The sequence below is a fragment of the Ranitomeya variabilis genome, chromosome 4 (genome assembly GCF_051348905.1).
Source record: "Ranitomeya variabilis isolate aRanVar5 chromosome 4, aRanVar5.hap1, whole genome shotgun sequence".
Classification (NCBI taxonomy): domain Eukaryota; kingdom Metazoa; phylum Chordata; class Amphibia; order Anura; family Dendrobatidae; genus Ranitomeya; species Ranitomeya variabilis.
The window spans coordinates 368,275,255-368,347,343 of NC_135235.1; the positions used below are offsets into that span (position 1 = coordinate 368,275,255).

The 72,089-nt window shown below is 46.0% G+C and overlaps 2 protein-coding genes across 6 annotated transcripts in view; one reads left to right on the top strand and one right to left on the bottom strand.

Moving 5' to 3' along the window:
* The window catches only part of RPL18 (ribosomal protein L18), a 24,310-nt gene extending 16,765 nt beyond the window's left edge, over positions 1-7,545 (top strand). The window contains exons 5-7 of the mRNA XM_077250728.1: positions 3,328-3,451; positions 6,774-6,843; positions 7,419-7,545. Of these exons, the coding sequence (XP_077106843.1) occupies positions 3,328-3,451; positions 6,774-6,843; positions 7,419-7,494 (270 nt within the window). The 3' untranslated portion in view covers positions 7,495-7,545. The remainder of the gene's footprint in view (positions 1-3,327; positions 3,452-6,773; positions 6,844-7,418) is intronic.
* A 13,244-nt stretch (positions 7,546-20,789) lies between these two features.
* LOC143764780 (uncharacterized) lies at positions 20,790-44,636 on the bottom strand. Of its 5 annotated transcripts, none has more exons than XM_077250729.1 (5): positions 44,317-44,636; positions 31,235-31,439; positions 30,895-31,154; positions 27,805-28,332; positions 20,790-21,947 (listed from the first exon to the last, which is right to left on the bottom strand). In XM_077250729.1, the coding sequence occupies exons 1-5, from the start codon at positions 44,404-44,406 to the stop codon at positions 21,423-21,425; spliced, it is 1,608 nt and encodes a 535-aa protein (XP_077106844.1). In that variant the 5' UTR covers positions 44,407-44,636; the 3' UTR covers positions 20,790-21,422. The 5 variants fall into 5 exon arrangements, with proteins under 5 accessions (XP_077106844.1, XP_077106845.1, XP_077106846.1 ...); XM_077250730.1 differs by having other exon boundaries at positions 30,895-31,151; positions 44,317-44,572; XM_077250731.1 differs by having other exon boundaries at positions 27,805-28,329; positions 44,317-44,572.
* Positions 44,637-72,089: the final 27,453 nt, after the last annotated feature.

Genomic DNA, 72,089 nt, shown 5'->3' on the forward strand with positions numbered 1-72,089 from the left:
AATGACCTGGAGAATAATAATGGCAGGTCAGTTTTAGCATTAAGGGAACATGGTAAAAAAAAAAAAAAATTTTTTTTTTCCTCTTGGGCTATGTGCACACGTTGCGGAAAGGTGTGCTGATTTTTCCGCACTGCGGTTTTTGTGCAGATTCCACCTGCGGTTTTACACCTGTGGATTCCTATTATGGAGCAGGTGTAAACCGCTGTGGAATCCACACAAAGAATTGACATGCAGCAGAATAAACAATGGTGCGTTTCTGCACATTTTTTTTTCCCGCAGCATGTGCACTGCGGATTTTGTTTTCCATAGGTTTACATGGTACTGTAAACGCATGGAAAACTGCTGCGAATCCGCAGCGGACAATCCCCTGCGGATCTTGCAGCAAAATCCGCAACGTGTGCACATAGCCTTAAACCTCTGAGATTACAACAAATCTTACAAAAAAAATCTGGCTTTTGAGAAGGGAAAACAAAAGCAAAAAAAAATAAAATAAATAAAAACCTGTCCACTGGTGGGAAGGAATCACCATCACTTGAGCAGAGAGAAGGCTTTTCCCAGCCTCCATATTGAGAAGCTGTAGCCTTTCAGCCCTGGGTCGGGTTCAGACCGCCGTATGTCATGATCCGTATATTGGACACTGATTTCACAAACAGTTTTTACAGCCTTGTTGCCAAAACAGTACAGAGCTACTTTTATTTCCTCCATTTTTTGCGATCGGTGAATGCAGCTGGTGTGCTCCTAATCCTTTAACAACCCAAGAAATTCAGTATTTTGAATTTTTGTCTTTTTCCTCCTTTTTCTGTCTGTAGCCATATGAAGGCTTATTGTTTGCAGGACCAGTTGTAGTTTTGAATGCATCATTCATTTTGCCATATATTTTACTAAAAAACGTGAAAAAAAATCCATGTGCTCTGAAGTTGCAGGGGGAAATTGCAATTACCATTATTTTCTTATGCTGACCAACTTCTCCATTTTTATTTTAGTGGTGGAAAAAACTTCTAAAAATTGGAGGGAAAGTCGCTTTTTGAGACTTGGATATTTATATTCTTAAGTTCATGGAGCTCTGAGGGTGCTTTTGTGTGCCCTCAACTGACCTTTTTATTGATACCATGTTTGAGCTACATATGACACTTTGATAGCTTTTTGTAGTATTTTAAGGAGGGAAGTAATTCTGGTGGTTCAATCTTCTGGCATTTAGAGAGGTTGTCCACCTCCTTATTTTTTCATTTACTTATTTTTGATAGGTTATCAATGTCTGATTGGTCAGGGTGTGGCACCTCCACCGATCGGCTGTTCGTGGCGGCCGCTGGCCAGAACTGCTCGATTGCGGGGTTGCTTTGTCTTCTGCTAGTGGCAGGGTGCTGCACACCCGACCCTATTCAAATCAATAGAAGTGTGCAGTACACTGTCCCCACAAACAGCTGACCCATAGGCGTACGAGGGCTTGTTTTTTTGCAGGGAGAGTTGTACTTTTGAACGGCACCATTGATTTTACCATATAGCGTACTGGAAAATAGCAAAAAATTCTAAGTGCGGTGAGATTGCAAAAAAAAAAAGCACAATTTTGTGTTCTGTTTTTTTTTTTTATTTGCCAGGTTATCTATGTGGTAAAACTGACCTTGCAAAATAATTTTCCACATCAGTATGATTACGCACATACTGTACCAAGCATGTATAAGGCTAGGTTCACATTGCGTTAGGGCAATCCGTTAAGCGCATTGCGCTATCGGATTGCGCTAACGGAATGTATCTATAGGGATCGCGTTTGCCGATCCCGCTGATCTGCGCTAGCGAGGAACGGACCTCGGGCGCACTTCGGACGCTGCAAGCAGCGGTCGAGGTCCGTCAGAAAATGACGGCACATCGCTAGCACATGCCGAAAATGGCATGCGCTAGCGATGCGCTAGAGATCAGATTCACATTGCCGTCAATGGGTGCGCTAACGGACCCGTTGCATGGCGTTAATTGCGACAATTTCGCCGTGCAACGCAGTCCGTTAGCGTTAACCCATTAACGCAATGTGAACCTAGCCTAAGGATTTTTTTGACCCATAACTGATTCCGGGGTTTCGATTATTTTTTTTATTTTTTTTCTCATTGCTGATCAGAAAAATTGTGTATTTTGATCGGATATTTCTAAACGCAGTGATATCAAATATGTATTTTTTTTTTAATTGTTTTATTTGATGGGGCAAAAGTGGGGTGATTTGAACTTTGAGTTTATTTTTTCATATTTTATTTTTTTCTTTTAAAGGGAACCTGTAACCCCCAAAATTGAAGGTGAGCTAAGCCCACCGGTATCAGGGGCTTATCTACAGCATTCTGTAATGCTGTAGATAAGCCCCCGATGTATCCTAAAAGATGAGGAAAAAGGTTATATTATACTCACCCAGGGGCGGTCCCGCTGCAGTCTGGTCCGATGGGCGTAGCGGTCCGGTCCGGGGCCTCCCATCTTACGATGACGTCCTCTTCTTGTCTTCACGCTGCGGCTCCGGCGCAGGCGTACTGTCTGCCCTGTTGAGGGCAGAGCAAAGTACTGCAGTGCGCAGGTGCCGGGAAAGGTCAGAGAGGCCTGCACACTGCAGTACTTTGCTCTGCCCTCAACAGGGCAAACAAAGTGCGCCGGAGCCGCACCGTGAAGACAAGAAGAGGACTTCATCCTATGAAGATGGGAGGCCCCGGACTGGACTGTGACGCCAAACGGACCAGAACCGGGACTGCCCCTGGGTGAGTATAATCTAGCCTCTTTTTTCCCTCATCTTTCAGGATACATTGGGGGCTTATCTACAGCATTCCAGAATGCTGTAGATAAGCTCCTGATGCCGGTGGGCTTAACTCACCTTAGATTTTGGGGTTGACAGGTTCCCTTTAACGTTCAATAGTTCCCATAGGAGACTTGAAGCTGCGATCCTCTTAATTGCCTGTGTTAGAAATAGCAGGGCTTCACGATCTCCGGGATGAAGAAAGGCCACAAACCTGGCTGTCATGACAATCCATTGGTGCCCTGTGATCATGTGACAGGGGCGCTGATGGGTGTTATGGATGATGCGCTTATGCCTGGCGCATGTTGGGGGGGGAAAAAAAAAAAACCCGCTGCCAGGACCCCTGCAGCTGTTGGAGGCACTAGATGGCTGATTAAATCAGCCATCAATTGCGTGGAAAGATGCGGGCTCGGTATGTGAGCCACCATCAAGGGCAAGAACACTACTATTTGACGTACATGTACATCAAAGGCACTGAAGGGGTTAAGTGATTCAAGGTCAAGGAATTGAAGTGTCTTAGATTGAAGAGCAAATGTCTCACCAGAGCCTCGTTTTATTCCACCTAGGTTTGTGCTCTGAGAGTGACCAGCGGAGCCCGCAGCCGCATCCTGAAAGCAGGAGGACAAATCTTTACTTTCGACCAACTGGCACTCGCTGCCCCTAAAGGCCAGAACACCGTGCTCCTGTCCGGTAAGTAGACCTGTACGGCCTGTGCATAATCCATTGGGTTATGCACCGCTTCTATTCTTTAGTGGTCTGCTTATTTTAGGAGACCTTTCTAACAAATGTGTGACTGTTCTGGACATTCTATAAAAAGCCCAGTCTGCAATGAATCTAATGATAACATAATTCATCAGTGGAGTGATACTTGTAATACATAATCTGTTTCCTCTTGTAAGCTAGTCCGCAGATCTTCAGAGACCTCTAACAGGCTGCGAATGACTAATATTAAAATGCACAAAAATGTTTGTTTTTACCGTATCCCTCTTATTTTCTTTCTACTTTCCTGCTGACGTTTATATGAACCTGTTTTACAAACTATTCTGCTCTTGGGAGAAAAAAATCCAGAATTTGTAAGAATTTTTTTTGTTTGTTGCCATTTTCCTACACCTATAATAAAAAAAAAAAAATTCTTTTTAATATGGGGCTGTTAGAGGGCTCATTTTTGCACCCTGAGATGACTTTTGTACTAATACCATTTTGGGGTAGATATAATGTATTGATTGCCCTTATTGGACACACCTTCTCATTAAAAGATTTTTCGGTATTTTCATGACTATGAAAATTGTACATTCACACTGAAGGCATCAAAACTATGAATTAACACATGTGGAATTATATACGTAATTTCAATTGTTTCACACTTTTTTGTTATGTCTTATATTCTGGGTTCTTCAAAGTAGCCACCTTTTGCTTTGATGACTGCTTTGCACACTCTTGGCATTCTCTTGATGAGCTTCAAGAGGTAGTCACCAGGAATGGTTTTCACTTCACAGGTGTGCCCTGTCAGGTTTAATAAGTGGGATTTATTGCCTTATAAATGGTGTTGGGACCATCAGTTGTGTTGAGCAGAAATCTGGTGGATACACAGCTGATAGTCCTTCTGAATAGACTGTTAGCTGCTTTTTTCTTGCCATAATACAAATTCTAAGTAAAGAAAAACAAGTGGCCATCATTACTTTAAGAAATGAAGGTCAGTCAGTCCGAAAAATTGGGAAAACTTTGAAAGTGCAGTGGTAAAAACCATCAAGCGCTACAAAGAAATGGGCTCACATGAGGACGCCCCAGGAAAGGAAGACCAAGAGTCACCTCTGCTTCTGAGGATAAGTTTATCCCAGTCACCAGCCTCAGAAATCGCAGGTTAACAGCAGCTCAGATTAGAGACCATGTCAATGCCACACAGGGTTCTAGCAGCAGACACATCTCTACAACAACTGTTAAGAGGAGACTTTGTGCAGCAGGCCTTCTTGGTAAAATAGCTGCTAGGAAACCACTGCTAAGGACAGGCCACAAGCAGAAGAGACTTGTTTGGGCTAAAGAACACAAGGAATGGATATTAGACAAGTGGACATCTGTGCTTTGGTCTGATGAGTCCAAATTTGAGATCTTTGGTTCCAACCACCGTATCTTTGTGCGACGCAGAAAAGGTGAACGGATGGACTCTACATGCCTGGCTCCCACCGTGAAGCATGGAGGAGGTGTGAGGGTGCTTTGCTGGTGACACTGTTGGGGATTTATTCAAAATTGAAGGCATACTGAACCAACATGGCTACCACAGCATCTTGCAGCGGCATGCTATTCCATCCGGTTTGTGTTTAGTTGGACCATCATTTATTTTTCAACAGGACAATGACCCCAAACACATCCAGGCTGTGTAAGGGCTATTTGACCAAAAAGGAGAGTGATGGGGTGCCATGCCAGGTGACCTGGCCTCCACAGTCACCAGACTTGAACCCAATCAAGATGGTTTGGGTTGAGTTGGACCGCAGAGTGAAGGCAAAAGGGCCAACAAGTGCTAAGCATCTCTGGGAACTCCTTCAAGATTGTTGGAAGACCATTCCCGATGACTACCTCTTGAAGCTCATCAAGAGAATGCCAAGAGTGTGCAAAGCAGTCATCAAAGCAAAAGGTGGCTACTTTGAAGAACCTAGAATATAACACACAATTTCAGTTGTTTCACACTTTTTTGTTAAGCATATAATTCCACATGTGTTAATTCATAGTTTTGATGCCTTCAGTGTGAATGTACAATTTTCATAGCCATGAAAATACAGAAAAATCTTTAAATGAGAAGTTGTGTCCAAACTTTTGGTCCATCATAATTTTTTTTTTTTTATTGGAGCTCGTTCAGGGTTTGTTTTTTACTGGCATTTTTATTATGCGATTAATCACTTATTGCAGTTTTTTGCCCAAGTTTTTTTCATTTCTAGGTTACAATCATTTTACCTGTATGGTAAAACGTATGTCTTTTACAGACATGGCAATACCAAATATTTTTCTATTTTTATTGGATCACTAGTTATATATATTGCAGTACATTTGCGCAGTTTAAGTGCCGATAGTGATTGATTATTGATTAGGCATTTAACGGGCCGTGTAGCACACAAAAAATCTGCATAGTGCGGAGCTACAGTTACTAATTTTCCATGATTCAATGGGATAGGAAGGGGTTAACAAAGTTGTGCTCACTAACAGTTGCAAAAAAAAAGGTTTATTAGCTGTAAATATCAGATTGCTGAGCTGCTGGATCTGGCAATGTGAAACCTTCATACTGATGTGATGTGTGATCTCTCTTGGAGGAGGCTCCACAGCTCCTCAACCTGTTTCTTGTGGTGCCTCCCTGTCAGTGGTGCCTGCACCACACCAGACATGACCGTGTGACATCAGTGGTGCACCCATACAGAACCTACTGCTCTATTTTCATGTCTCCTGATCTCTGATAACCTACAATCTGGCACTTAAGTTGCTGGAGACGTCTGGATCTGTGCAGCTCATAATCACCTGTGTGACCAGTCTCTTCTAAGCCTCCCCGCCATCGGGGGGCACTCACTGGTGAGACCAGACTTGGGTTGAGAAACGCTGCTCTACAGAACTGAGTTAGCTGGCAGAGCCATCTGGCAATAGATCAGGTTTACCCGTTGGCAGGAAATGGTCATCAGGTGTTTGCTGTGACCTGGGCCTTGTACCTTGGGATATCTATTGGTGGGTGTACCTCTATACCAAAGACATTGGTCAGTGGTGGAAGCTTACAATGAATCATTTCCTGTGTCTTGCTACTGCTGAGCTCCTGATTATGGTGAGATATGAGCGTCTGATAAGTGGCCTCATTGTATTAAAGCCCCCTTGTGATGCCATCCAGCCCATAATTTCTGTAACCAATGCTAAGGGTAACTATGTACACAGCAGCTAAATGAAAACTGATGGCTATGTCTGTACCTGAACTGAACAAAGCAGAAATGATGATTCTTGTCATAACAACCATAAAACGTATATTGTTTTCCATCTTTATTAGGCCCCCGTAAGGCACGGGAGGTGTACAGACACTTTGGAAAGGCTCCTGGTACCCCACACAGTCACACCAAGTAAGTGGACCCACCCTACTGTTACATGAAGGGGTTGCTTCCCCTCTTCCACCCCTGCTTGCCCCCTTCATCAGGCTGGACAGCCACTGAGGCTCATGTTTCGGACATGTTGTAGCCTCATTTATAGGCCATGCCTGATACTTTGGGTTAGTTAATTGTCTGAACTAGTAGCCCTATAGTAATGTCTCCACCTGCACGGTCAGATCAGGCAGATGTGGAAGTGGCCGCATACTGACAGTTATGGATCTACGTCCTCAGGCTGGTGGAGGAAGCTAGACTTGTATGATGGTTTCTACTTATATTCAATGGTTTAGGGAAGATTTGTGGAAGGATAAAATCGGGAACCTGTAGTAAAAAGAGCTGCTGCTAAGAGGACTAACCTGCAGTGACTGTCCAGTGCCCTGTACGGCCTAACATCCCAGCACCTAGTGGTGACCATGGCTATTGGGGTAACTCACCGCTCTCTCTTACACATGGAGTGATAACATTGGGGGCTGGCTGTAGCTTGGCTTTGTTAGTGGCTGCTATAAGCAGTGGTATCTGTTTTTGTGCTTATTACTACTTTTTCCTTCCAGGCCCTATGTTCGCTCCAAAGGTAGAAAGTTTGAACGTGCCCGAGGACGCAGAGCCAGCAGAGGTTACAAGAACTGAGCTCGCTCACCACGCTTTGTACACAATAAAGATGATGTCTTTACAAACCAATTTTCATTTGTGGTCTTGAATTGGTAAAAACGTAACATAATCATGTAATAAAATGTCCCTGATCCATCATGGCTTAAAGATATCACTGGGTTTATCAATATGAACTACAAATACGACATATCTTGAGGCTGGTGTACTTAAGGTGGTTGTCCCAGAAACAAAGTACATTTTATTTTAGTTAATAGATTTTAGAATAAAAAATAAGTTCCACAATTGGATGGTTTTTTTTTTTCTTTTTCTTTTTTTCTTGTCCCTGTGTAATGGCTGTGTCTGACCATACAGGGACATGGTCTGATCATAACACATCTCCTGGGCAGGGGAGGAAGCAAAAGTATACAGACAGGACAACACAGGATCGCAGTTTATTTTCTGTGACTTAAAACAAGTTTTTAACGAGGTAGGGAAACGTTGCTTCATTCATTACACATCAGCGGCACTTTATTATAAGATTATCTCAGAACAGGAACTTTTTTTTTTACACATCCAATTATGAAAATGCAGTTTTATTCCAAGATATATTGTTCAAAGTGTACTTTGTTCATGAGAAAACACCTTTTTGATTTGAAAATTTCAGGATTGCAGGATAGGCAGCAGCACCATGCATACAAACCGCTATCCAGCCTATATTACTGGAAAAGACGCTCAGAGAAAAATGTAACAACGCACTGGGGACAGTTTACATGCTACAAAGGACATGACAGGTTCCCGTTAATGTTTGTCACCTCTATGATACAGCCACTTTATAGATCTTTTCAGAATCTAATTTACATAGTGTTTCCTGCGCCTGTGCAGATCTGGGAGCGGACAACAAATGAACACTAATGAACTTCGCTTTTTAAAAATAGTTTGGCATAATGCTATACTGCCAACGTGTTTAACATAACAATTACCAATCAGCGGGAGGGACTGCTGCGTTCTCGTAAGCTTTCATAGTCTTCGTTATTGGTCTATTTGTTACTGCAGCTTGGTCATTCAAGCTAATAGGACAAAGCCGCAGACCAGGCAAAACCACAAGTAATGTATGGTGCTGTGTCTGTGTATACAGTTAAATGAAAAAGTTTGGGCACCCTAATTAATCTTAAGCTTAATGTTTTATAAAAATTGTTTTTTTTGCAACAGCTATTTCAGTTTCATATATCTAATAACTGTTGGACACAGTAATGTTTCTGCCTTGAAATGAGGTTTTTTGTACTAACTGAAAATGTGCAATCTGCATTCAAACAAAATTTGACAGGTGTATAAGTATGGGCACCCTTATCATTTTCTTGTTTTAAATACTCCTACCTACTTTTTACTGACTTACTAAAGCACTTTTTTTGGTTTTGTAACCTCACTGAGCTTTGAACTTCATAGCCAGGTGTATGCAATCATGAGAAAAGCTACTTAAAGTGGCCACTTGCAAGTTGTTCTCCTGTTTGAATCTCCTCTGAAGAGTGGCATCATGGGCTCCACAAAACAACTATCTAATGATCTGAAAACAAAGATTATTCAACATAGTTGTTCAGGGGAAGGATACAAAAAGCTGTCTCAGATTTAACCTGTCAATTTCCACTGTGAAGAACATAGTAAGGAAATGGAAGAACACAGGTACAGTTCTTGTTAAGGCCAGAAGTGGCAGGCCAAGAAAAACATCAGAAAGGCAGAGAAGAAGAATGGTGAGATCAGTCAAGGACAATCCTCAGACCACCTCCAGAGAGCTGCAGCATCAACTTGCTGCAGATGGTGTCACTGTTCATCCGTCAACTATACAACGCACTTTGCACAAGGAGAAGCTGTATGGGAGAGTGATGCGAAAGAAGCCGTTTCTGCAAGCACGCCACTAACAGTCGGCTGAGGTATGCAAAAGCACATTTGGAGAAGAAAATTTTCCTATCGCCACGACAGCACCCACAACGAGAGAGGGGATCCGCCCACCTTCCGGACAGGAACCTACAGGTTAAAAAGGGGCGGTCCCCCTCGCCCTCCAGTTTGGGTTCCTGTCCGGACGGCGGGAGCCTACAGGTTTTTCGTTCGCTTACCCGGGTCCGCCAAGCCTCTGTGCAGTGTCCAGGTCAGAACGGCAGAATCGGGGGCCCGGAAGCAGCGTCGGGGGAAGTCCTGTGTTCAGCTTTCCCCCTTGTCTGGCAAGGAGCGGCATGACCGAGCGGTCGAGGGTGGCGTTCCCGGTGGAAGGCACGCCGCCCCGGGTCGTCCACGCGCGCGCGACGCTGCAGGAGCAGGTCTGCGCTTATGACCCGGAAGTGATCTAATGACTTCCGGAGGAGACCGGGAGGAGGAGCGCGGGACCTTTGAAAAGATGGCAGCGCTTGGTGAGTGGTGTGCGGCAACATGTCTTCCACAGGAGACGCAGAACACAGACAGCTAGGAGAACAGAGGAGCAGCAGCAGATCTCGTAGTGGAGATGTGGCACGCGGGCAGCAGGATCCTGGCAACCCGACGTCACGTCACACCTCACCCCCTCATAAACCGGTACTCTAATTTCATCAGCAGTGGTGAGTTTAATATCTGAGCCATTGGCTGATGCAACTGTCTTCTATAGTGTGCGTTATGCACGGAGCCACTACCTGACACCTATTTAAAGAAATTATGTCAGTTGTGTATATGCCGTACGTTAGAGGAAGAGGCCCCCCTACGTGTATCAGATTTGAGAGAAGTAATAAGGGAAGAAATAAAATCGTCCCTTAAAACTAGACGGCATGAGAAAACTACTATGGAGATGGTATCCGATTCCAGCCCTTCGTTGCAGGAGGGTGAGTGCTCGGAGAGTTCATCACCATCCTCCTCAGATGAGGAAGGAAGGCCTTTTCCACCGACAATATGGAGGCTTTAATTAAGGCAGTCCGTGCAACTATGGGTGTGACAGAGAGTAAAGAACCGAAAACAACCCAGGAGATCATGTTCGCAGGGCTGAGTCAGAAAAGTCGCAAAGCTTTCCCGGTGGTAGATACCATTAAAGATCTGGTCAGACGGGAGTGGGACAAGCTGGATAAAGGGTTCTTACCTTCGGCCGCAAAAAGAAGGTACCCCTTTGAGGATGACACCTTATCCCAGTGGATGAAAATCCCGAAAGTAGACGCGGCAGTAGCCTCTACCTCGAAAACAGCCTCGCTACCATTAGAGGATGTAGGACTCCTTAAGGATCCTTCAGACAGAAAGGCTGACATGCTCCTTAAAAAGGTGTGGGAAGCATCGTCTGGAGCCTTTAAGCCCGCAATCGCAGGCACCTGTATGGCAAGATCGGTTATGGTCTGGGTAACCCAGCTGGAAGAACAACTTAAAGCTAAAGGACCAAGGGATAAATTGTTTAACTCCCTGTCTCAAGTCAGAGAAGGAGCAGCTTATCTGGCGGATGCCTCGATTGATTCCCTGAAATTGGCTGCAAGATCGGCGGGTCTCTCAAACGCAGCCCCACGGGCACTTTGGCTAAAGACCTGGAAGGGGGATGCTCAGGCAAAAGCCAAATTGTGCTCCATTCCATGTAGGGGTGAGTACCTATTCGGCCCGGTGCTGGATGACATCCTTGCAAAGGCAGAAGACAGAAAGAAGGGATTTCCTAAAACTTTTAATCCCACTTTTAGGAATGCCTTCCGGAGACGCATGCCCTTCAGAAAATTCCAGTCAGATCAGCAGGGATACAATCGTGACTGGGAGACGTCGGATCAAAAGAAGAAAGGTGGATACTATAAAAACCCTTCATCTTTCTCAAGACGTAGACGTAATTACAAATAAAACAGATCTACCAGTAGGGGGAAGACTAAGGTTCTTCTCAGCGGAATGGAAAAGGATAACTTCTAGTGCCTGGATAATGGGGGTAGTTGAGTCAGGATTAAAATTGGAATTTTTGAGAACTCCCCCCAAATCATTTTGTTATCACATCACTGGACACTCCGGCCCAACAACAGGCCTTAGAATTAGAGATTCAACAATTGCTTACAAAGCGAGTTATTGAAGAAGTACCAGAACATCAGGAGCAGACGGGGTTTTATTCCCCGCTATTCTTAATCTCTAAACCTGATGGGTCCTTTAGGACTATCATAAATTTACGTAAATTGAATAAATATCTTCAATACCACGCTTTTAAGATGGAGTCTATTAAATCAACAACTAAGCTTTTATTTCCTAGGTGCTACATGTCGGTTTTGGATCTAAAAGATGCGTACTACCATCTTCCAGTTCACAGAAATCACCAGCAATCTACTCAGGCATTCATGCAGAGGAACAATTACACTGTTCTGGAATGGCCATCCCAGTCCCCAGACCGGAATATCATTGAACATCTGTGGGATCATTTGAAGAGGGCTGTCCATGCTCGGCGACCCTCAAACTTAACCAAACTGGAATTGTTTTGTAAAGAGGAATGGTCAAAAATACCTTCATCCAGGATCCAGGAACTCATTAAAAGCTACAGGAAGCGACTAGAGGCTGTTATTTTTGCAAAAGGAGGATCTAAATATTAATGTCACTTTTCTGGTGAGGTGCCCATACTTATGCACCTGTCAAATTTTGTTTGCAGATTGCACATTTTCTGTTAGTACAATAAACCTCATTTCAAGGCAGAAACATTACTGTGTCCAACGGTTATTAGATATATGAAACTGAAATAGCTGTTGCAAAAAAAACAATTTTTATAAAACATTAAGCTTAAGATTAATAGGGTGCCCAAACTTTTTCATATAACTGTATAATGAAAGGGATTTAATCCCCTTTGTTTTATAGCTGATCATACTGATGGCCTATCCTAATCAATGTTTAAAGAGACGCTGTCAGCACAATTACTGATCGATCTAAGTACTGCCATTTTGTGCTTCATGGTGCAGCCAAACCCTTAAAGGGAAGGTACCGCGTTTGTAGATCATTAATAAGTCAATGTAATGTAGCATAACATGCCATTATAACCAAGTTTTGAATGCATGTGAAACATATTGTGTGTTACATGAGTTTAAAGAAGGCACTGGGGGCTGACATCTTGTGTTCACAGCAGTAGCACGACACCCCATGGTCATAGGAGATAATAGGGTCAGCGGCAGTCTATCTTTATCATTGCAGCCGCATTAGCAGGGAGCTGGGCACGCCGCTGTGGACTGCACAATTCACTGCTGTAGGTGTGACTGGCCTCCATTTTTTTTTTATAGCCCAGTGCTATCTGCCGAGCTCTACTTACTCTTGCAGGACAGAAGCGCTCACTGGAGCCGGAGGATGGAGAGTGGGGAGTGTGGGTGATTTACCTCCGTGCTCCTCTGTCCTGTACTCCAGGCACTGCACTGTGCGTCCTGAGCAGCCTCTGCTGCGGCTCACACGCTGCTCTGTGTCCTTCTGCTCTGTCTCCTCCCCACTCAAACACACAGTCCCGGTGATTTCTGGTAAGGTTACTTTCACACTTCCGTCTTCTGGGCTCCGTCGCAATCCGTCGTTATGGGCAAAAAAGGGATCCTGCAAATGTGCTTGCAGGATGTGTTTTTTGCCCATAGACTTGTATTAGCGATGGATCAGCACACGTCGCATCCGTCGTGCGACGGATCCGTCGTGTTTTGGCGGGCGCGACGCACAAAAAAAGGTCAATGTAACTTTTTTTTGTGCTACGTGTCCTCCATTTCCGACTGTGCATGTGCGGCCGGAACTCCGCCCCCTCCCCGCTCATCACAATGGGCAGCGGATGCGTTGTAAAACTGCATCCGCTGCCTACGTTGTGCTAAATTTAGCACAACGTCCGTTGGGCCGACTGTTTGTGACTGCCCCGTACCGACGGAAGTGTGAAAGTAGCTTAAGCTGCATTCACAGCCTGCAGAGAGGGAGCTGACACCTGGAGAGAGAGAGAGAGAGAGAGAGCAGGACAGCTGACAGGACAGTGATTAAGGTGGGGGAAGGCAAGAATGTTATTCACAAAACGGGAGTAGCATGCACAGCAGGGGTCATATAGCCTTGCCCCATATATCTCTTCTGCGATCTCCCATAGTTCAGCACACTGCTCTCCTGAAATACTCTGTGCTGCAGTCACCCTGTTCCCTCCCGTATATCTCCCTCTGACCCTGGAGCTGACTGTCTCTCCCCATGGGTGCTGTCTCCCCATGTGTGCTCTCCATCCCCCTGTGCCTGTTTGCTCTCGCTCCTATGCACTCCTCTCCCCCTTCATGTCTCTCCCCATGGGTCGCTCTCCCTCCTCCCCCCTGCATGTCTCTCTCCCCATGGGTTACTCTCCCTCCTATGCAATCCTCTCCCCCTTCATGTCTCTCCCCATGGGTCGCTCTCCCTCCTCCCCCCTGCATGGCTCTCTCCCCATGGGTTACTCTCCCTCCTATGCAATCCTCTCCCCTGCATGTCTCTCTCCCCATGGGTCGATCTCCCTCCTATGCACTCCTCTCCCCCTGCATATCTCTCTCCCCATGGGTCGCTCTCGCTCCTCTTCCCCCTGCATGTCTCACTCCCCATGGGTCGCTCTCCCTCCTATGCACTCCTCCCCCTGCATGTCTCTCTCCCCATGGGTCGCTCTCCCTCTCCCCCTGCATGTCTCTCCCCATGGGTCGCTCTCCCTCCTCTTCCCCTTGCATGTCTCACTCCCCATGGGTCGCTCTCGCTCCTATGCACTCCTATCCCCCTGCATGTCTTTCCCCATTGCACACACAGCTCAGCGCGTGCGATACCAGGAGCTGCGGGTGGTCTTGCTGTCACATGTCAGCGTCACCCCACAGCTGTGACTGTCACCTGCGGTAACGCTACCACCGGTACTGTCAGTCACAGCGATGGGGGATCATGCTAGCCGATGTCAGTATGATTCCGCAGCTGACTGACCTGCGGTAAAAAAATCAGGCGCAGACCGATGAGACTACTGCTCCCATTGGGCTATGTCTGATAGGAGAGTAGTATCATCTGCCGGTATCTGTGCTCACAGTTTAAAAAAAAAAAGTTACATTACATACACATTCACATAAAAATAAAAAAAAGAACATACGGCGGCGCAGTGATCCACTGCAGGGGGCGATCACCTCCTGTCAGTCTATCGCCGGCTGTCTTTGAGAGCAGTCTTATCACTGATATGACTGCTCTCAAAGTGATCAGGATCGTCGTGGGACATTATGGATTATCTTCTCGGCGGACAGATGAGGGATATCTGTGGTTTATTGTGTTTTTGTTGCAGGAGACGAGGGATTCGGGGATTATGCGTTCAGTAAGTATGGTTTAATTAAGATTAAGAAAGGACTTTATTCTGGCTGTGTCTTTATTTACCATACAACTATAGGATTAGTAATAGATAGGTGTCTTATATACGCCTCTCCATTACTAAGCTGTGGGCTTGATGTCACTTGACAATAGAAAGCTGACATCAACCCCACAAATAAGAAACCAACTTGCCACCGCTACAGGGCAAGTGGCAAGAGCCGAGCAAAGTGCCAGGAAAGACGCATCTAATAGATGTGCCATTTCTGGGGCAGCTGAGAGCTAATGGGTTTTAGTCTGGGGGGGGGGCAATATCCATGGCCCCTTCCTAGGCTTTTAATATCCCGCAGCTGTTTGCATAGCTTTTGCTGGTTATTAATTATAGGGGGGACCCCCACGTCATTTTGTTTTGTTTGGGGTCCCCCTTTTTAATAGCCAGTAAAGGCTAAGTATACAGTTGTGAGCGTGTCAGTGTGCGCACACTCCCCGCATAGACCAGCACACTGCTCTCCTGAAATACTCTGTGCTCGTCACCCTGCTCCCTCCACCATATAGCTCTCTCTGTGACCCCCCCATAGACCAGCACACTGCCATATGGATCACACATAATGCCGCCATATCTATTTATCACATATTACCGTATATACTCGAGTGTAAGCCGAGAATTTCAGCCCATTCTTTTTAGGCTGAAATTGCCCCTCTCGGGTTATACTCGAGTCATACCCAGGGGTCAGCAGGGGAGGGGGAGTGGCAGCTGTGTAATAATACCTGCTCCTGGGGTGGTGTCCCTGGTTCTCCGGCGCCGGAAGCTTCTTCCTGTAGTGAGCGGTCACATGATACCGCTCATTACAGTAATGAATATGGACCCCACTCCACTCCCACAGGGGTGGAGCCGCATATTCATGACTAATGAGCGGTACCATGTGACGCTCACTACAGGAAGCTGCGGCGCCAGAGAACCAGGGACACCGCGCCAGGAGCAGGTGAATATTATGAATGTTATCGACCTTGAGGAAGATGCTACGGGCGTCGATACGCGTGGGTCACAGCTACGCTACAGCCTGCCAGATATTCACTGAACCAACGCTGCTAGGAGCCCTATTACCGCCTAGGTGTTAGGTAGGGTGAGTTAATATGGGACCTAAATATTAGGGTCTAGGCAGCTACACGGTGCTTATTATGCCCCTAAGTGTACTTCAGGTTCTTCTATCTTTAGATTTTTTGTTGTGGAACATAGAATAGTAAAGGGTGTATTACTTTATCTGTGTTATTACATCGCACCATTTAATGCCCGTGTGTTGCATATTTTTGGTTCTGTGTTCCATGCATACATCGGCTGTATAGTGGCTATTTGCTGTGTTACAATTTCTATTAATGATCTATATGGACCCATTACCCCAGGTCATACTTTTAGGGGGTTGTTTTAACATGTTTTTATGTCTGTGTGGTGTTTCTTTAATAAAGCTGTATTTTGTATAAATTCTTACTTTGTGGTGATCCCAATTTGTTTGCATACACTTGCCTCTTTTTGATTTTACCATGTTTGGTATGCAAGTGGTGATCCCCTAGTATTTGTAGTATTTATTCTATATGCAGGTGGTGCCCACTCACTAAGTGCTTTTCTAGGAGCAGGTGAATATAACGCAGTGCGCGATATTCACCTGCTCCCCGTTCCTCCGCCGCGTCTTCCGCATCCTCTGCAGTGACGCTCAGGTCAGAGGGCGCGATGATGCGATTAGTGTGCGTACCGCCCTCTGCCTGAAGTCAGTGCAGAGGACGGGGAAGACACAGCGGCATCCGTTGGTGGAACGCAGAGCAGGTGAATATAGCAAGCGCCGGGGCCTGAGAGGTGATTTTTTTTTTTTTTTTTTTAATCACAGCATATGGGGCATCTGTCTGTATGGAGCATCTTATGGGGCCATGTGCAGCATTATATGGGGCAAATATCTGTATGGGGCCATGTGCAGCATTATATGGGGCAAATATCTGTTTGCGGCCATGTGCAGCATTATATGGGGCAAATATCTGTTTGCGGCCATGTGCAGCATTATATGGGGCAAATATCTGTATGGAGCATCTTATGGGGCCATGTGCAGCATTATATGGGGCAAATATCTGTGGCCATGTGCAGCATTATATGGGTCAAATATCTGTATGGAGCATCTTATGGGGCCATGTGCAGCATTATATTGGGCAAATATCTGTTTGCGGCCATGTGCAGCATTATATGGGGCAAATATCTGTACGGTGCATCTTATGGGGCCATATGCAGCATTATATGGGGCAAATATCTGTATGAAGCATCTTATGGGGCCATAATCAGCATTTGTGGAGCATTGAGGCGTTGATCCAGGGAACTAGTCTGATTGCCGTATGTGGAGTCGGGAAGGAATTTTTTTCCCCATGGTGGAGTTACTCTTTGCCACATGGGGTTTTTTTGCCTTCCCCTGGATCAACATGTTAGGGCATGTTAGGTTAGGCTATGGGTTGAACTAGATGGACTTACAGTCTTCCTTCAACCTTAATAACTATGTAACTATGTAACTATTATACGGGGCCATAATCAGCATTTCTGGAGCATTATATGGATATGGGGCAAATGTCTGTATGGAGCATCTTATGGGGCCAAAATCAACATTTGTGCAGCATTATATGGGGCCTATTTTAATATGGAGCATCTTATGGTGCCCATCGTAAACTGTATGGAGCATTATATGGGGCGTATTTTGTATGGAGCATCTTATGGGGCCATCATAAACTGTATGGAGCATTATATGGGGCTCCTGATTCAATATGGATATTCAAAAACACTTATCCTACTGATGTCTCAATTAATTTTACTTTTATTGGTATCTATTTTTATTTTTGAAATTTACCAGTAGCTGCTGCATTTCTCACCCTAGGCTTATACTTGAGTCATTAAGTTTTCCCAGTTTTTTGTGGCAAAAGTAGGGGTCTCTGCTTATACTCGAGTATATACGGTACTCTCATAAAGACCACACATTATACCGCCATATATATTTATTACATAATACTGCCATATAAATCGCACATGATGCCGCCATATATACTTTTTACATAGTACTGCCATATAGACCACACTTGATGCCACCAAATATTGTGTGATCTGTATTATGGCATTGTGTGATCTATATGACGGTATTATATGTGATCTGTATGGTGGTGGTATGTTTGATCAGTATGGTGGAATAATGTAAAAAATATGACTATTATATGATAACTATATTGGGGGATTATGTGTGATCTATGTGGCATTATTATGTGAGAATTATATGGTGGTTTTGTGTGTGATCTACATGGTGTGTGTGATCTATGTGGTGTATTATATGAGAACACTATGGCGGTATGAGTGATCTCTATGACGGTATTATGTGAGAATTATATGGCGCCATTATGTGTGATCTATATGGCGATATTATGTGAGAACTATAAGATGTTTATAGCCTAGGATGGGGTTAGTACCCATGGATTTTCCCAGGCTATGAATATCAGCCCGCAGCTGTATATTTAGCCTTTACTGGCTATTAAAATAGTGGGGTTCCCCTATAATTAAAAACCAGAAAAGGCTATGCAGACTGCAGGCTGATATTAATAGCCTAAGAAGGGGCCATGGATAATGCCCCTCCCCTGGCTACAAACACCAGTTCAAAGCCACCTCTGAATTGGCACATCTCTAAGATACGCCAATTCCGGCACTTAGCCTCTCTCTTCCCACTGCCATGTAGTGGTGTCATATGGGTTATACTTGTGGGGTTGATGTCACCTTTGTATTGTAAGGTGACATCAAGCCGGCTTAGTAATGGAGAGGCGTCATTACTAATCCTATAGTTGTTAAGGGGTTAAATAAACACACAGCCTAAATAAAGTATTTTAATGAAATAAAACACTGCAGTTTTCTATCTTTATTTTTCAGCTAATCCATGCAACGCCCTCAATCTCCTGTAAAAAATAAAATAAACCAGCAGTATACTCCCTGTTCCTGCACACACATACACGCAGATGCACACAGACACGCACATATTCACAGGTCAGTTTCTGCCCACACACTCTTCCTCCTCCCTATCTGCAGCGTTTATCGCACGCAACTCCGCAGCAAAGCCACAGATTTTTGAAACCTGCGGTTTTGCCTAACTTAATGGTAGTCAATGCGTGCAGAAACGCTGCAGATCCGCAAAAAGTATTGACGTGCTGTGGAAAAGAAAACCCTGCAAATCCGTACGTATTTTTCTGCAGCATGTGCACAATTCTCAATTTCCCATTGACTAACATTGGTTGTGCACTACGCTGCAGATATGATGCAATTCCTCACATCCAAAAACGATGCGGAAAAATCCATGTGTGCACATAGCCCAAGTGTCTCACCCCTGCTATTCCATGTGTATCTCTCTCCCGATATTCGATATGTATCTCTCCCCATCACGCTCCATATGTGCCTCACTCATCATACTACATGTCTCTCCATCACGCTCCAAGTCTCACCCCTGCTATTCCATGTGTATCTCTCTCCCCATCACGCTCCATGTCTCATCATACTGCGTCTCTCTCCCCATCACGATCCAAGTGTCTCACCCCTGCTATTCCATGTCTCTCTCCCCATCACGCTCCATGTCTCATCATACTACGTCTCTCTCCATCACTCTCCATGTCTCACCCGTTATTCCCTGTGTATCTCTCTTCCCATCACGCTCCATGTCTCTCATCATACGTCTCTCCCCATCACGCTCCAAGTGTCTCACCCCTGCTATTCCATGTGTATCTCTCCCCATCACACTCCATCTGTCTATCATACGTCTCTCCATCACTCTCCAGGTGTCTCACCCGTTATTCCATGTGTATCTCTCTTCCCATCACGCTCCATATGTCTCCCATCATACGTCTCTCCCCATCACGCTCCAAGTGTCTCACCCCTGCTATTCCATGTGTATCTCTCCCCATCACACTCCATCTGTCTATCATACGTCTCTCCATCACTCTCCAGGTGTCTCACCCGTTATTCCATGTGTATCTCTCTCCCCATCACACTCCATGTGTCTCTCATCATACTATGTCTTTCTCCCCATCACGCTCCAAGTGTCTCACCCCTGCTATTCCATGTGTATCTCTCTCCCCATCACGCCCATGTGTCTCACTCATCATAGTACATGTCTCTCTCCCCATCACGCTCCAAGAGTCTCACCCCTGTATCTCTCCCCATCATGCTCCATGTGTCTCACTCATCGTACTACATGTCTCTCGCCTCATCACACTCCATGTGTCTCACCCCTGCTATTCCATGTGTATCTCTCCCCATCACGCCCATATGTGTCTCACTCATCATACTACATGTATCACTCTCTCCCATCAGTCTCTCTCAGCCATACTAATGCATCTCTCCCTCCACAATGCCTGGCCATTCACTGCAGACCTGGATCTCCTTCTTATCTTACTGATGGATGAGTCAGACAGCTTTGCTCAGATAATGCTGCTCCATACACATGTCTTCACTCTTCCTCCAGTCCACCATGCTGCTGAGTCCACCATCTTCTGCCCCTCTGTAAACAAGCTGTGCTTCTGATGCAGTAACTGCTGGTGATAGTAGATCACAGGGCAGTCACACAGAAAATGGCGCTGGCCTGTGATGCTACTCTTCATTCTGCACCAGGGATACTAGACCACCCAAAGGGGAGGGAAATGGTGGTCAGCAATTACTGCCCCAATTTTCCAGCTAACAGTAAAGCTGGTTAGTCTCACTACAGCTGCTTGAGGTCTAAATCGGAAAATGCTCCCCCTAGTGGTAAATATATATATTTGTAAGAAAATATATCATTTTTCATATAGAAATGTGTGCAAACATTGCATGAATACATTTTATTTACTATTTTAAGCTTAATTTCACAAAAAAACAGACTACAAGAAAACTGGTGGCACCTTCCCTTTAATTGCATCTTCCGACCTCCTGTATTTCCCTCATTCTCCACCCACCAACGCACCCAGTTTTTCGGACATCGGTATGAGTTCTATTTGTTCACATGTCCGAATGGTCTGTGCAAAATTGGAGATCTGTCTGATATTCAAAAATAAAGTGCTCCATCGTAGGATAGTTTTCAGCCTTTAATTTGGATACATGTATAAAAATCCATGACAGACAAATGCAGCATGACAACATGTCTGATCTTAATTCGAGTGTTGGATCAAAATCTGCAATGTAAGTATAGCTCTGTTTTTCACAGACTACTAGATAGAAGGTAGAAAAAATAAAAGCGATAACTTTGATCACACTGAACGGAAATCACTGAAACTGAGATTTCTCTTACGTGAAATAAAACAGATGACTGAGACCTAAGTGTGAGAAAAAGGAAAAAAAAATAATGTAACGTGAGTACTGTGTATTAAAGATGGCCTCTAACATTTAACAAGGCATGGCCTATTGTTAGGATAGATCAATATTAGATCTGTGGGAGTCTGATAGTCGTGTGATGGTTGCAGGTTGCTCCATAAGAAAGCCTTTGCAATGTGCCATTCACTTGTTAGGGCATCACCAGACTCTGGTGCCACGTATGGATCATGCGCCCCAATTCAGATATTAGCGAGGGAACAGAGGGCGATGGAGCGCTGCGCCCCTTCCCACAGCTGGCCAATGAGACCCCGCTAAGCACATGTCTCGGAGATCTGTTGCAATGCAGAACTTTTGCCCATTCATTTATTTCAAGCCTTTTAGGGTTGATTTATGATAGCCCCATTGGATCATGAAGCAGACAAGCCAAGTAGCAGCAGATGACCCAGGCTCGATCTACTTGTGCTTCCATATTCTGGGGATATACACACTTTAAAAAGCGAAAGTTCAGAGCTTTGTCTATGAGACTCAAGATACTTAGGACCTGTCTGCTCATCTCCTTCTGCTGAGGTGACAGCAGGGTGGGAAAGTTTTGCATGAAATCTGGTAATTGTACTTCTGGACGTATCCTTTCGTACACCTCTTCTTGAGGTTGGCCATCCATTACTTTAGTAGCTATTCCAAAGGGTAAGCTTGATGAAAAAGTGATGAAGCCGTTAGAAGAAGCAATAGCATAGCCACGTCTTAGATAATGATTCCTGGAGGGATGGCTGGGAGAAGGCTTAGCGCGGTCTTTGGCTTGTACTTCAAAGAATAGGTCTGTACAGTCCATTACCGTACAAGTGAGGTCTTGGCACTGCACCATTCTCTTTGGTTCAAAGAGTTCCAGATAGCGGGAACTATACAGTATAGGGATCTGGAAAGAAGAATACACTGTTACCACAATTCTACCAGACCGGTCACTGAAGAACATTCACGGATTCTAGCACTTTGTAGAAGTGGTGACATGGACTCATAAAGGGGAGGTCTAGGATTTAAAAAAAGAAAACATTGGCTCAAACAAGAGAGGTGGTGGCATATCTAAATATCAGTCATGAGTCCTCCTCCATCCACTCTTCCTACCATTCATATGCCTGTGTAAGTGGTGCTGGCAAACTTTCATGTAGTTATTCCAGAAAACTGGCGTATGTACATTGTAAGATCTGCGCCACTGCTGTCAGTTTGGGATGTAGATGTCATCACTGGCATCAGCCCCTCTCTTGCTCGCGGTACCCTCTCTGTACAGGGCTGGAGAGTTATACATAGTGGTTTTCTATATTATACACACACACATGGCTAAGCAAAATGTATAGGCAGTTATAGAAAAAATGCAGCAAAGTAAAAAGCTCTAAAAAAAAAAAAAATAAGAAGTGTTTATAGTTTAATTTTATCAATGAACAAAAAAAAAAAAAAATCTGTGCTATGGCAGAGCACAATGATCACTTTTTCATGTATTAGAAGTACAAGCCCAGAGTCACAGATCACTGTGCACTCTCAGCCATTGCACAGACGGGTACATAGAAGATCACAGTCATCAGTGCTTGTAAGGCCTCCCTCACATCAGTGTATATCCTACAGGCTGACTGATACACTGGTGTAAGCACTGATAACTGTATATGCTCCAGCTATACATTCTTCAGTGCTTGTAAGGCCTCACTCTCATCCGGGGGAGATTCTGAAGAACATTACTGTGCCTGCATCATACAGCTATCAATGCTTGTAAGGCAAGGATGAGGAACATTTTTTCTACCAAGAGCCATTTGGATATTTACAGCATCATTTGGAGGTGATACCAAATTATCAACTTGAAAATTACCTTGCTATATTATGGTCAAATATTTAATTAACTCGCCCTTAAAGTGATGGCTGGTCAGCTTCACCTTGGTGTGGCTGTGAGGGTAGGTGGTAGTGATGATATATACACTGTGTTCCAAATTATTATGCACAAACAGTTCAGGAGTGATAAGGTTAGAATTTTTTTGTTTGTCATTTAAACTCATTGATGGTGATGTGTGTCAGGGCTCTTTATATCACTGAAAGCAATTGCAGATACCTGTGCACATTAGTTTGGCAGGTGAGTCCAAATAAAGGCAAGACTACTTAAGAAGGCTGTTCCACATTATTAAAGGGACTCTGTCACCTGAATTTGGAGAGAACAATTTTCAGTCATATGGGCGGGGTTTTCGGGTGTTTGATTCACCCTTTCCTTACCCGCTGGCTGCATGCTGGCTGCAATATTGGATTGAAGTTCATTCTCTGTCCACCGTAGTACATGCCTGCACAAGACAATCTTGCCTTACGCAGGCGTGTACTATGGAGGACAGAGAATGAACTTCAATCCAATATTGCAGCCAGCGGGTAAGGAAAGGGTGAATTAAACACCCGAAAACCCCGCCGATATGACTGAAAATTGTTCCCTCCAAATTCAGGTGACAGAGTCCCTTTAAGCAGCCAACATTTTTTGCCAAAATGGGAAAGAAAAAGGATGTGTCGGCTGCTGAGAAGCAACAAATTGTGGAGTATTTAGGTCAAGGCATGACTACAATCAACATTGCCAAGACACTTCATCGTGATCATCGCACAATCAAGAAGTATGTAGCTGATTCCCAGCACACACGTGTACGTGCTGATAAGGAAAAATTGAGGACTCTTTCCAACAGGCAACTGCGTAAGGTTAAAAGAGCAGCTGCAAGAATGCCTTGTCATAGCAGCAGACAAGTTTTTGAAGCTGCTGGTGCCTCCAACGTTCCCAGAACAACAAGATGCAGGGTCCTTCAGAGGTGCGTAAGCCATCCTGTCGACCACCTCTATCCACTGCACACAAGCAGAAACGGCTCCAGTGGGCCAACCGATACATGAAGACTGACTTCCAAACTGTTTTGTTCACCGATTAGTGCCGTGCAACGCTCGATGGTCCAGATGGATGGAGTGGAGGATGGCAGGTTGATGGACACCCCATGAAAACACGGCTAAGGGGCCAACAAGGAGGAGGTGGAGTAATGTTTTGGGCTGGAATCATGGGGAGAGAGATTGTCGGCCCCTTTATGATCCCTGAAGGGGTAAAGATGAACTCCATAATCTATGTGGAGTTTCTAAAACAACACTTCCTGCCATGGTTCAAGAGGAAGAACCGTGCTTTCCACAGCAAGATCATTTTCATGCATGATAACGCACCTTCTCATGCTGCAAAAAACACATCTGCATCTCTAGCTGCTATGGGCATAAAAGAGGACAAACTTATGGTGTGGCCACCATCTTCCCCTGACCTCAACCCCATTGAGAACCTCTGGAGCATCATCAAAAGGAGTGTCTATGATGGCGGGAGGCAGTTCACATCTAAGCAACAGCTCTGGGAAGGGTATTCTGTCCACATGCAAAACAATTGAAGCAGAAACCATCCAAAAACTGACAAATTCAATAGACGAGAGAGTTCAGAAGCTTCTTTCGAACAAGGGGTCCTATGTGCAAATGTAACATCACCTAGAATAAAGTTTTCACTTGAAAACTGTTTGATTTTATAATAAGCTGATAATGCTTATAACTTCACAATTGACCATTTTTTTGTTCAAAATAATAAAAAAAAGGTTGAAAACTCTGCTGTGCATAATAATTTGGAACGTGCATTTTGAATGTTTGATTTTTTTTTTAAAGATACTGTTTTAATAGGCAGTTTATTCCAAAACATTGCAATTATACTAGAATAGTAGATGACTGGAAAATAACAATGACTGCAATTCAGATAGGTAATTTAGAGAAAATATGAGGAAATATTATTTGCATAATAATTTGGAACACAGAGTATATATAGTGATGATGATAACTGCTTTTCCAGATTTGTGTCGGTCTGGAGTGCAGGTGACTCTGTGATTAGTCTTGTAAAAAACTGAGCAGTAAGTTGTACCGAATAAAGATGTATATTACACAGCAGGTCTAATCACAGTGGGAAAGCCATCACTGCTTATTGTGCATTTATAGAACTCAAGCAGGCAGAGGTCTGCAGTATATACGCTGATCCAAAAATAAAGGGAACACTTGAACAACACAATGTAACTCCAAGTCATTCACACTACTGTGAAACCAATCTGTCCAGTTATGACGCAACATAGATTGATTCACAATTTCTCCTGCTGTTCTGCAAATGGAACAGACAATAGGTAGAAATGATAGGCAATTAGCAAGACAAGTTCTGCAGGGGGTGACCCCAGACCATTTATCTGCATTTTTGTCATTTCTCTCACCCCTTAGAGGTACTGTACAGTAGCAAGAGGCAGCGTCTACAACCCACAGAAGTTATTCAGGTAGTGCAGCTCATCCAGGATGGCACATCAATGCGAGCTGCGGCAAGAAGGGTAACTGTGTCTGTTAGCACAGTGTCCAGAGCATGGAGCAGATACAAGGTGACAGGCCAGTACACCAGGAGACATGGAGGGGTCTATAAGAGGGCAACAACCCAGCAGCAAGACCGCTACCTCCTCCTTTGTGCAAGGAGGAACAGGAGGAGTTGTGCCAGAGCCCTGCACAATGACCTCCATCAGCTCACTGACATCCATGTGTCTGCTCAAACTATCAGAAACAGACTCCATGAGGGTGGTATGGGGGCCCAACGTCCACAAGTGGGTGTTGCACTTACAGCCCAACACCATGCAGGGCGATTAGCATTTGCCAGAGAACACCAAGATTGGCAGATTGGACATTGGTGCCTTCAGCTCTTCACAGAGAATAACAGGTTCACAAAGAGCACATGTGACAGAGTCTGGAGACGCCATGGAGAATGTTCTGCCGCCTGCAACATCCTTCATCATGACTGGTTTGATAGTGGGTCAGTAATGGTGTGGGGGAGGCATTTCTTTGGAGGGCCAAACAGTACTCCATTACCTAGCCAGAGGTACCCTGACTGACATTAGGTACCAGCATGAGATCCTCAAACCCATTGTGAGACCATTTGCAGGTGTACTGGGCCCCGGGTTCCATCTGATGCAGGACAATGCTAGGCCTCATTTGTCTGAAGTGTCTCAGCAGTTCCTGTATGATGAAGACATTGATGCTATGGACTGGCCCGCCTGTTCCCCACACCGGAATTCAATTGAGAACATCTGGGACATCATATGTCTTGTTCCATCCACCAATGCCATGTTACACCACAGACTGTGCTGGCATAGACTGATGCTTTAATCCAGGTCTGGGAAAAGATCCCTCATGAGAGCATCCGCCACGTCACCAGAACAATACCCAGGAGTTGTAGGGAGGTCATATAGGCACATGGAGGCCACACACACCACTGAGCATGATTTCCTTGCCTTGAGGCATTTCCACTTTAGTTGGATCAGCCTGTAATTTGATTTTACACTTTGATTTTGAGTATCATTCCAAATCCAGAAGTCCATGGTATATTAATTTTGATTTACATTGATAATTCTTATGTTTTATTGATCTCAATGCATTCGACTATGTAATGAAAAAAGATTTGCAACTGGAATATTTCATTCAGTGATATCTAGGATGTGGGATTTTAGTGTTCCCTTTATTTTTTGAGCAGTGTACATCACATAGGAGATACTGAGAATGCTGTATATAAATCACATAGGAGACACAGACTACTGTATACACATCACACAGGAGACACCAAGACTACCGTATATACATCATATAAGGAACACAGAGGCTGCTGTGTATACATCACTGTGTTGAATGTCTGCGGCCAGAGGAGGGCACCGAGGTGGCCGCAGGCATTCAGCAATGTCAATAATTTTTCTTTTTTTTTCCTTGGGGCAGTCAGCGCCCTAGGCAGCTGCCTATCCCTCATTCTGGTCCCGCTTGGCACTATTGTATAATGGCATTTAAATCTAGCCCATTGCCCCCATAACGATTGAAAGAAGCTGACGGACTGCCATGACAGTTGTGGGCCCATTGGAGGCTTCCCCTGTGATGTCCAACCACAGGTTGGGCATTATAGAACACTGCAATCTTTACTATATACAATAGCAATACAGTATTGCAGTATATAGCACAAGCAATCAAATGATTGCAGGTTGGAGTAGCCTATGAAGACAAAAGAATAAAATTAAAAAAATAAAATAAAAATCACCCTTTTCTCAGAAAAAAATACAGAAATGTAAAAAACCTATCTAGAACTATCCCTTTTTTTTTGGTATCGCGACATCCCCAAAAAAGTCAAATATAAAATTCACTTTCATGGTTGATTAATGCTGTGAGACCTTGCTCACACCAGTGTATACATCGGACGAGTTCTATCTGATGTTTTATTGGATAGCACTCGGACAAATGTTAATCAATAGGGCAGTGCACATTGATTATTTTTTTTCACTTACAGAAAATGTTAGTGAAAAAATATCACAGCATGTTGCGATGTCACTCTGAATTCAGGTGCCACACTCCCATTCAAGTCTATGGGTGTGTGGCAAACATCAGACTGCACTCGGGAGACATCTGAGTGCAGCCCGATATCCGTTGACTCAGAATGGAAAAGGAGAAATCTTGTTCTCCATCTTCTGCACACAGTGTGCTTTGATTCTCCCATCTGAGTATACGGAGAATAAAAACAAGAGCTCATATGTCTATGTTAATGGAAACAATAAAAAAGTCATGGCTGTTTGAAAAAGGGGGATGAACAAATGAATGCACAAAAAAAAAAAAATTGACTGCGTCCTTCTGGCTTTAACCCAAAAATGCTATAACAGACATGGTCTAAAATACACTTTTCGACCTGTTCTTACCTGGGTAAGACGTGCATGTAAAAGTTCTGTCCAGTTTAACCAGTACCGAGAGACAGTGGACTCCGAGACTCTAAATCGAAAGGCTAAGTCCTGGAGAAGTAACCCTAAGCGCAATCTGGTGAGGACAAGGAGCAGCTGATCTTCTAAACATAAGGCACTCTGAGGTCCCACTTCGGTTTTTTTCCAAATTCTGCCAGTACAAAGTTTTTGGTCGGCTGTAATAAAGCCAAGGAACTCCATGAGATGACTGTGGCTGTCGAAGCCTGTATAAAAGCGCACCCATTTGCTCTCATTTTTAATGCTATTCATACAGAAGCTGGAATCTTCTCGGTTTTGCTCCTGGTGCTTCACTTGTTGACCTAAGTACAGGACTGTCCCAGAACTTCTCTCCAGCTGCTCCTCTAACTCCTTATTTTTCTTCTCCAGAATCTCCTTCTCACAAGTCAAATTGCGGATCTCGGACTCCAGCTCAGTAATCTGTTGGCCCATGTCAGACAGCAGCATCCATTTCTCGTTCTCCCATTTCTTCTTTAATGTCAGAACAGAAATAGATAAAAGCAGGAAAAAATGTAGAAAAAAAAAAAGAAAAACAGTAGAAGATGTCTCACAAAAAAAATCTACAACAAAACGTGTTACACGCTGATCTGCCACAGATTGCGCCACATATATACATAGGATAAAAGAAAACATGCCAAAAATATCACAATCCGCTACGCAAATCGATCTACACTTAGAATGGGTCCACAACGTAGAGATGAAATTCTGTAACATCTCATCCACTTAGCTGGAACTTTGAGGTGTTGCGGATTTATTTCGTGCACATTCCCCTAATTGAGAGGGCGACGCGCATGATCTCTGCCTTTTTGGATTACCAATGGGAGAATAGTGAGACCGACATCTATGCTACTTTTATTATGACATTAACCCTTTGTAAAAGGAAGCCATCTTCAGAAAATGGCCTATTTATTGAATCAGGCTTTGTTTTTAATTTTTGTCAAAGTTTTCTTCTTTTTTTTTTTTTTTAACATATCACAATCTGTATTGAATGAGATGTCCTCTGCTAGAACAGACCCTTCTCTTGCCCCAAGCTTGGCTCCTACAAAATAAAAAAAGCTCATAATCACTTGCCAGCAGTGTCAACACTCGCGGTCCCAGGGCTCCCTTGCGGTGTTGTGACACGTGACCCTGGTGCCAAATCAGCGCTGGCGTCACTGGCCCCGCCTTACAATAAATTGAACATGAAGATGAAGTCAGATCAGCTGCAGCCCGGACTCCTCATATTCAATTTGTCCGAAGGTGGGGCCAGTAACACCAGCGTTGATTGGGCGCCGGGGTCATGTGTCACAATAACCACACAGGAGCCCCAGGGGAGAGCAGGTGCCGACACCGCGGTAACAGTCCCGGCACGGGAGGGGAGTATAGGATTTTTTTATTTTATTGTGGCCAAGAGTGGGGTATGACAAGAGGTTGTCCTAGTAGTGGACAACATCTTAAAAGGGAACCTGTCACCCCCCCAGGCGTTTGAAACTAAAAGAGCCACCTTGTGCAGTAGTAATGCTGCATTCTGACAAGGTGGCTCTTTTAGTTATTGGTGCTGTAACTGCAGAAATAATCTGTTTTGTAATTAGTCCCAAATACCTTTCTTCAGTCCTGGAGGCAGGCCTTTCCCCCCCTGCTGCAGACGCCACACAGCCGTCACTCAAATCTTCTTGGCGCAGGGCGCCGCCTCCTCATCGTTATTTTGAAATGAGCCGGCGCCTCTGCTCTTTTCTCCTGCCTTGGGCAGACGCAGTGAGCGCTGCCCGTCCCCTGTGCTCATATGCAGTCTAGCTGACTGCGCCTGTGCGGCCGCCCTGCCTGTTAATCCCCGCCCCGCAGTGTCTTCTGATTTATTCTCACTGCGGGGCTGGGATTCACAGGCAGGGCGGCCGCTCAGGCGCAGTCAGCTAGACTGCATATGAGGACGGGCAGCGCTCACTGCGCCTACCCAAGGCAGGAGAAAAGAGCGCAGGTGCCGGCTCATTTCAAAACAGCGCTGAGGAGGCGGCGCCTGGCGCCAAGAAGATTTGAGTGACGGCTGTGTGGTGTCTGCAGCAGGGGGGAAAGACCTGCCTCCAGGACTGAAGAAAGGTATTTAGGACAAATTACAAAACTGATTATTTCTGCAGTTACAGCACCAATAACTAAAAGAGCCACCTTGTCAGAATGCAGCATTACTGCTGCACAAGGTGGCTCTTTTAGTCTCAAACGCCTGGGGGGGGGGGGTGACAGGTTCGCTTTAAACATAAAAAATAGAAATCATACAATTTTCACACTGGTCACTGGTTTTTTTTAGGCTCATACTTGCTTTTGTTTCAGGAAACAAGACATGTACTATACATTAGCCACAAAGGTCAGACCCCATCCCTAGCTTTTATATTGAGCATGTGAAAAGGAAGGGAGCAGCTGTGACCACCTACTGTGTTATTAGCTGTTGTAATCTTGCCTCTGCTGATAAGAAAACTCCTAGAAACTCTTCCTGAAAGGACAAGAAATAAAAGTCTAAAAAAGCCCTAGTGGCTAGTTATTATAATTATTATTTTTTTTTTAATAACAATCTTGATAGCAATTTCTTTTAATTTATGTTACATAAAAACCTGATTTAAACAAAAGGTAATTCTCTGATGATAGCTTCCCTTTAAGTGCTCAAGTGCGTCAGATTAAAAAAAAAAATAACTAAAAACTTAAGACTTCCGGATGGGAAGTGTCCCAGCGATGTCGGCACTGTGCAACCCAGTGGTCACCTGACTTTGTTCAAAAAGTATTTTTAATTCTGTCTGAGGCAACTAAGCAATTAAACAGGGGTGGTCCAGTAATGGTGACTTGCAGACCTTGGGACTGGTTGGATCTGACAACGTGACCCAGATAAGGCTATTCCTGCTGTAGAGGCATGGTACATGTAGCCTTGAGTTCTAAGACACTACAAGAAATATTCACTTCCTTTAAGAGCGATACAGTAATTAGTGTGCCAGTTGTTCTTCGGTGGCCGCCGCAGCACGTATACAGGCTACAGACAATGCCAGCACCCGTACATCAGCGGCCTGGAATTACCTGGAGCTGATGGCACTGCATCTCTTTGCTGTCTAGTGCGTCTTGCAATGACTGCAGCATCTGGCTCTGCTGATGGGTTGTCGTCTTCAGTTCTCTCACCATCTGTTTCAAGAGCTCAGGGTCATCAGGTACACAGTACTCGCCATGGTCATGTACAATACACTCATGCCTATCTCCTACATCTTGGATTTTTGCCTCATTTGCTTTCTCCATCAATTCTGCAGCTAAAACCAAATCACCAATGCTGGACTGAACTTCTGCTGAAGGAGGAAACATGGAAAGACACAGTTTAAAAAGGACCCATCAGATCTCCTGACACATATATTCCTTCATTACTCACCTGCACGTATATTCATGTTCAGCAACAAAATCATTAACATCTGGTTCTCACCTACATCCTTCCGGATCCGAGGAGAAAGCTGTGCTCTTTTTCTATTACTGATTCCATCCTTCTTTCTCTTAAATGCCTTAAAAGTATTTTTCTTTGGCACAGATCTCTTGTCCACACCATCTTTACGAGAAGAAATGCTGGGTATTACACTGTCCTAATGGAGAATAATGAAACCAATGAAAGGAAAAATGCAAGCGCAGTCCCCCTGGTGCTGTGTAATTCATCCCCCAACCATCCCCTATGTGCAATACAGGTGAATATGACAGCTCCCGAGCTAATCCCCCAACCATCCCCTATGTGCAATACAGGTGAATATGACAGCTCCCGAATATACGCAGCCCCCCTGGTGCTGTGTTATTCATCCCCCGACCATCCCCTATGTGCAATACAGGTGAATATGACAGGTCCTGAGCTAATCCCCAACCATCCCCTATGTGCAATACAGGTGAATATGACAGCTCCCAAGCATACGCAGCCCCCCTGGTGCTGTGTTATTCATCCACAGACCATCCCCTATGCAATACAGGTGAATATGACAGCTCCTGAGCTAATCCCCCAACCATCCCCTATGTGCAATACAGGTGAATATGACAGCTCCCGAGCACAGGCAGCCCCCCTGGTGCTGTGTTATTCATCCTCCAACCATCCCCTATACAATACAGGTGAATATGACAGTTCCTGAGCCCAGCACCCGACCATCCCCTTTGCAATACAAGTGAATATGACAGTTCTCGAGCATGCGCAGCCCCCCCTGGTGCGGTGTTATTCATCCACAGACCATCCCCTATATAAAATACAGGTGAAAGGCAGTTCCTGTGCACATCCTCCAACCATCCCCTATGCAATACAGGTGAATATGACAGCTCTCTAGCATGCGCAGCACCCCTGGTGCTGGGTTATTCATCCACAGACCATCCCCTATATAATTAAGGTGAATATGACAGTTCCTGAGCTCATCCCCCAACCATCCCTTATGCAGTACAGGTGAACATGACCGCTCCGAGCATGCGCAGCCTCCCTGGTGCTGTGTTATTCATCCCCCAACCATCCCCTATACACGGTGTTCCAAATTATTATGCAAATAATATTTCCTCATACTTTCTCTAAATTACCTATCTGAATTGCAGTCATTGTTATTTTCCAGTCATCTACTATACATTCTAGTATAATTGCAATGTTTTGGAACAAACTGCCTATGAAAACAGTATCTTTAAAAAAAAAATAAAACACTCAAAATGCATGTTCCAAATTATTATGCACAGCAGAGTTTTCAACCTTTTTTTTTTATTTTGAACAAAAAAAATTGTCAATTGTGAAGTTATAAGCATTATCAGCTTATTACAAAATAAAATCAAACAGTTTTCATGTGAAAATTTTATTCTAGGTGATGTTACATTTGCACATAGGACCCCTTGGTCGAAAGAAGCTTCTAAACTCTCTCGTCCATTGAATTTGTCAGTTTTTTGATGGTTTCTGCTTCAGAAACCCTCCCAGAGCTGTTGCTTAGATGTGAACTGCCTCCCGCCATCATAGACACTCCTTTTGATGATGCTCCAGAGGTTCTCAATGGGGTTGAGGTCAGGGGAAGATGGTGGCCACACCATAAGTTTGTCCTCTTGTATGCCCATAGCAGCCAGAGATGCAGATGTGTTTTTTGCAGCATGAGACGCTGAATTATCATGCATGAAAATGATCTTGCTGCGGAAAGCACTGTTCTTCCTCTTGAACCATGGCAGGAAGTGTTGTTTTAGAAACTCCACATAGATTATGGAGTTCAACTTTACCCCTTCAGGGATCATAAAGGGGCCGACAATCTCTCTCCCCATGATTCCAGCCCAAAACATTACTCCACCTCCTCCTTGTTGGCCCCTTAGCCGTGTTTTCATGGGGTGTCCATCAACCAGCCATCCTCCACTCCATCCATCCATCTGGACCATCGAGCGTTGCACGGCACTCATCGGTGAACTAAACAGTTTGGAAGTCAGTCTTCATGTATCGTTTGGCCTACTGGAGCCTTTCTGCTTGTGTGCAGTGGATAGAGGTGGTTGACAGGATGGCTTACGCACAGCTGCAAACCTCTGAAGGACCCTGCATCTTGTTGTTCTGGGGACGTTGGAGGCACCAGCAGCTTCAAAAACTTGTCTACTACTATAACAAGGCATTTTTGCAGCTGCTCTTTTACCCTTACGCAATGGCCTGTTGGAAAGAGTCCTCAATTTTTCCTTATCAGCACGTACACGTGTGTGCTGGGAATCAGCTACATACTTCTTGATTGTGCGATGATCACGATGAAGTGTCTTGGCAATGTTGATTGTAGTCATGCCTTGACCTAAATACTCCACAATTTGTTGCTTCTCAGCAGCCGACACATCCTTTTTCTTTCCCATTTTGGCAAAAAATGTAGGCTGCTTAATAATGTGGAGCAGCCTTCTGAAGTAGTCTTCCCTTTATTTGGACACACCTGCCAAACTAATTTGCACAGGTATCTGCAATTGCTTTCAGTGATATAAAGAGCCCTGACACACATCACCATCAATCAGTTTAAATGACAAACAAAAAAATTCTAACCTTATCACTCCTAAACTCTTTGTGCATAATCATTTGGAACACAGTGTATGTAATACAGGTGAATGACAGTTCCTGAGCTCATCCCTCAACCATCCCCTATGCAATACAGGTGAATGACAGGTCTCTAGCATGCGCAGCCTCCCTGGTGCTGTGTTATTCATCCACAGACCATCCCCTATATAATACAGGTGAATATGACAGTTCCTGAATCCTGAGCTCATCCCCCAACCATCCCCTATATAATACAGGTGAATGACAGTTCCTGAGCTCATCCCCCAACCATCCCCTATGCAATACAGGTGAATATGACAAATACCTAGCATGCGCAGCACCCCTGGTGCGGTTATTCATCCCCCAAAAATTCCATCCCCCAAAAGTTGTTGTTTATTTTGATGGTTGATCCCAGTGTTATGCATATCCTTTTTTCTTGGTTTTCTTTGAATGTACTGTTCTATATGCATATGGTTGATCCCTCATTTATTTATAGCTGTGGTGCCCGCTACTTTCTATGTGTACCCCCAAAAATTCCCTACGCAATACAGGTGAATATGACAGATACCGATCATGCGCAGCCCTCCTGGTGCTGTGTTATTCATCCCCCAACCATCCTCTATGCAATACAGGTGAATATGACAGATACCGAGCATGCGCAGCCCTCCTGGTGCTGTGTTATTCATCCCCCAACCATCCTCTATGCAATACAGGTGAATATGACAGACACCGAGCATGCGCAGCCCTCCTGGTGCTGTGTTATTCATCCCCCAACCATCCCCAATAAAATACACTGTGTTCCAAATTATTATGCACAAAGGGTTTAAAAGTGATAAGGTTAGAATTTTTTTGTTTGTCATTTAAACTCACTGATGGTGATGTGTGTCAGGGCTCTTTATATCACTGAAAGCAATTGCAGATACCTGTGCAAATTAGTTTGGCAGGTGTGTCCAAATAAAGGCAAGACTACTTAAGAAGGCTGTTCCACATTATTAAGCAGCCTACATTTTTTGCCAAAATGGGAAAGAAAAAGGATGTGTCGGCTACTGAGAAGCAACAAATTGTGGAGTATTTAGGTCAAGGCATGACTACAATCAACATTGCCAAGACACTTCATCGTGATCATCGCACAATCAAGAAGTATGTAGCCGATTCCCAGCACACACGTGTACGTACTGATAAGGAAAAATTGAGGACTCTTTCCAACAGGCAATTGCGTAAGGTTAAAAGAGCAGCTGCAAAAATGCCTTGTCTTAGCAGCAGACAAGTTTTTGAAGCTGCTGGTGCCTCCAACATCCCCAGAACAATAAGATGCAGGGTCCTTCAGAGGTGCAAAAGCCATCCTGTCAACCACCTCTATCCACTGCACACAAGCAGAAACGGCTCCAGTGGGCCAAACGATACATGAAGCCTGACTTCCAAACTGTTTTGTTCACCGATGAGTGCCGTGCAATGCTCAATGGTCCAGATGGATGGAATGGAGGATGGCTGGTTGATGGACACCCCATGAAAACACGGCTAAGGCGCCAACAAGAAGGAGGTGGAGTAATGTTTTGGGCTGGAATCATGGGGAGAGAGATTGTCGGCCCCTTTATGATCCCTGAAGGGGTAAAGATGAACTCCATAATCTATGTGGAGTTTCTAAAACAACACTTCCTGCCATGGTTTAAGAGGAAGAACCGTGCTTTCCGCAGCAAGATCATTTTCATGCATGATAATGCACCACCTCATGCTGCAAAAAACACATCTGCTTCTCTGGCTGCTATGGGCATAAAAGAGGACAAACTTATGGTGTGGCCACCATCTTCCCCTGACCTCAACCCCATTGAGAACCTCTGGAGCATCATCAAAAGGAGTGTCTATGATGGCGGGAGGCAGTTCACATCTAAGCAACAGCTCTGGGAAGGGTATTCTGTCCACATGCAAAACAATTGAAGCAGAAACCATCCAAAAACTGACAAATTCAATGGACAAGAGAGTTCAGAAGCTTCTTTCGAACAAGGGGTCCTATGTGCAAATGTAACATCACCTAGAATAAAGCTTTCACTTGAAAACTGTTTGATTTCATTTTATAATAAGCTGATAATGCTTATAACTTCACAACTGACCATTTTTTTGTTCAAAATAAAAAAAAAGGTTGAAAACTCTGATGTGCATAATAATTTGGAACATGCATTTTGAGTGTTTATTTTTTTAAAAAGATACTGTTTTTATAGGCAGTTCCAAAACATTGCAATTATACTAGAATAGTGGATGACTGAAAAATAACAATGACTGCAATTCAGATAGGTAATTTAGAGAAAATATGAGGAAATATAATTTGCATAATAATTTGGAATAGTGTACAGGTGAATATGACAGCTTCTGAGCTCAACCCCCAAACGTCCCCTATGTAATACAGGTGAATATGACAACTACCGAGCATGCGCAGCCCCCCTGGTGCTGTGTTATTCATCCACAGACCATCCCCTATACAATACAGGTGAATATGACAGCTACTGAGCATGTGCAGCCCGCTCGTATTGTGCTATTCATCCTTCGACCATCCCCAATACAATACAGCTGAAAATGACAGCTCTAGAGCATGCGCAGCCCCGCCGGTGCTATGTTATTCATACCCTGACCATCCCCTATACAATACAGAATGACAGATCCTGAGCTCATCCCACGACCATCTCCTATACAATAAAGGTGAATATGACAGCTACCGAGCATGCGCAGCCCCCCTAGTGCTGTGTTATTCATCCACAGACCATCCCCTATGCAATACAGGTGAATATGACAGATACCGAGCATGCGCAGCCATCCTGGTGCTGCGTTATTCATCCCAAAACCATCCGCTATGCAATACAGGTGAATATGACAGCTCTCTAGCATGCGCAGCCTCCCAGGTGCTGTGTTATTCATCCCCTATACAATACATGTGGATATTTCAGGTCCTGAGCTCATCCCACGACCATCTCCTATACAATAAAAGTGACTATGCCAGCTCCCGAGCATGCGCAGTCCACCTGGTGCTGTGCTATTCATCCCCAACCACCCCTATACAACACAGGTGAATATGACAGCTACCGAGCATGAGCAGCCCCCCGGTGCTGTTATTCATTCCCCGACCATCCCCTATACAACACAGGTGAATATAACAGATCCAGAGCATGTGCAATCACCCTGGTCCTGCGTTATCCATCCCCGACCATCTCCTATATAATACAGGTGAAAATGACAGCTCTAAAGCATGCGCAGCCCCCCTTTTGCTATGTTATTCGTTCCCCGACCACCCCCTATACAATACAGGTGAATATGACAGCTCCCGAGCATGTGCAGGAACCCTGTTGCTATGTTATTCGTTCCCCGATCACCCCCTATACAATATAGGTGAATATGACAGCTCCCGAGCATGTGCAAGTACCCTGTTACTATGTTATTCGTTCCCCGACCAACCCCTATACAATACAGGTGAATAGGACAGCTACCGAGCATGCACAGTCCCCCGACCATACCCTATACAATACAGGTGAATACGACAGCTCCTGAGTTCATCCCACGACCATTCTCTATAGAATACAGGTAAATATGACAGCTACAGAGCATGCACAGCCCCTCTGGTTGCAGATTTTCTGCACATCTCAGGGAGACCCCAAGTCTCTGTTATCAGGGTAGCAGCAGTCTGTGCCCTGAGGGAATACCTACCACTGTAAGATTCCTTAGATATTTTCAAGAAAAGGCACTTTATAGGCACAGAGACACTTTATTCTTTCACATTGCAACAAGTTCAGTGTCTCCATGCTGGTGCCCCCAATAGCAAGTACACTCCCCTGACGTCTTCTCCTAATGGTGAACCAAACACAAAAGAAATCCTCTTTTGGGGATAATAGCTCCACTTGGGTACTGCCCTTGTTAGGGCAGGAGCAACTGCAGAGCATGACGGTGCGGAGTGAGGGATGCTTCTACCCATATGGATGTGCCCCGGAGAACAGTCTGCGCTTCAGTTGGGTGAGAATCATGATTTGTCTTCCTTTTTCATTCACCTTATTGCACTGTGACACTTTACTCATTTAGTCCTAGCATCACTAGTCAGATATGTTAAAAATCCAGAAAAATTGGAGGCAGCACACCGTTTGTAGTGAAAAGGAGCTATTAGCTACTAGTTGGATATTTTAGTTAGCGTTTTTACTAAAGGATGGGAATGTTTTTTGGTGGTTTGTCCTATCTTGATAGTAGGTGTTAGGATTGGATAGATAGCAAGGTGACATTAACCCCTTATTACCCCTGCTACAGGGCAAGTGGGAAGAGCTGGGCAAAGCGCCAGAATTGGCACATCTAATAGACGCGCCCTTTCTGGGCAGCTGCAGGCTGCTATTTTTAGGCTGGGGGGGCAAAGTCAATGGCCCCTTACCAGCCTGAGAATACCAGCCCCCAGCTGTGAGCTTTAGCAAGGCTGGTTGTCAAAAATTCGGGGGACCCCACACTGTTTTTTTTTTTTTTATTTATAGCTCAGGAGCGGCAGATGAAAACTCCCATCCGCCGCTCCTGCTCTCACTGTACTTAGCGGCTGTAGGTGTCAGATGATGGGACCAGTAGTCCCATCAGCTGACATCAGTGATCAGAGCTGAAGTTTACACATCCGATCACAGCTGAGAGCTCCCCGCTGTCTTCTGACAGCGTGGGAACCGCGGAGGTATAAAGTTTACCTCCAGTCACTGGTGTCAGCTGATGGGACTACTTGTCCCATTAGCTGACAGTTGCTGTCGCTCGTAACAGCGGGCTCGGGAGCGACGAATAGGGGTATTCAATAGCCACTCCTGCGCTGTAAATAAATAATAACAAAAAATAAAAAAAACAGTATGAGTTCCCCTATATTTTTGCTAACCAGCCAGGCAAAACTCACAGCCTGGGGCTGCAACCCTCAGCTGTTTGCTTCAGCAAGGCTAGTTAGCAAGAATGGAGGGGTCCCCACGCTGTTTTTTAATTATTTAAATAATTTTAAAAAACGGCGTGGGATCCCCCCCAGTTTTGACAACCAACCTTGCTAAAGCTGACAGCTGGGGGCTGGTAAGGAGCCATGAATATAGGCTCCCTCAGCCTAAAAATAGCAGAACACAGCTGCCCAGAAAAGGCGCGTCTATTAGAGGCGCCAATTCTGGTGCTTTGCCCGGTTCTTCCCACTTGGCCTGTAGCGGTGGCAAGTGGGGTTCATATTTGTGGGGTTGATGTCACCTTTGTATTGTCTGTCCGGTGACACCAAGCCCATGGCTTAGTAATGGAGAGGTGTCTATAAGACACCTCTCCATTACTAATCCTATAGTTATATGGTAAATAAACACACAGCCAGAATAAAGTCCTTTATTTGAAATAACACTAAACACCGTTTTCCATTTTTACTTAAATGCCTAATTCCACTGACGCCCTCGATCTCCTGTAAAATAAAAAAAACAAAAAAACAATATACCATACTTGGCTGTCGTTCTGTAATCCATGTCTGGGGAATTAAGTTTTCAACCTGGACGGTGCCAAGATGAGACGGTCCAGGCTGAAAACCACTGGTGAATGAGCTGCTGCGAGCGCAGCCTCAGAGACAGGTGGTGACATAATTGAGATTATGTCCGGTCACTGAAGCGCTGTTCCCAGCCGGGCTTAACTGCCGTGACCTCGGTGACATCCCTGCTAGCACCGTGAGAAAACTCTCACATGCTAGCGGGGATGTCACCGAGGTCACGGCAGTTCAGCCCGGCTGGGAACAGAGCTTCAGTTAACCAGCCAGACAAAACTCACAGCTGGGGGCTGCAACCCTCAGCTGTCAGCTTAAGAATCTATGATTCTATGATTTTTAAGCTGACAGCTGTGGGTTGCAGCAACCAGCTGTGCGCTTTGTCTGGCTGGTTAGCAAAAATACAGGGGAACCCACGCCATTTTTCTTTTTTAAATTATTTATTTAAGCGAAGGAGCAGCTAATTAATACTCCCATCCGCCGCTCCTGCTCTCACTGTTACTAACGGCAACAGGTGTCGGATGATGGGATCAGTTGTCCCATCAGCTGACCCCAGTGACCGGTGGTAAACTTAAATACCTCTGATCACAGATGAGCGCTGGCGCTGTCTTTTGACAGCATGAGAACCGTGGCTCTCTGACCGGCGAGAAGGATTTCCCCACCGATCAGAAGCGGTGTTTGACCAGCACATCATCATTAATCTCCATCAGAGGACACCAGCACATAATCAGTAACCTCCATCAGTGGAGACCAGCACATCACCAGTTACCTCCATCAGAGGAGACCAGCACATCACCAGTAACCTCCATCAGAGGAGACCAGCACATCACCAGTTACCTCCATCAGAGGAGACCAGCACATCAGCAGTAACCTCCATCAGAGACCAGCACATCAGCAGTAACCTTCATCAGAGGAGACCAGCACATCACCAGCAACCTCCATCAGAGGAGACCAGCACATCAGCAGTTACCTCCATCAGAAGAGACCAGCACATCAGCAGTTACCTCCATCAGAGGAGACCAGCACATCACCAGTTACCTTCATCAGAGGAGACCAGCACATCAGCAGTAACCTCCATCAGAGGAGACCGCACATCAGCAGTAACTTCCATCAGAGGAGACCAGCACATCAGCAGTAACCTCCATCAGAGGAGACCAGCACATCAGCAGTAACCTCCATCAGAGACCAGCACATCACCAGTAACCTCCATCAGAGGAGACCAGCACATCAGCAGTTACCTCCATCAGAGACCAGCACATCAGCAGTAACCTCCATTAGAGGAGACCAGCACATCAGCAGTAACCTCCATCAGAGACCAGAACATCAGCAGTAACCTCCATCAGAGGAGACCAGCACATCACCAGTAACCTCCATCAGAGGAGACCAGCACATCAGCAGTAACCTCCATCAGAGGAGACCAGCACATCAGCAGTAACCTCCATCAGAAACCAGCACATCAGCAGTAACCTCCATCAGAAGAGACCAGCACATCACCAGTTACCTCCATCAGAGGAGACCAGCACATCACCAGTTACCTCCATCAGAGACCAGCACATCAGCAGTAACCTCCATCAGAGACCAGCACATCAGCAGTTACCTCCATCAGAGACCAGCACATCAGCAGTAACCTCCATCAGAAGAGACCAGCACATCAGCAGTAACCTCCATCAGAGGAGACCAGCACATCAGCAGTTACCTCCATCAGAGACCAGCACATCAGCAGTAACCTCCATCAGAAGAGACCAGCACATCACCAGTTACCTCCATCAGAGGAGACCAGCACATCAGCAGTAACCTCCATCAGAGGAGACCAGCACATCAGCAGTAACCTCCATCAGAGGAGACCAGCACATCAGCAGTTACCTCCATCAGAGACCAGCACATCACCAGTTACCTCCATCAGAGACCAGCACATCACCAGTTACCTCCATCAGAGACCAGCACATCAGCAGTTACCTCCATCAGAGACCAGCACATCAGCAGTAACCTCCATTAGAGGAGACCAGCACATCAGCAGTAACCTCCATCAGAGACCAGAACATCAGCAGTAACCTCCATCAGAGGAGACCAGCACATCAGCAGTAACCTCCATCAGAAGAGACCAGCACATCAGCAGTTACCTCCATCAGAGGAGACCAGCACATCAGCAGTTACCTCCATCAGAGGAGACCAGCACATCAGCAGTAACCTCCATCAGAGACCAGCACATCAGCAGTAACCTCCATCAGAGGAGACCAGCACATCAGCAGTTACCTCCATCAGAGACCAGCACATCAGCAGTTACCTCCATCAGAGACCAGCACATCAGCAGTAACCTCCATCAGAAGAGACCAGCACATCAGCAGTAACCTCCATCAGAGACCAGCACATCCCCAGTTACCTCCATCAGAGACCAGCACATCAGCAGTTACCTCCATCAGAAGAGACCAGCACATCAGCAGTAACCTCCATCAGAAGAGACCAGCACATCAGCAGTAACCTCCATCAGAGACCAGCACATCCCCAGTTACCTCCATCAGAGACCAGCACATCAGCAGTTACCTCCATCAGAAGAGACCAGCACATCAGCAGTAACCTCCATCAGAGGAGACCAGCACATCAGCAGTTACCTCCATCAGAGGAGACCAGCACATCACCAGTTACCTCCATCAGAGGAGACCAGCACATCACCAGTTACCTCCATCAGAGACCAGCACATCAGCAGTTACCTCCATCAGAGGAGACCAGCACATCACCAGTTACCTCCATCAGAGACCAGCACATCAGCAGTAACCTCCATCAGAAGAGACCAGCACATCAGCAGTAACCTCCATCAGAGACCAGCACATCCCCAGTTACCTCCATCAGAGACCAGCACATCAGCAGTTACCTCCATCAGAAGAGACCAGCACATCAGCAGTAACCTCCATCAGAGGAGACCAGCACATCAGCAGTTACCTCCATCAGAGGAGACCAGCACATCACCAGTTACCTCCATCAGAGGAGACCAGCACATCAGCAGTTACCTCCATCAGAGGAGACCAGCACATCACCAGTTACCTCCATCAGAGACCAGCACATCAGCAGTAACCTCCATCAGAAGAGACCAGCACATCACCAGTTACCTCCATCAGAGGAGACCAGCACATCACCAGTTACCTCCATCAGAGACCAGCACATCAGCAGTAACCTCCATCAGAAGAGACCAGCACATCAGCAGTAACCTCCATCAGAGGAGACCAGCACATCAGCAGTTACCTCCATCAGAAGAGACCAGCACATCAGCAGTAACCTCCATCAGAAGAGACCAGCACATCAGCAGTAACCTCCATCAGAGACCAGCACATCCCCAGTTACCTCCATCAGAGACCAGCACATCGGCAGTTACCTCCATCAGAAGAGACCAGCACATCAGCAGTAACCTCCATCAGAGGAGACCAGCACATCAGCAGTTACCTCCATCAGAGGAGACCAGCACATCCCCAGTTACCTCCATCAGAGACCAGCACATCAGCAGTTACCTCCATCAGAAGAGACCAGCACATCAGCAGTAACCTCCATCAGAGGAGACCAGCACATCAGCAGTTACCTCCATCAGAGGAGACCAGCACATCACCAGTTACCTCCATCAGAGGAGACCAGCACATCAGCAGTTACCTCCATCAGAGGAGACCAGCACATCACCAGTTACCTCCATCAGAGACCAGCACATCAGCAGTTACCTCCATCAGAGATCAGCACATCACCAGTAACCTCCATCAGAAGAGACCAGCACATCACCAGTTACCTCCATCAGAGACCAGCACATCAGCAGTTACCTCCATCAGAGACCAGCACATCCCCAGTTACCTCCATCAGAGACCAGCACATCCCCAGTTACCTCCATCAGAGACCAGCACATCCCCAGTTACCTCCATCAGAGACCAGCACATCAGCAGTAACCTCCATCAGAGGAGACCAGCACATCAGCAGTAACCTCCATCAGAGGAGACCAGCACATCAGCAGTAACCTCCATCAGAAGAGACCAGCACATCAGCAGTAACCTCCATCAGAGGAGACCAGCACATCACCAGTTACCTCCATCAGAGGAGACCAGCACATCAGCAGTTACCTCCATCAGAGACCAGCACATCAGCAGTTACCTCCATCAGAGGAGACCAGCACATCCCCAGTTACCTCCATCAGAGGAGACCAGCACATCACCAGTTACCTCCATCAGAGGAGACCAGCACATCACCAGTTACCTCCATCAGAGACCAGCACATCAGCAGTTACCTCCATCAGAGACCAGCACATCCCCAGTTACCTCCATCAGAGACCAGCACATCCCCAGTTACCTCCATCAGAGGAGACCAGCACATCACCAGTTACCTCCATCAGAGACCAGCACATCAGCAGTAACCTCCATCAGAGACCAGCACATCAGCAGTAACCTCCATCAGAAGAGACCAGCACATCAGCAGTAACCTCCATCAGAGACCAGCACATCCCCAGTTACCTCCATCAGAGACCAGCACATCCCCAGTTACCTCCATCAGAGACCAGCACATCCCCAGTTACCTCCATCAGAGACCAGCACATCCCCAGTTACCTCCATCAGAGACCAGCACATCAGCAGTAACCTCCATCAGAGGAGACCAGCACATCAGCAGTAACCTCCATCAGAGGAGACCAGCACATCAGCAGTAACCTCCATCAGAGGAGACCAGCACATCACCAGTTACCTCCATCAGAGGAGACCAGCACATCAGCAGTTACCTCCATCAGAGGAGACCAGCACATCAGCAGTAACCTCCATCAGAAGAGACCAGCACATCAGCAGTAACCTCCATCAGAGGAGACCAGCACATCAGCAGTAACCTCCATCAGAGGAGACCAGCACATCAGCAGTAACCTGCCCCCCTGGCCTTACACTGACTACAGTGACCTTTTTGCCTTAGAATATATTACAAATCTATGTATACAAACTCCTAGAGCAGCAATGTGACAGGAGATGATTGATACCTGGTGCTGCAGACAGTGCGGGGCTGCCGGAGCAGTGCAGGGATGAACAGCCTCTTTGGTTACCGGCTCATTATCACCAGCCGCCTCCATATTCCCGGTAGCCGCCTTCACGTTACTGCAGGGACAGGATCCTCGATGTTTATGTCGTGTGTTATATTACATCGGCACCAGCAGCGGAGAAGAGTTTCAGATTTCAAAACCGGAAGTGTGTATCAGCCTCTCTTTGAAAACAAAATGTCGGACATGAACCTGCTCTATTACCGCACTATGCCAATAAGAAAGATGGCGCCAACGTGCTGTGCAGCTGGCAGAGGGGCGGGGAGATGCTACAACTTCCTGTACAGAATAAGCGCAATAGTTCCGACGTCCGTCCCATACCTGCACTCAGTGAGTGTGGGCGGCGCCGTGTTTATGGAGAGATCACCGAGGATGTTCTGTGGGACCGCTTGTGCATGGTGGACACGTGCAGGATATACACTGCTGGTACTCCGTGGAAGCACATGGCAGCGCCCCCTGCAGCTCGGGTGCAGAGGCTACATTGCACGAGACGTGGCCATCACTTTTAGGTTATGTGCACACGTTGCGGTTTTTTGCTGCGGATCTATCAAAACCTATGGGAAACCGAAAACGCTGTGCACATGCTGCGGAAAAAACCATGCGGGAACGCAGCGGTTTACAATCCGCAGCGGTTTACAATCCGCAGCATATGCAATAGAAAAGTGGCTGACAGCACTCGCTTATTGGGGCGCCCGCTAGATGTCCAGGGAACCCTCCTGGGCAATCAAGATACTCCAAGGCAGGAGAACAGCGCTCCAGCCGGGTGTAGTAATAAAGTAGAAAAGGTCTTTATTCAGCCATGATGAAGCGACGTTTCGACCATACAGCGGTCTTTTTCAAGCATGCTTGAAAAAGACCGCTGTATGGTCGAAACGTCACTTTATCATGGCTGAATAAAGACCTTTTCTACTTTATTACTACACCCGGCTGGAGCGCTGTTCTTCTGACTTACAATCCGCAGCATGTCACTTCTTTGTGCGGAATCGCTGCGATTCTGCACACATAGGAATGCATTGATCCGCTTACTTCCTGCATGGGGCTGTGCACACGTTGCGGGAAGTAAGCGGATCATGTGCGGATGGCACTCGGGGTGGAGGAGAGGAGACTCTCCTCCAGGCCCTGGGAACCATATTTGTGTTAAAAAAAAGAAAAGAAAAAAAGAATATACTCACCTCTCAGCGCTGCATGCGGCCGTCCGGTCGCAGGGTTGCTATGCGAGCAGGGCCTGCGATGACGTCGTGGTCACATGACCGTGACATCACAAAGGTCCTTCTCGTATAGCATCTTTGGAACCAGACCGCCGCGTGCAGCGCCGAGGAGATCGGGACGTTGGAGGGTGAGTATAACCATTTTTTTATTATTTTTTACATTACTATTGATGCTGCATATGCAGCATCAATAGTAAAACAAGTGCAGGAGTAAACCGCAGGAAATCTGCAGGGATAACCGCAGTGGTCCACACGCGGTGCACACGTAGGACCCTTCCTACGTGTGCACATAGCCTTAGGCTATGTGCAAACGTTGCAGATTCTCTGCGGATCCACAGCATTTTTGCGGTGCAGAAACGCTGCAGATCCGCAATTGATTTACAGTACAATGTAAATCAATGAGAAAAAAAAAGCTGTGCACACTTTGCGGAAAATCCGGTGCCGAAACGCTGCGGATTAAAAGTATCATGTCCCTTCTTTTTTGCGGATCTGCAGCGTTTTTGTACCCATTCCATTATAAAAATCCGCAGGGGTAAAAAAAAAATCCGCAGCAAAACCGCACAAAAAATACGACAAATCCGCAGCTGCCTTTTCTGCCAGGAGAGGCAGAATCCACACCAGAAATTCCTAAGGCTAATCCGCAACATGTACATAGCCTTATTATTCCACCCGAGTGGCGACAATGATGATAGAATAGCGAGTGTGGCTGGGTTGTCTCAGTGTGGAGGTCTTGCCAAGGGGTGGACTGTGTGCCGTCTCACTGTGGTGTGGTCTCATAGTGGGGTGGTCTGTGGGGCCGTCTTGCTGTGGGGTGGACTATGGAGTGGTGTGGTCTCATCGTGGGGTGGGGTGGGATGTGGTGAACTGTGGATCCGTGGGGCGGTCTTGCTGTGGGGTGGGGTGGGCTCACCATGGGGCCATCCAAAGGCCAATGTTAGGCCGGGGACACACACAACGTATAAAAAAACGGTCCGTTTTTCACGGACGAGAATCGCACAAATGTTTCCCAAACAGTGATCCGTGTGCAGTGCGAGGATGCAATTTCCTCGCATCAAATGATCCTTTTGACATCCGTGTGACATCCGTATGGCATCCGTATCCCGAGATTTTCTCGCAGGCTTGCAAAACCGACATCTAATGGATTTATGTGCTCAAATGTTCGTTAAAACATATATACAGTGTATATATATATATATATATATATATATATATATATATATATATATATATATACACACAGTGGGGCAAAAAAGTATTTAGTCAGTCAGCAATAGTGCAAGTTCCACCACTTAAAAAGATGAGAGGCGTCTGTAATTTACATCATAGGTAGACCTCAACTATGGGAGACAAACTGAGAAAAAAAAATCCAGAAAATCACATTGTCTGTTTTTTTATCATTTTATTTGCATATTATGGTGGAAAATAAGTATTTGGTCAGAAACAAAATTTCATCTCAATACTTTGTAATATATCCTTTGTTGGCAATGATAGAGGTCAAACTTTTCCTGTAAGTCTTCACAAGGTTGCCACACACTTGTTGGTATGTCGGCCCATTCCTCCATGCAGATCTCCTCTAAAGCAGTGATGTTTTTGGCTTTTCGCTTGGCAACACGGACTTTCAACTCCCTCCAAAGGTTTTCTATAAGGTTGAGATCTGGAGACTGGCTAGGCCACTCCAGGACCTTGAAATGCTTCTTACAAAGCCACTCCTTCGTTGCCCTGGCGGTGTGCTTTGGATCATTGTCATGTTGAAAGACCCAGCCACGTTTCATCTTCAATGCCCTTGCTGATGGAAGGAGGTTTGCACTCAAATTCTCACGATACATGGCCCCATTCATTCTTTCATGTACCCGGATCAGTCGTCCTGGCCCCTTTGCAGAGAAACAGCCCCAAAGCATGATGTTTCCACCACCATGCTTTACAGTAGGTATGGTGTTTGATGGATGCAACTCCGTATTCTTTTTCCTCCAAACACGACAAGTTGTGTTTCTACCAAACAGTTCCAGTTTGGTTTCATCAGACCATAGGACATTCTCCCAAAACTCCTCTGGATCATCCAAATGCTCTCTAGCAAACTTCAGACGGGCCCGGACATGTACTGGCTTAAGCAGTGGGACACGTCTGGCACTGCAGGATCTGAGTCCATGGTGGCGTAGTGTGTTACTTATGGTAGGCCTTGTTACATTGGTCCCAGCTCTCTGCAGTTCATTCACTAGGTCCCCCCGCGTGGTTCTGGGATTTTTGCTCACCGTTCTTGTGATCATTCTGACCCCACGGGGTTGGATTTTGCGTGGAGCCCCAGATCGAGGGAGATTATCAGTGGTCTTGAATGTCTTCCATTTTCTAATTATTGCTCCCACTGTTGATTTCTTCACTCCAAGCTGGTTGGCTATTGCAGATTCAGTCTTCCCAGCCTGGTGCAGGGCTACAATTTTGTTTCTGGTGTCCTTTGACAGCTCTTTGGTCTTCACCATAGTGGAGTTTGGAGTCAGACTGTTTGAGGGTGTGCACAGGTGTCTTTTTATACTGATAACAAGTTTAAACAGGTGCCATTACTACAGGTAATGAGTGGAGGAGAGAGGAGACTCTTAAAGAAGAAGTTACAGGTCTGTGAGAGCCAGAAATCTTGATTGTTTGTTTCTGACCAAATACTTATTTTCCACCATAATATGCAAATAAAATGATAAAAAAACAGACAATGTGATTTTCTGGATTTTTTTTTCTCAGTTTGTCTCCCATAGTTGAGGTCTACCTATGATGTAAATTACAGACGCCTCTCATCTTTTTAAGTGGTGGAACTTGCACTATTGCTGACTGACTAAATACTTTTTTGCCCCACTGTATATATATATGTCATTGAGACACATATATATATATTCTGTATTTATATTTAATTCAGCGCGATATCTGTGAACAGCCGGTAATTCAATTGCCGGCTTTTCATTTCTCCTTCCCAAACCCGACATGATATGAGACATGGTTTACATACAGTAAACCATCTCATATCCCCTTTTTTTTTGCATATTCCACACTACTAATGTTAGTAGTGTGTATATGCAAAATTTGGGCGCTGTAGCGTGTAAAATAAAGGGTTAAATGGCGGAAAAAATTGTCATGGGCTCCCGCAATTTTCTCCGCCAGAGTGGTAAAGCCAGTGACTGAGGGCAGATATTAATAGGCAGGAGAGGGTCCATGGTTATTGGCCCCCCGTGGCTAAAAACATCTGCCCCCAGCCACCCCAGAAATGGCACATCTGGAAGATGCGCCTATTCTGGCACTTGGCCACTCTCTTCCCACTCCCGTGTAGCGGTGGGATATGGGGTAATGAAGGGTTAATGCCACCTTGCTATTGTAAGGTGACATTAAGCCAGATTAATAATGGAGAGGCGTCAATTATGACACCTATCCATTATTAATCCAATTGTATGAAAGGGTTAAAAAACACACACACACATGATTAAAAAGTATTTTAATGAAATAAACACACAGGTTGTTTTAGTATTTTATTGCTCTCTCAATCCATCCGGAAGACCCTCGCTTGGCAAAATAATAAACCCACAATATACATACCCTCTCTGATGAACTGTCACGTCCCACGAGGTAATCCATCTGAAGGGGTTAAAATATTTTACAGGCAGGAGCCCTGCTAATGCAGCTGTGCTCGTGTCTGTAAGCCCCGGCGAATGAAGGTAATGTAGGTCAATGACCTAAAGTTACCCTCAGTCGCGGTGATGCGCCCCCTGGTGGATGTCCTCATATGACCTGGAGCGTGGGAAAAAGTTCCCAGGCTGCAGTTCATGAGGACATCCACCAGGGGGCGCATCACCGCGACTGAAGGTAACTTCAAATTTAACCCTTAAATTTAATAGCTACAGTGCCAAAATTTTGCACATACACACTACTAACAGTAGTGTGGAATATGCAAAAAAAAGGGGGATATGACATGGTTTACTGTATGTAAAACATGTCTCATATCATGTCGGGTTTAGGCAGGAGAAACGAAAAGCTGGCAATTGAATTCTCTAACACCGCTGCGTATTTCTCGCAATGCACACGCATGGTCCGTGTGTAATCCGATTTTTTCTCGCACCCATAGACTTGCATTGGCGAGTCTCGGCCGAGGTACGCTGACAATCGCAGCATGCTGCGATTTCACTCGGATCCTGAATACGGTGGAGAAAATATCGGATGATGGGAGCTGCACCATAGATTAACATTGGGCCGAGTGCTATGCGATTTTTTATCGCATAGCACTCGTCCGTATTACGGTCTAGTGTGACCCCGGCCTTAAAGTTAAACTTTTTTTTTATGTTTTCTTTTTTTGAATAATAAAACAAACCCCTTTTGCCATTTAATAGTTGTGATTCCAGACTTTACTTTTTGTGATTTCCCAGATCCCTGTTTTATTCCAGTGGTGCAAAAAAATGGAAATTTGAAAAAGTAAAAAAATACTGAGAGCAGTAAAATCTTAGCAAAGAAGCTCTCCCATGCTCCATCAGCCATCATTGCATCGTTCTGGCCACAGCCTGTGGCACCTGTGCAGTGTTGCTCGGGGGTCAGCACAAGGCCCACTACACTGTCATTATCTCCAGGACGTCTGTTGTAGCAGCATCTTCACCGATGGTGATGAGAGAGACTGACTCTTCCATTTTCGTGAAGTATTCAAATACACAGTCAAATATTCAAATACACAGTGTGCATGCGTCGGGGATGGTCGCGGCATGTACTGACAGATGCCAAATTGAACTTTATTCTCCTCACCGCAATTTGGTTTCAGTAATGCTTGTTGTCACCAAAGCGTCCGCTGTAACTGCGTCTCCAGCCCTGAATGACACTTGCTCTACCTTGAGGCCAGCAGTCAGTCAGGGCCGAAGACACGGTTACAGCCGCCGCTCTGTACTCAGACTGGTGACTGTACCGGCGCCAGACATAGCGTTTACCTTGGGGACCAAAAAGTAAAATGTTGCTCTCATCTGCACATCACCTTCCTCTGTATATTTGAAACATCCTTACCCGGGTTTGGTGGCGGTCTTTTCTTGGCGGGTTTGTTGTGGTATCATCTTCAGAGATTGGGATTTATTTTATAACCCAACCCTGACCTTGACTTCCCGACAACTTTGTCCCTGACTTGTTTGGAGATCTCGTTGGTCTTCATGGTGTTGTTTGGTTAGTGGTGCCTCTTGCTTAATGGTGTTGCAGTCTCTGTGGCCTTTCAGAAAAGGTGAGTATATACTGACAAACATGTGAAACCTTTAGGGGCTTCATTGCAAAAGGGGTGAATACATATGCACATGCCAATTTTTAGTTATATGATCCCATAAATTTAATTTATGCATATATTTTTCTCACTTCACCAATTTAGACTAGTGCTGATGCCTCGCCCACAAATCAAGAGTACAAAAGTATATAAACACTGGTTGTAATGTAACAAAATACGTAAAAAGCTAAGGGGGGTGAACATTTTTCCTAGCCACTGTAGGTAGCTGAGGGGTCATCCTACTGTATATACAGTTGTGGCCAAAAGTATTGACACCCCTGCAATTCTGTCAGATAATACTCAGTTTCTTCCTGAAAATGATTGCAATCACAAATTCTTTGGTATTATTATCTTCATTTAATTTGTCATAAATGAAAAAAGCACAAAAGAGAATGAAGCAAAAAGCAAAACATTGATCATTTCACAAAAAACTCCAAAAATGGGCACCCTCAGCCTAAAGGTACCGTCACACTAAACGATATCACTAGCGATCCGTGACGTTGCAGCGTCCTGGCTAGCGATATCGTTTAGTTTGACACGCAGCAGCGATCAGGATCCTGCTGTGATATCGCTGGTCGTTGAACAAAGTTCAGAACTTTATTTGGTTGTCAGACCGGCGTGTATCGTCGTGTTTGACACCAAAAGCTACGATACCAGCGATCTTTTACACTGGTAACCAGGGTAAACATCGGGTTACTAAGCGCAGGGCCGCGCTTAGTAACCCGATGTTTACCCTGGTTACCAGTGTAAAATGTAAAAAAAACAAACTACATACTCACCTTCGCGTCCCCCGGCGTCCGCTTCCCACACTGACTGAGCGCCGTAAAGTGAAAGTGAAAGTACAGCACAGCGGTGACGTCACCGCTCTGCTGTTAGGGCCAGCGCTCAGTCAGTGCAGGAAGCGGACGCCGGGGGACGCGAATGTAAGTATGTACTGTTTGGTTTTTTTACATTTTACGCTGGTAACCAGGGTAAACATCGGGTTACTAAGCGCGGCCCTGCGCTTAGTAACCCGATGTTTACCCTGGTTACCCGGGGACCTCGGCATCGTTGGTCGCTGGAGAACTGTCTGTGTGACAGCTCTCCAGCGACCAAACAGCGACGCTGCAGCGATCAGCATCGTTGTCTGTATCGCTGCAGCGTCGCTTAGTGTGACGGTACCTTAATACTTGGTTGCACAACCTTTAGCCAAAATAACTGCGACCAACCACTTCCGGTAAGCATCAATGAGTTTCTTACAATGTGTTCTGCCTTCCTCCACGTAGGATGCTGTGTGGATTCCAACATACGGCTAAACCTTCATCCACATCCCAGTAAACAGACTGTGTTGATGCTTAAGTCTTATTTATTAGGGTGATGATAACATAAACTATAACGTTGAACAACAATGGTGGATAGTATTCATAGTAGATGATCGAATAGTGAATGATGTTGATGTACAAAGTGGATGTTCAGTGAATAATCATAGTGGATGACTGGTGAAAAACTGTAAAGAATAACAGCATATCAGTATATGCACATACAGGGTGCAATCATATAAATAACTGGGACATTACAGCAAGAATTGTACAGAGTGCATTACACAGTAATTCTAACAGCACTGCCCTATTCTATACAAAGTTGCATCTGTCTACATGCAGAGTAAACATACATTAACCTAACTGCAAGCTGCAGAGCACAATCTGCCTAACTATATCAGACTATAGGAGCTGCATAAGGCTAGATACTAACACAAACATAAGATGCATTTAAACCTTTATAAACGTACCGAGATCCGTTAGGACAGGGGTAGAAAAGTAGTGAGACAGGAGCACGTGTGCCTCCCTTCAGTCCTGAGGAGAAATGGCTACTGAAGCTTGTCTTCCACAAGAAGAATGAGGGCGGAACTTACCCAGAAGACACTGCTCTTCTGGGGAAAGAGTTGGTAAACAACATGAAAAGTAGGCAACTGATGACCTCCAGTGGCCACAACTTGAATAACATGACAATTAACTTATTGCACATTAAGATGGGCAGAACACTCCCCGCTTGGCGTCAACAGATGCCACAATTAGGTTCTTTTGGGGAAAATAATAATACAAGCTCGGTAACGGGCCTGAGGAACAGTTTGTTCTCCCCAAGCTTGCACACTCTGACCTCTACTTTCCGCACTTTCCCATCTTTGCTGGGAAGGGTCTTGATGACTAGGCCGAGTGGCCACTCGTTCCGATGTGACTGACTGTCTTTGACGAGTACAACATCACCAGATTGAATATTTGGGTGGTCTTTCTGCCACTTTGTCCTGGTTTGCAGAGTGGAGAGATACTGTTTCCTCCATCTATCCCAGAAGACGTTGGACACGCTTTGTACTTGCCTCCATTGTCGTCTGTAGAGGTCTTTGTCATTGAATTCTCCGAGTGGAGCTTTCGGGACACAGGTTTTCTGTGTGAGTAACATTGCAGGAGTAAGGATGGATGGATCTCCAGAATCACTAGAAAGTGCTGTCAGTGGCCTGGCATTCATGATGGCTGAGACCTCTGCCAAGAACGTGGTTAAACTCTCTTGTGTAAGTCTGGTGTTAGCTTGCAAGAAGATAGAGTCTAGTATTTTGCGTGCTATCCCTATCATCCTTTCCCACGCACCTCCCATGTGCGAAGAGTGTGGTAGATTGAAAGTCCAGGTACATCCTTGCTCGCCTAGATACCTTTCCACATTAGCGATGTCCAGATTGGAAGGGATTTGGAGTTCTCTTGCCGCTCCGATGAAATTTGTACCTCGGTCAGAACGAATATGCTTCACAGGGCCTCTGATTGCGATGAAGCGTCGAAGTGCGTTTATAAAACTTGATGTGTCCATCGATTCGATTACCTCGATATGAACGGCTCTGATGGACAGACACGTGAATAGAACTGCCCAATACTGCTTCTGTATGTATTTTTCTAGTCCGTCGTGTAGCCACAGACCAAGGACCGAATACATCTAGTCCAACGTTGGTGAAGGGGGGTTCAGTGCTAAGTCTGTCGGGTGGAAGATTGGCCATCTTCGGATTTTGGAACGTGCCCTGGAGTTTGCGACACGTAACACAGTCGTAGATGAGTTTGCTCACTCTTCTCTTTGCTCCAACTATCCATAGTCCAGCCGCCCGTAGGTTTCCTTCAGTAAACAAACGTCCTTGGTGTCTCACTAAGACATGATGACGTTGAATTAGCAGGGTTGTTACGTGATGACGTCCAGGAATTATTACCGGGTGCTTCTCTGAAACTTCTACCTCAGCTTCTTGAAGACGGCCACCGACTCTCAGCAGCCCATCTTGATCGACAATCGGATCGAGCTTCCTCAGCCCACTGACTTCAGGAATAGGTTGTCCCTTGTTGAGGTTGTCTATTTCTCTGCCATAGGTTTCTCTTTGTACGACACGAAGTATTATAACCTTGGCTCTTTCCAGGTCGGGAGCAGTAAACGCAAGCCTGCAGTGATGCCAACCTTTACAAGGTCTCTGGCTATCAGGTAGTGCTGACTTGTAGGACTGGGTTACGTGAAATAGACAGGCTATAGCTCGAACAAGTGACTTCCAGGTGGAGAACCTGCTGAACCGGTGAGATTCGAGGTGACAGCTTGAAGTCTCTGTATGTAGAGCAGACACTTGAGGTCGGATCTCTTCATCTGTGTCTGGACCCACTAGTTCGAAAGTATCAGGCCTGCTGATGTGGGGCATCGAACAGTACAAAAAGGTAGGACCTGTGAACCATGTAGTGTCCTTCAGATAACTGGGTGCAATGTATCTAGTCGCGTGGTCCGCAGGATTGTGGTGAGTAGGTACGTAGTGCCACTGATTAGGGCCGGTGGATCTTCTTATCCGAAGTACCCGGTTGCTGACGTAGACGTAGAAGCATCGTGTCTCGTTACAGATGTACCCCAGTACCACCTTGCTATCGGTGTAGAACTTTGCATCCTTGATCTTCAGACTCATCGCATCCAAGATCAGTTCGGCCAACTCAACTGCAAGGACAGCAGCACAGAGTTCCAGTCTGGGTATCGTGTGTTCACGAAGTGGCGCCAATTTCGTCCGGCTCATAACGAACCCGATATGGCATTGTCCGCTTACGTCTTTGGTTTTGAGGTACGCTACTGCTGCAATCGCTTTGACTGATGCATCACAGAAAATACAAAGTCTTTGCGTTTTGACCTCTGTGGATGGCACAGGAGCATACGGTCGTTTCACACGAAGGTTGGTCAGGGCTTCAAGAGACTTCCTCCACTCTGCCCACAGGTCAGCCTTTTCTGCTGGAAGTGGATCATCCCAATCAGTAGTGTCTTGGGTGAAGTCCCTGAGCATCAGCTTTCCTTGGATGGTAAAGAAATGTTCCCTTGTCTCAGGTGACTTCTGAAGCTTGTGTCTTAGGGAGATGAATCTGCTGTAGACCAATTCCCTGTTGTTGGGTAGGCGTCTCCTCTGAGGTCGAAATGGTAGAGGTGCGACCCAACTATTCGACGTATCCTTGACTATTTGTTCATCCATGATGTCCAAGAACATCCTGTCTTCTATAGACATCGCTACCTTGTTGTGTTCCTTCGTCCTGTGGAAGACTGTACATCCTATGTGGTCTTGTTCACCTTCACAGGTGTGGTCTTCGTTGATAGGAACTGAAAAAGGGCAAGGTAGGGGAGTGCTGCTCGGTAGTTCCTTTACCAGCAGACTATTGTGACACGGCTGGAAGAGAGATGGACGTCCATTTTCTAGTGTGCTGGTAAGCATACTGTTGACTGAGACCGGCTTGTGTGCTCCTCCTAGACAGACATCTCCTACTATGACCCATCCAAGGTCTTGCCTCTGAGCGTATGGAGCATTCCGGGAGCCGTTGATATATTCTCTAGTCTTGTGGACTCGTAGTATATCTCTTCCCAGAAGTAAAGCTATTTGGGTTTCTGGTTCCAACTCAGGTATCAGGTGGGCTATACGCTTCAGGTGGGGGTGATATGTTGCCACCTCTGGTGAAGGTATCTCCGACCTGTTGTCAGGAATCTGGTTGCACTCCAGGATGGTCAGTAGTGACAGGCAGGTCTGGCCATCTATGGACTCCACTTTGTATCCGGTTGCTTTCCTCCCCGCCGTCTCGACGGTACCTGAACATGTCCTAAGGGAGTAGGGAGAACCGGGGCCTACAATGTTGAAGTTGTCAAAGAAGATGGACCTGGCTAAAGACCTATTACTTTGGTCATCCAGGACTGCATATATCTTGAGTGCTTTGTCTCTGTGGCCTGCTGGATAGACTCGGACAAGGCAGATTTTTGAACAGGATCTTCCTCCTGTGAGTCCCTTACAGATCTCCGTACATTGAGCGATAACTGCAGGGGTGTCTTCGTCGGTGTTCTTCTGCTTCTCATCGTGCTCCTCTGCCTGTGACAACACTCGTGGAGGTGGTCCAGGGTGCAAGGCCGTATTGTGATCCGTGCTGCTGCATTCTGCACGTTTCACGCTAGCTTCACAGTTCCTGGCGAGGTGAGAGGTTGTCGCACAGCATTTGAAGCAGATGTTGTTTTCCTTGAGGAAACCTTTGCGATCCTCTAAAGTCTTCTCCCTGAAGGCTCTGCACTTTAGTAGAGGATGTGGTTTCCTGTGTAGAGGACACTGCTTACTGACATCCTGAGGTTTGCTCTCTTCCGTAGGGGGCTTAGTTGTCTTGTGAGGAGGACCTGTGGAATCAATATTAGTTTTATGGACTGCCACGGGTGTCTTACTGGGTTTGACACCAGGGGTAGTGGAACATGACAGAGTGAAATCAAAACTAGGGTCATTTCTGATCCTGGCTTGCTGGGTGACAAACTCAACAAATACAGTAAAAGGAGGGAATGGTACATTATGAATTTGTTTATACCGTGAACCATGTATAACCCATGTAAGAATCATGTCGGTTTGGTAGTCGGGGGCAGGTATATCTCGCCCAGGTATTTGTCCTATGTGAATTAGGCCGCTCAGTATTTTCAGGATAATGATGGGTTAATGAGTGCGGGAATAAAGGATGACCAGCTGAGGGTTTCCAGCGTCAGCCTGGGGCACACAGATTGCCTGTCTGTGTGAGACAAACGTGAGTGAGAGCTGTACTTAAGGACTGTGTGTTGTTAGCTGGGAGGGAGAAGCCCCCCCAGTTGTTGAGATAGCAACGTATCTGTTAGTTAGTGCCGGACAGGCTAGGATTTATTTTTATGCTTTGTTTTTTCTATGTTACTTTCTCGTTAATAAACCTGACCTAAAGTCAGCCTGCTAAAGAAACCTGCTGTACGCCTCAGATTCAATGCACAAACCACGTGACCTTTGACCCCAGCAAAGGCGATCCCGGGAGTGTTTTGTCACATTGTGGTGGAGAACGCGGGCAATTACGTGGCACAGGCGACAGTATGGAAGACGTGGTGAAAGCCCTAGTACAGTCCACTGCCGTACAGCAGCAGGCCACTGCCGCACAGCATGAAGCTAATCGCTTGATGGCCGCACAGCTGAAGGAGTTAATGGACATGACGGTTGCAGACCGTCAGCTTCTCCAACAGGTGGCGCAGCGCCTGGTGAGCATGCCTGAGGCAGACCCGGAAGCAGAGTCCAGAAGGATCCATGTGAGTCGATACTGGCAAAAGTTGACTGCAGAAGATGACGTCGAGGCATACCTGACAACGTTTGAGCAGACAGCATTGAGGGAGAAGTGGCCGAAGGCACGATGGGCCGATTTGATTGCTCCATTTCTCTCCGGCGAGGCCCAAAAAGCTTACCATGACTTGGACCCGGAAGTCGCTCAGGACTTCGAGAAGCTGAAAGTTGAGATCCTGGCCCGGCTGGGTGTAACGACGGCTGTCCGTGCACAGAAGGTACACCAGTGGACATACCAGCAAGACAAACCGGCGCGGTCTCAGATGTTCGACCTGATCTGCTTGACAAAGAAATGGCTGCAACCCGAGGTACTGACAACACCCGAAATAATCCAGCAGATTGTCTTGGACAAGTACCTGAGAGTACTACCACCAGCGCTGAAAAGGTGGGTAAGCCAAGGAAATCCCACGACAGCAGATCAACTTGTGGAGTTGGTCGAGCGTTATTCCGTGGCAGAAGGACTTCCCGACGAAACCACTGGCACCCGGTCCGTGCCTCCTCCTCGTGGAACCGGTAAGACTGTTCCAGCGACTATGGGTGAAGGAAAATTGCCAAAAAGTATGGGGGAGGAACACGGGACTGCTCGCACTCCGAGACCGAGAGTGTTGGACGGTGGTCTCAGTAGGGGGCCTGTTAGGTGTTTTCGCTGCCGTGAGAAGGGCCATATTTCTGCGAACTGTCCTGTTACCACTGGACCCATGCAGTGCGATGTTACAGACTCTAAGAAACGCATGTCTTTGGTTACTCGGCTAGTGAATGTGAATGCGGGTCAAAATGATATAGCGAAACACCTGTGTGAATTATCAGTGGATGGGAAAAATGTTGTGGCATTACTAGACTCTGGAAGTGTGGTGACTCTGGTGAAAGCTAGTCTGGTGGCACTTCCATCTGGTTCGTCTGACAAATTTTCTGTAACGTGTGTGCATGTTGACACCTGCTCGTACCTAACAGCGGTCATATCGATTTCCACTCCCTATGGGTCTGTGCAACACAAAGTGGGACTCGTTCCCGCATTGTTACAGGATGTAATCCTGGGCAGGGATTTTCCCCATTTCTGGCAGTTGTGGGAGAATCAGTTGCTCCTTCACGGTAGCTGTAAGTCTTTTCCCATGCCATCTGGAGGTCCCGAACTCCTAGAGGAGGTCCCACAAGAAGACGTTGCTGGGGAGGTTATTGAAACTAACCTTCAGTTCCCCTTCTCAGTTCTGGCGGGGGAAACTGAGGAAACTCAGCGAGAGGTGGAGGCAGACAGCCATCCAGCACCTTGCCTGCCAGATTTGGGAGTCCAGTTGGATGACTTCCACAGCGAGCAAATGAAAGATCCTACCCTGATTCCGGCTAGGAAAAATGTAAAAATGATAGATGGGGTACCCGTAGAACCTGACACTAGGCTAGCGTACCCGTACATGGTTCTTGAAAATGATTTACTCTACCAGGTAGAGAAAAAAGGAGAAGACACTGTGCAACAGTTAGTGGTACCCAAACCTTATCGGCGGAAGGTACTGGACCTGGCCCACGGACATATAATGGGGGGACATCTGGGGGTACAGAAAACCACAGAAAGGATATTGCATTGTTTTGTGTGGCCCGGAATACATAGTGATGTACGTAACTATTGTGAGTCCTGTCCAGAGTGCCAAATCTCTGCGCCTAAAACTCGGTTCTGTAGCCCTTTGGTACCCCTTCCTATCATTGGAGTCCCTTTTGAGAGAATTGGGATGGATCTGGTTGGGCCCCTTCCCCGGTCCGCACGTGGGCACCAACATATCCTCGTCATCATGGACTATGCCACTCGTTACCCAGAAGCCATCCCTTTGCGTAACACTGCTACCAAAACGATCGCCAAAGAGTTGGTACAAGTGTTTAGTCAGGTGGGAATTCCAAAACAGATACTCACCGACCAGGGGACTCCCTTTATGTCGAGGGTGATGAAGGAGCTCTGCAGACTCTTACAGATAGACCAGTTGCGTACGTCTGTCTATCACCCTCAAACAGATGGCCTGGTTGAGCGGTTCAACAAAACCTTAAAACAGATGCTCCGGAAGGCGATAGACAAAGATGGGAAGAACTGGGATTACTTGCTACCCTATTTGCTGTTTGCCATTAGGGAAGTTCCCCAGTCTTCCACAGGGTTTTCGCCTTTCGAACTGTTGTACGCCCGCCGTCCCTGGGGACTGTTGGACGTCGCAAAAGAAACCTGGGAAGGTCAAGTCACTCCCTTTAAAACGGTGATCGACCATGTAACACAAATGCAGGACCGTATTGCCGCTGTCATGCCCATTGTTAGGGACCATATGTTACAGGCCCAGGGAGCCCAGAGGAAAAGTTATGATAGAGGTGCTAAGGTCCGTACGTTTGCATCCGGGGATAGGGTGTTGGTCCTAATCCCTACAGTGGATAGTAAATTTCTGGCGAAATGGCAGGGCCCCTTTGAGGTCATGGAAAGAGTTGGTGAAGTGAACTATAAAGTGTACCAGCCCGGTAAGAGAAAACCAGAACAGATTTATCATGTGAATCTGATAAAACCCTGGAAAGACCGCTCTGCCGTAACGACGGTGCTGCCCCGTCCGGTTTGCGCACCTACCGTACCGGAGGTGCAGATTGCCGAGACTCTCTCGGAACAACAAAAATCTGAGGTTAAGCAGGTTTTGTAACAGAAACGACAGTTTTTCTCGGAAAAACCTGGCCGGACTAAGCTGGTGAAACATGAGATTGTTACAGAGCCTGGTGTCACAGTTCATGTGAAGCCATACCAGATTCCGGAAGCACGCCGTGAAGCCGTCTCCTGGGAGGTGGTGGCAATGTTGGACTTAGGAGTCATTGAGGAGTCACACAGCGCCTGGTCCAGTCCAATCGTGTTGATACCTAAGCCGGATGGCTCCATACGGTTTTGTAATGACTTTAGGAAACTGAATGCGGCTTCTAAATTTGATGTGTACCCTATGCCTCGGGTCGATGAGTTAATCGACCGGCTGGGTAAAGCCCGATACATTACGACCCTGGATCTAACAAAGGGGTACTGGCAGATCCCTCTGGCCGAGGCGGCCAGGGAGAAGACGGCATTTGCTACACCGGAAGGTCTGTTCCAGTATTTCTACATGCCGTTTGGACTTCACGGAGCTCCAGCAACGTTTCAGAGGTTGATGGATCGAGTCTTGAGGCCCCACAGGCAGTACGCTTCAACCTACCTGGATGACATCGTAATTTACAGCTTGGACTGGGAAACTCACCTCCGGAAGGTACAGGCGGTGATTGATGACCTGCGAGACGCAGACTTAACGGCAAACCCCAAGAAATGTCACATCGGGCTTGAAGAAGCCCGATACTTGGGTTACGTGATTGGCAGAGGAGTGGTTAAATCACAGATCGACAAAATACAGGCAATTCAGGGCTGGCCGCAACCAGTGAACAAGAAACAAGTACAAGCTTTCCTGGGGATCGCCGGTTCATACCTAATTTTGCAGCCATGGCTACCCCCTTGACGGATTTTACCAAAGGGAAGGGTTCCGTCATGGTAAAATGGACCTCAGAGGCTGGAGAGGCCTTCCACAGTCTGAAACGAGCTTTGTGCTCTCAGCCCGTACTAGTGACTCCTGATTTCAGCAGCGAGTTTGTGGTCCAAACTGATGCTTCTGATACTGGGGTCGGAGCTGTACTTTCCCAGGTGAGGGACGGAGTCGAACACCCGGTCCTCTACCTCAGCCGGAAACTGAATGTACATGAGCAGAGGTATGCCGTGGTTGAAAAAGAGTGCCTAGCCATTAAATGGGCTCTCGACTCCCTCAAGTATTACCTGGCAGGTAGGAAGTTTAAGCTGGTCACGGACCATGCCCCTCTCAAGTGGATGCACCTCCACAAAGACCGTAATAGTCGGGTAACCCGGTGGTTCATTGCCCTGCAGGCTTACTCTTTCACGGTGGAGCACCGCCCCGGGGTGCAGATGGGGAACGCTGATGCCCTGTCCCGAGTGCACTGTTTCGAGAGTGTTCTTGCTCGACCTGAGTGGTCTGAGCAGGGGGGGAGGATATGTAAGAATCATGTCGGTTTGGTAGTCGGGGGCAGGTATATCTCGCCCAGGTATTTGTCCTATGTGAATTAGGCCACTCAGTATTTTCAGGATAATGATGGGTTAATGAGTGCGGGAATAAAGGATGACCAGCTGAGGGTTTCCAGCGTCAGCCTGGGGCACACAGATTGCCTGTCTGTGTGAGACAAACGTAAGTGAGAGCTGTACTCAAGGACTGTGTGTTGTTAGCTGGGAGGGAGAAGCCCCCCCAGTTGTTGAGATAGCAATGTATCTGTTAGTTAGTGCCGGACAGGCTAGGATTTATTTTTATGCTTTGTTTTTTCTATGTTACTTTCTCGTTAATAAACCTGACCTAAAGTCAGCCTGCTAAAGAAACCTGCTGTATGCCTCAGATTCAATGCACAAACCACGTGACCTTTGACCCCAGCAAAGGCGATCCCGGGAGTGTTTTGTCACACCCACCTTTCTTGAAGATTGTAAGGAAGTTTTTGTACTATTGGATTGACACCCCTAGCAGTGTCTAAGAATGTCAATCCGGGCAAGTGACCTTCCTTCTGAGCGACCTGTAACTCTATCAATAAATCACTCAATTCTCTAAGCCTTTGATAACCTTTGGGCCCTATCTTAGGGAAATCATCAATTATTTTGAATAAAGCATTCTCTATTACTTCTACGGACCCATAGCATTCATCAAGTCTTTCCCACACTTTACGTAGACCTATGTGTGGGTGTTCTATGTTAATGTCTCTTAGTCTTTTAGCATGCTCGACCGATTCAGTTCCAAGCCACTTTACCAGGAGATCTAACTCCTCACTACTAGAAAGGTCCAGTCCCTGAATGGCGTTCTGGAACGAAGCTCGCCATGACCTATAGTTTTCGGCTTTGTCAGTGAACTTTACAAGTCCTTTTGTTACCAGTTCTCGGCGGGCAAAGAACTTTGCCAAGTCTATGGTGGCTTGATCAGTGTTGGTACAAGCCGGTATGTTATAGTCATGTCTAGTGTGTGGTGCATCACCATACCTGTGAGACGCTCTTGGTTTCGGACAGTCTGCATAGTACCTTTCTGGTGAAGATGTCTCTTTAAGGTGAAGTGGGAGCTGTACCTTCTTCTCAGTGGAACGGTAGCTGTGGTCGACATCTCTGTGCTGGATGTCTTCTTGTTTGTAGTAGCGAAGTTCGGGGTTGGATCGATGATAATCGGTGTAGGCTGATTGATGTAGTCTGTCGAGGGTGTTGTCCATGCTGGAGTGTCGATGGACGTACTCTGCAACGCACTGAGCTGGATCTTGCTGCTCTAGATCTGTTCCAAGAACGTTGCTGCGGCTCTCATAATCAGGATCCTTCATGGCTTCCAAGTACTCTGCCTTAGCTATTGCAGCTGCTGTCTCTTTGTCTGCCATAAGTCTTTCTAGAGACACTTGCAGGCGCGCACTTTCTGCCTCTTGCTCTGCCCGCAAACGTGCGGTTTCGGCTTGCAGGCGTGCAGTTTGTTCTGCCTGCAAACGTGCGGTTTCGGCTTGCAGGCGTGCACTTTCGGATTGCAGGCGTGCAGTTTGTTCTGCCTGCAGACATGCATTTTCTGCTTCATGCTCTGCTGGTCTCAGCTTTAGATGCATTTCTTTCTCGGCGAAGGAGGACCTGGCTTTGGCTGCTTCAGCTTCAGCACGGGCGACAGCAGCCAGCTCTGCTAATGATGACCTGCTAGAGCTTGCTCGTGATCTCGTCTTGAGTGAGGATGTGCTGTTTTGAGACATTGTGCGCTTAGCTGCGTACTGCTGAGTGTTTTGGCGGGAAACTGAGTCTATGTGCGGTGGGCTTCCGTGTGGCGGGAACAATGTAGCTCTTCTTAGCGGGCTGCAGTAAGTTCTGCGGCTGTATGGCTGCTGCTGTGATACCCGAATGCGGAGCAGCGTGGGTGTTAGCGGTTCCGTACAGTCTGATCAACTACAGCCTGCGACCGGCTATCAGTTTCACTGAAGGCAGCTAATCTGTTCTTACTTTACAATCACCGCCTGCGACCGGCGGTCTCGTTTTTCACTGTTCTGCCTTCCTCCACGTAGGATGCTGTGTGGATTCCAACATACGGCTAAACCTTCATCCACATCCCAGTAAACAGACTGTGTTGATGCTTAAGTCTTATTTATTAGGGTGATGATAACATAAACTATAACGTTGAACAACAATGGTGGATAGTATTCATAGTAGATGATCGAATAGTGAATGATGTTGATGTACAAAGTGGATGTTCAGTGAATAATCATAGTGGATGACTGGTGAAAAACTGTAAAGAATAACAGCATATCAGTATATGCACATACAGGGTGCAATCATATAAATAACTGGGACATTACAGCAAGAATTGTACAGAGTGCATTACACAGTAATTCTAACAGCACTGCCCTATTCTATACAAAGTTGCATCTGTCTACATGCAGAGTAAACATACATTAACCTAACTGCAAGCTGCAGAGCACAATCTGCCTAACTATATCAGACTATAGGAGCTGCATAAGGCTAGATACTAACACAAACATAAGATGCATTTAAACCTTTATAAACGTACCGAGATCCGTTAGGACAGGGGTAGAAAAGTAGTGAGACAGGAGCACGTGTGCCTCCCTTCAGTCCTGAGGAGAAATGGCTACTGAAGCTTGTCTTCCACAAGAAGAATGAGGGCGGAACTTACCCAGAAGACACTGCTCTTCTGGGGAAAGAGTTGGTAAATAACATGAAAAGTAGGCAACTGATGACCTCCAGTGGCCACAACTTGAATAACATGACAATTAACTTATTGCACATTAAGATGGGCAGAACACAATGCTTTGCTGGAATTTTATACCATTCTTCTTTGGCAAACTGCTCCAGGTCCCTGATATTTGAAGGGTGCCTTCTCCAAACTGCCATTTTTAGATCTCTCCACAGATGTTCTATGGGATTCAGGTCTGGACTCATTGCTGGCCACCTTAGAAGTCTGCAGTGCTTTCTCTCAAAGCATTTTCTGTTATGATCTGGTGACCTTGGAGCAGCATGAAACTTTCTCTGGAGTCGGTGGAACCTGTACTGACTGCAAATCCTGAACTAACACCGCAACTAGAAGTAGCCGTGGGGTGTGCCTAACATACCCTAGACACCTCAACACAGCCGGAGGACTAAATACCCCTAAAGATGGAAATAGGAATGCTACCTTGCCTCAGAGCAGACCCCCAAAGGATAGGCAGCCCCCCACGAATAATGACTGTGAGTAGGAGAAGAATAGACACGCAGGTAGAAAACAGGATTTAGCAAAAGAGGCCACTCTAGCTAAATAGGAAAGGATAGGACAGATTACTAGGCGGTCAGTATTAAAACCCTTCCAAAAATATCCACAGCAGATAATACAAAAAGTTCCACAATCTAACTAAAGACATGGAATGTATATCTGCCACTCCAGAGAATCCAAAAAGACTGAGAAAATACTGACACAATCTAAGCTGGACAAGAAAACACAAAGAATAGCACTGAATTGTGAAGCACACCGCATGTGTGCCACAGGAAAAAAAAAACAGACAATTGTCTTTGCTGATTTGGCAGAAAGGCAGGAGGAACCAGGCAGAGGTCCCACACCTCCCAACAATTGACAACTGGCAAGGACTAATGAATCCTGCACACCTAAATACCCCAGTCAGAACTGCAATCAGCAGACACACCTGACCAGGACTGCAACCCAGGGACAACTGCATTACCACCTACTACCATCGGAAGGAACCCAAAAGCAGAATTCACAACAGTACCCTCCCCTTGAGGAGGGGTCACCGATCCCTCACCAGCGCCCCCAGGCCGATCAGGACGAGCCAGATGAAAAGCACAGACCAAATCAGCAGCATGGACATCAGAAGCAAAAACCCAAGAGTTATCCTCCTGGCCATAACCCTTCCATTTGACAAGGTACTGAAGCCTCCGCCTCGAAAAACGAGAATCCAAAATCTTCTCAACCACATACTCCAACTCCCCATCAACCAAAACAGGGGCCGGAGGATCAACAGAGGGAACAACGGGCACCACATATTTCCGCAATAAAGATCTATGGAAGACATTATGGATAGCAAAAGAGGCCGGAAGCGCCAATCGAAAAGACACCAGATTAATAATCTCAAAAATTCTATAAGGACCAATAAACCGAGGCTTAAAGTTAGGGGAAGAGACCTTCATAGGAACATGATGGGAAGACAACCAAACCAAATCCCCAACCCGAAGCCGGGAACCAACACACCGACGACGGTTAGCAAAACGTTGAGCCTCCTCCTGAGACAACACCAAATTGTCCACCACATGAGCCCAAATCTGCTGCAACCTGTCAACCACAGAATCCACACCAGGACAGTCAGAAGGCTCAACCTGCCCAGAAGAAAAACGAGGATGAAAACCAAAATTACAAAAAAAGGCGAAACCAAAGTAGCCAAACTAGCCCGATTATTAAGGGCAAACTCGGCCAATGGCAAAAAGGCCACCCAATCATCCTGATCGGCAGACAAAAAGCATCTCAAATAAGTCTCCAAAGTCTGATTAGTTCGCTCGGTCTGGCCATTTGTCTGAGGATGAAATGCAGAAGAAAAAGACAAATCAATGCCCAGCCTAGCACAAAAGGCCCGCCAAAACCTAGAAACAAACTGGGAACCTCTGTCGGACACAATATTCTCCGGAATACCATGCAAACGAACCACATGCTGAAAAAACAACGGAACCAACTCTGAAGAGGAAGGCAATTTAGGCAAAGGCACCAAATGAACCATCTTAGAAAACCGGTCACAAACAACCCAGATAACCGACATCCTCTGGGAAACCGGAAGATCAGAAATAAAATCCATAGAAATATGCGTCCAGGGCCTCTCAGGGACCGGCAATGGCAAAAGTAACCCACTAGCACGGGAACAACAAGGCTTGGCCCGCGCACAAGTCCCACAGGACTGCACAAAAGAACGCACATCACGTGACAATGAAGGCCACCAAAAGGACCTACCAACCAAATCTCTGGTACCAAAAATACCAGGATGACCAGCCAACACAGAACAGTGAACCTCAGAAATCACTCTACTAGTCCATCTGTCAGGAACAAACAAATTCCCCACAGGACAGCGGTCAGGTCTATCAGCCTGAAATTCCTGAAGAACCCGCCGTAAATCAGGGGAAATGGCAGAAAGGACCACCCCTTCTTTAAGAATGCCGACCGGTTCAAGGACCTCAGGAGAATCAGGCAAAAAACTCCTAGAAAGGGCATCAGCCTTAATATTCTTAGAACCCGGAAGATACGAAACCACGAAATCAAAACGGGAAAAAAACAAGGACCATCGAGCCTGTCTAGGACTCAGCCGTTTGGCAGACTCGAGGTAAATCAAATTCTTATGATCGGTCAGGACCACAATACGGTGCTTAGCTCCCTCAAGCCAATGTCGCCACTCCTCAAACGCCCACTTCATAGCCAACAACTCCCGATTGCCGACATCATAATTGCGTTCAGCAGGCGAAAACTTGCGGGAGAAGAAGGCACACGGTTTCATTAAAGAACCAACAGAATCCCTCTGAGACAAAACGGCCCCTGCCCCAATCTCAGAAGCATCAATCTCAACCTGAAACGAAAGAGAAACATCTGGTTGGCGCAACACCGGAGCAGAAGTAAATCGGCGTTTAAGCTCCTGAAAGGCAGAGACAGCCGCAGAGGACCAATTCGCCACATCAGCGCCTTTTTTCGTCAAATCAGTCAAGGGTTTAACCACGCTGGAGAAGTAAGCAATGAAACGGCGATAAAAATTTGCAAAACCCAAAAATTTCTGAAGGCTCTTCACGGATGTGGGTTGAATCCAATCATGAATGGCCTGAACCTTAACCGGATCCATCTCCACAGATGAGGGAGAAAAAATAAAGCCCAAAAAAGAAACCTTCTGCACCCCAAAGAGACACTTAGACCCCTTCACAAACAAAGCATTGTCACGAAGGATCTGAAATACCATCCTGACCTGTTCCACATGAGACTTCCAATCATCGGAAAAAATCAAAATATCGTCCAAATATACAATCAAGAATTTATCAATATAAGTCCGGAAAATATCATGCATGAAGGATTGAAAAACAGATGGAGCGTTAGTGAGCCCAAATGGCATCACAAGGTATTCAAAATGGCCTTCGGGCATATTAAACGCAGTTTTCCATTCATCACCCTGCTTAATACGAACAAGATTATATGCCCCCCGAAGGTCAATCTTCGTAAACCAACTAGCCCCCTTAATCCTAGCAAACAAATCGGAAAGCAAAGTTAAAGGGTATTGAAACTTGACCGTGATCTTATTCAAGAGGCGATAATCAATACACGGTCTCAAGGAGCCATCCTTCTTAGCAACAAAAAAAAACCTGCTCCCAACGGTGAAGAAGATGGCCGAATATGCCCTTTCTCCAAAGACTCCTGAACATAACTCCGCATGGCGGTATGTTCAGGCACAGACAGGTTGAAAAGTCGGCCCTTGGGAAACTTACTGCCTGGAATCAAGTCAATCGCACAATCACAGTCCCTGTGCGGTGGAAGGGAACTGGACTTGGGCTCATCGAATACATCCTGAAAATCAGACAAAAACTCTGGAATTTCAGAAGAGGAAGAAGAGGAGATTGACATCAAAGGAACATCATTATGAACCCCCTGACAACCCCAACTAGTCACAGACATAGATTTCCAATCCAACACAGGATTATGTACCTGCAACCACGGGAAACCCAGCACGATAACATCATGCAAATTATGCAACACCAGGAATCGACAATCTTCCTGATGGGCTGGCGCCATGTGCATGGTCACCTGTGTCCAAAACTGGGGCTTATTTTTAGCCAAAGGTGTAGCATCAATTAAAGGAATAGGGTTCTGCAAAGGCTGCAAGGGAAAACCACAACGCCTGGCAAACTCAAAATCCATTAAGTTCAAGGCGGCGCCTGAATCCACAAACGCCATGACAGAAAATGATGACAATGGGCAGATCAAGGACACCGATAACAGAAATTTAGGTTGTACAGTACTGATAGTAAATGAACTAGCGATCCGTTTTGTCCGCTTAGGGCAGACTGAAATGACATGAGAAGCGTCGCCACAATAATAACACAACCTATTCTGACGTCAGAATCCTTGTTGTTCCGTTCTAGACAAAATCCTATCACACTGCATTGGCTCAGGACTTTGCTCTAAGGACGACGCCACAGCGCGCACAGTTTGACGCTCCCGCAAGCGCCGATCAATCTGAATGGCCAGAGACATAGAATCACTCAGACCGGAAGGCGTGGGAAACCCCACCATATCATCTTTAACGGATTCAGAAAGACCCTTTCTGAAAATTGCCGCCAAAGCATCATCATTCCATTTAGTCAACACAGACCATTTTCTAAATTTCTGACAATACAATTTTGCCGTCTCTTGACCCTGAGACAGGGCCAACAAGGTTTTCTCCGCTTGATCCACAGAATTCGGTTCATCATATAATAATCCTAAAGCCTGAAAAAAGGAATCTACATTAAGCAAGGCCGGATTCCCAGATTCCAGGGAAAATGCCCAATCCTGTGGATCGCCACGCAGCAGGGAGATGACTATTTTAACCTGCTGAATGGAATCACCGGAGGATCGCGGTCTCAGAGCAAAAAACAGTTTACAATTGTTTTTAAAACCCAAAAATTTGGACCTATCACCAAAAAACAAATCAGGAGTAGGAATCTTCGGCTCTAAAGCAGGAGTCTGAACAATATAATCAGAAATACCCTGTACCCTAGCAGCAAGCTGGTCTACACGAGAAGCTAATTCCTGAACATCCATGTTGGCACAAGACTCCTCAGCCACCCATAAATAAAGAGGGAAGAAAAGACAAAACAGACTACAGAAAAAAAAATGGCTGAACACCGTTCTTCCCTTCTTCTGAGATGCATTTAACTCATTATGGGCCAGTTGTACTGTTATGATCTGGTGACCATGGAGCAGCATGAAACTTTCTCTGGAGTCGGTGGAACCTGTACTGACCGCAAATCCTGAACTAACACCGCAACTAGAAGTAGCCGTGGGGTGTGCCTAACATACCATAGACAGCTCGACACAGCTGGAGGACTAAATACCCCTAAAGATGGAAATAGGAATGCTACCTTGCCTCAGAGCAGACCCCCAAAGGATAGGCAGCCCCCCACGAATAATGACTGTGAGTAGGAGAATAGACACACGCAGGTAGAAAACAGGATTTAGCAAAAGAGGCCACTCTAGCTAAATAGGAAAGGATAGGACAGATTACTAGGCGATCAGTATTAAAACCCTTCCAAAAATATACACAGCAGATAATACAAAAAGTTCCACAATCTAACTAAAGACATGGAATGTATATCTGCCACTCCAGAGAATCCAACAAGACTGAGAAAATACTGACACAATCTAAGCTGGACAAGAAAACACAAAGAATAGCACTGAATTGTGAAGCACACCGCATGTGTGCCACAGGAAAAAAAAAACAGAAACTTATCTTTGCTGGTTTGGCAGAAAGGCAGGAGGAACCAGGCAGAGGTCCCACACCTCCCAACAACAATTGACAACTGGCAAGGACTAATGAATCCTGCACACCTAAATACCCCAGTCAGAACTGTAATCAGCAGACACACCTGACCAGGACTGCAACCCAGGGACAACTGCATTACCACCTACTACCACCGGAGGGAACCCAAAAGCAGAATTCACAACAATTTTCTAGTGCTTTTTGAAGTGTGCTTTGGGTCATTGTCCTGCTGGAAGACCCATGACCTCTGAGGGAGACCCAGCTTTCTCACACTGGGCCCTACATTATGCTGCAAAATTTGTTGGTAGTCTTCAGACTTCATAAAGCCATGCACACGGTCAAGCAGTCCAGTGCCAGAGGCAGCAAAGCAACCCCAAAACATCAGGGAACCTCCACCATATTTGACTGTAGGGACCGTGTTCTTTTCTTTGAATGCCTCTTTTTTTCTCCTGTAAACTCTATGTTGATGCCTTTGCCCAAAAAGCTCTACTTTTGTCTCATCTGACCAGAGAACATTTTTCCAAAACGTTTTAGGCTTTTTCAGGTAAGTTTTGGCAAACTCCAGCCTGGCTTTTTTGTGTCTCGGGGTAAGAAGTGGGGTCTTCCTGGGTCTCCTACCATACAGTCCCTTTTCATTCAGATGCCGACAGATAGTACGGGTTGACACTGTTGTACCCTCGGACTGATGGGCTGCTTGAAATTGTTTGGATATTAGTCGAGGTTCTTTATCCAACACCCGCACAATCTAGCGTTGAAATCTCTTGTCAATTTTTCTTTTCCTTCCACATCTAGGGAGGTTACCCACAGTGCCATGGGCTTTAAACTTCTTGATGACACTGCGCACGGTAGACACAGGAACATTCAGGTCTTTGGAGATGGACTTACAGCCTTGAGATTGCTCATGCTTCCTCACAATTTGGTTTCTCAAGTCCTCAGACAGTTCTTTGGTCTTCTTTCTTTTCTCCATGCTCAATGTGGTACACACAAGGACACAGGACAGAGGTTGAGTCAACTTTAATCCATGTCAACTGGCTGCAAGTGTGATTTAGTTATTGCCAACACCTGTTAGGTGCCACAGGTAAGTTACAGGTGCTGTTAATTACACAAATTAGAGAAGCATCACATGATTTTTCGAACAGTGCCAATACTTTTGTCCACCCCCTTTTTTATGTTTGGTGTGGAATTATATATAATTTGGCTTTAGGACAATTCTTTTTGTGTTTTTTCATTTAAGACAAATTAAATGAAGATAATAATACCAAAGAATTTGTGTTTGCAATCATTTTCAGGAAGAAACTGAGTATTATCTGACAGAATTGCAGGGGTGTCAATACTTTTGGCCACAACTGTAGGGAGCTGTGGGGCATTATACTAAATACAGTGAACTGTGGGAGGTATAACACTGTACATGGGGAGCTGTAGGATAATCAAACCCTATGGTTGGCTGTATATAGAAGGAATAGTATAAACAGGGCATAGTAAGAAAGAAGGGGGCAATGTGGATATAGCATGGGGGGAAAGTGGAGAACACATTATTATTATAGCGCCATTTATTCCATGGCGCTTTACATGTGAGGAGGGGTATACATAATAAAAACAGGAACAATAATCTTGAACAATACAAGTCACAACTGGTACAGGAGGAGAGAGGACCCTGCCCGCAAGGGCTCACAATCTACAAGGGATGGGTGAGAATACGGTAGGCAACGGTAGAGCTGGTATTGCAGTGGTTTGGTCTATCGGTGGTTACTGCAGGTTGTAGGCTTGTCGGAAGAGGTAGGTCTTCAGGTTCTTTTTGAAGGTTTCCTTGGTAGGCGAGAGTCTGATATGTTGGGGTAGAGAGTTCTAGAGTAGGGGGGATGTGCTGGAGAAATCTTTTATGCGATTGTGGGAAGAGGAGATGAGAGGGGAATATAGAAGATCTTGTGAGGATCGGAGGTTGGTGCAGGTAAGTACCGGGAGACAAGGTCACAGATGTATGAAAGAGACAGGTTGTGGATGGCTTTGTATGTCATGGTTAGGGTTTTGAACTGGAGTCTTTGGGTAATGGGAAGCCAGTGCAGGGATTGAC

What these genes read in the sequence shown, in the direction of transcription:
- LOC143764780 (XM_077250729.1), bottom strand. Translation starts at nt 44,406, where the DNA reads ATGGAGGCGGCTGGTGATAATGAGCCGGTAACCAAAGAGGCTGTTCAT. An exon ending in CGCACTGTCTGCAGCACCAG is followed by an intron (nt 31,440 to 44,316) that starts GTATCAATCATC and finishes ATTCTCCATTAG; the next exon opens with GACAGTGTAATACCCAGCAT. An exon ending in TACATGCACGTCTTACCCAG is followed by an intron (nt 21,948 to 27,804) that starts GTAAGAACAGGT and finishes TCTTCTTTCCAG; the next exon opens with ATCCCTATACTGTATAGTTC.